The sequence below is a fragment of the Vombatus ursinus genome, unplaced genomic scaffold (assembly GCF_900497805.2).
Source record: "Vombatus ursinus unplaced genomic scaffold, bare-nosed wombat genome assembly UNPS02003292.1, whole genome shotgun sequence".
Taxonomy (NCBI): domain Eukaryota; kingdom Metazoa; phylum Chordata; class Mammalia; order Diprotodontia; family Vombatidae; genus Vombatus; species Vombatus ursinus.
Window position 1 is genome coordinate 3,955,371 of NW_020943070.1, and position 66,575 is coordinate 4,021,945.

Sequence of the window (66,575 nt, forward strand, 5' to 3'; positions counted from 1 at the left end):
TGGGAACACACCGGGAGGGAGCCCCGACGGCGCAGGCGGAAGAAGAGAGAAGAGGTGATGAGAGACCCCCCGGCCCCCCACGCCCACGCGGACTCTTCTTCCTCCTTGAACTCGAAATTCCGGCACCGACAGGCTGCTGGCCGCTCCCCAAGTTCACCTGGCCCGCGGGCCCTCTGAGCATTCATGCAGGCTGCCCCTGCACCTGGGACTCAGGGAGCGCCCCGCCTCCCCTCCGCCTTGTTTAAGGACCTGGATTCAAATCCCGCCTCCCAGGTTTCCCAGCTGTGACCACAAGGCCACTTAACCTCTTCCTCATCAGGAAAATGAAGGGGTCGGCCCAGATCGAGGGTGTAGGGTGGTGACGTCTGATGCCCGCTGCGGCTCTGCAGAGACAACGCAATCATTGAGCGCCGCCTGTGTGCAGGGCTGCGGTCCCTAAGTCTCGTGAGATCAATGACCTTGCTGGGCCCAGCCGGCTTCTAGTGAGCTGTCCTTCGGCTTCCCAGCAGCCCCTGGGATCCCTCTTCGGTCCCGTAACACACTTCAGTACGTGTGTGTGTATACGTATAGCGTACACGCATGCACATAGGCATGTGCGCCTGCGTGAATGTTCATATGCACACATTGAATAAACGTATATATAAGCATGCATGTTTATGTATGTGTGCAGTGCATATATTCGTATGTAAGTACATGCGTGCATTGTATATGGGTAAATTTGTGTTCTTGCAGATATATTTGTCAATATCTGTGTGTTGTGCATGTGTAAGCATACATGTATCCATGTACATACGTGGATGAGCTGTGTTTGTGTGTGTTGTGTCCAACCAGACCATAACTTCCAGGTTCTGGACAGGATTAGGTCATTTTTGGCCATCATGGCCCCAGAGCCCCTGGGGGGTTGCAGGGGCAGCCAGCCCCCCCATTCAGGAAGTCCTGGGTCCAGTCTGCCCCAGACGCCTGCTGGCTTTGTGACTGGGGAGGTTCCTGAAACCCTCAGGATTACCAACTATGCACAGGCTTTGGTGCTGGGACAGAGCCGCACCTCCCCCACTCCTGACGGTGAACTCCAAAGAACGCCCTTTCCTCCCTGGGAGCTTGGGCATTTTCTCAGACAAAGCCGGCCACACAGCTCCAAACATGCCTAGACTCCTGCCGTGGGAGCCCAGCATTCCTTCCTGGCTCCTCAAGAGCTGATGGCAAGCCTCCATCCTGTTAGAGCAGGTTAATTTTGGAAGCAATGACAAGGATCCTGGGGTGTTGTGCCTGTCAGAAGAGGGGTGGGGGAGAGAGAAGCACGGTGCGTGGTGATCCCACTTTGGGTCAAACACAGCCTGAGACTGGCGAGTCTCCAGGGGGCTGGGCAGAGGGCTCTGAAGGCCTGTGGTCAGCGTGTGGCCTGCGAAAGCTGTGTCCTGAGTGCAGAGAGCAGGGAATGTTCACCCCTCCAAGGATTCGGGCCTGCAGCCCCTCTATCCCCTTCTTGAGTCTGGCTGAATGTCTCCACATCTCTTAAGTCCATTCTCTGCTCCCCACTCCTGCGGCTACCACCCAAGGCTGGCCCCATGGTCCACTGCAATAGCCTTGTGGGCAGCTGGGTGGTACAGTGGGTGGCGGGCTGGGCTTGGTGATAGGAAGACCCAAGTTCAAATCCAGGCCCACACTATCTGTGTGACCCTGAGCAAGTCCCTTAAGCTCCATTTGCCCACATCCTCATCTGTAAAGTGGGGATAATAGGACCTACCCCCAAGGGCTGTGAGATCATTACAAAAGGCTTAGCGCAAAGTGCTTCAATATCACTGAATCTGATATGATTCCACAATGTGGCTAACACGGGAATGTTCCATATGACTTCACATGTGTAATCCACAGCACATTTCTTGCCTCCTCTAGAGATAGGGAAGAAATAGGAGGGAGAATTTGGAACTCAAAATATGAAAAAAGAAATGTTAAAAATGGAACTGAGAAATATTTAATAAAATAAAAATATATTTAAAAATCTAATTCCACAAAGCAACAGTAACTGCAAAGCTGTTGCCAATTTTCCTTTTTCCAAGTTTACTGAGCCCAGGTGGAGAAGGCGCCATCCAGGCCAACTTCCGGCCACTCCCTATTTCCCCAAGCCCTTGATATTCCAGTAAAGCCGCCTTTCTTGCTGTTCTCAGTACCCTACCTCCCATCTACCACCTCCACGCCTTTGCCCGGGTGTGCTCTCACTCCTCACCTCCATTTCTGCTATCTCCAGCTCCCTTTTAAGCTCGGCTCAGGGGGCACCTCCTCCAAGAGGCCTCTCCTGATCTCCCTATCCCAATCTCAGTGCTACCTTCCCACCCCCAAATTCTGGTGGCTACATTGTCGTTTCCTCCCTGCACTAGGAGGTAAGCACCATGAGGGCACAAAGTCTCATTCTGGTCTCTGTATCCCACCAAGGTCTAGCAATGTGCTAGGCACATAGTAGGTGAGTAAAATTCTCCTTGAATTCAAAGTGATTTTTTTTTCACTCTGTGAAGGACCTGCTGCCTCCAAGTCTTCTCTTTCTCCTAGCCATGGGGGTGCCAAGGAGACCCTCAGCTGCCGCCGCTGCCGCCACCAAACACAGACCCAGGAGGAACCTTCAGGAGCCATCCCCACAATCCCACCTGCACCTGGAGGACCAGCCCCTAGGCCATGCTCGCAGTGGCCACCCGGCCTGTCCTCGAAGACCTCCAGCCACGGGGGGCGCACTACTGCCTGAAGCAGCCCCTTCCACTCTGGGACTCCCAACTGCTGGGGATTCCTCTTGCCATCCAACACCAGCTCCTTTCACATAAGGTTTAATTCTTCAAACTTCTATCTCCAGCGGTGAGGACTGTGCTGGGCACACAGTAGGTGACTCTCCACTGGTCCCAGACTGGCCAACAGGACTCATTTAACGCTGCTTCTCATCCTCCAGAAAGACCCTGCAAGGTCCTAAGGTTCATCGCGAGGGGCCTCAGATCAGGCCCCGGGAGGCAAGAACAACGGAGGTTCCCCATCCTGGTGGCCTTAGAGGTCAAGGTCCCTTCTGGAATGTGGTCAAACCTGCCCCCCATCTGCGGGGCACACAGAAGTGATGAATCAACGGTCACTGGCTAGACTTTAGACACCTCTGGTCATCCCCTCGAAAAACCACCGAGTGCTGGAGGGCAGGGACCGCAGCAGCTTTTCCTATGGCTGGACAGGCCATTCAGGCTGGACGGGCTCGAGGTGACCAATCACAGAGGAGGAAAGGAGGGGCCCCAGGTCACCCAGCAGCAAGTGGGTGGATCCCCATCTGTCAGCCCCAAGGCCGGGCCCTCCCCTGCTTGGAAGGGGCTGTCGGTCAACACTCTGTGGGGGCCACAGTTTCACTCAAAGGAGACACAGGAAGTGGGTGAGGGGCTTCTCAGAGGCTGGGGCACAGTCAGTGAGCTCCGCCCTGCCCTGCCCATAGGCTGCTTTCTTTTGGGTCACATTCCCCGGACTAACCAGAGAAGCTGTGGGAACAGGCAGGTTGAACAATACTGAGGTTGCAAGGGTCCAACTCAAGGCCCCCAAGGCCTGGCCCCGGGGTGGGAGCACTGGAACCCAGGCCTCCTTAGCCGTGAGGGCACAAGGTCTGGGTGGCAAAGGCAGGAGAGTGGGCTCTATGGCGGCTTCCAGAAGATTCCAGCCTTGAGGAGGGGGCAACAAGGAGAGGGCGTGGGGGAAAGGCCCCACAGCTACCCTGGGCCGCCATCTTTCCTGTTCCCGCCGGTCATCCTGCGACGGTGAGCCTTGCTGGTCCGCGTGGCGCTGGGTGGCTTCTTGGTGGAGTCGAGGCCACGGTGCGGACGTGGGCGTTTCCTCTTGGCCCGCCTCTGGCTCCGTGCGTGGAGGGAGGCTGTGAGGGAGGAGATCCTGCCCAGGAGAGACCAGAGGATGTGGTTGCGGGTCCACAAAGCTCCCCCTGGGGCCCCGATGACCAACCCCTCCCCCAGAACAATGACCACAAACACGGAGGCTGAAGGGGGGCCAAGGGCTGTTTACATGGCTCCCCCGCCTCACAGGAGGTGGGCCAGTGGTGTGGGATGAGGCACGCCGCAGCAGGCAGGGGTCAGAGGACCACAGAAGGACAGAGGGTGGGGGCTCAGAAAGGGGCCGTGACAAAGGGGCACAGGTGGTCCTCCGGCCATGGGGTCCGGCCGCCTCCTCCACAGTCAGACAGGCAGGCGAGGCTGGGTCTCCCAATCCCCACGCCACCCAGTGCACTTCATGGCCTCCCAACCAGGCACGCACCAGAACCCGGGCTGATGGGGGCTGCATGCCCGGCCTTCTGGGGACTGATGGAAATCCCAAAGGAGAGAAAGAATGAACAGCAATGGAGCCTTCCCAAGGCAAAGCAAGGTCGAAAGTGTCAGGGGGCCGCACCCTGAGGATGGGACAGGGCGTGGGCACACGGCAATGACATTTATGTGTGTGTGTTTACACATTTACAAGTCCGCCAAGCCTCGAGGGAGTCTCAGCATGACCAGAATCTGCCCTGTCCAGACTCCCCCAGAACCGAGCTGCTCTCTGCCCTCCCCATGTGGAGGGGGCCAGCGCCGGGGCACCAGAGGGACTCCCTCTTGCCTGATGGGAGGAAACAAAGGTGGCTCTTGGCTGGGGGTGGTGGGGGCACCCGGAATCCCGGGGTGTGCCCCCCAACCTTAGAGCCTGGCCGCCCTGCCGCAGCCAAAGATGAGCATGCCTCTGGTGCCCTCTGCTGGCACCGACAGGTCAGGGCACCTGCGCAGCTGCCCCCCAGCAGGGAAGGGTGGGGCTGGAACTGGGGCTCACCTCTGAGATAGGAAGGGGTTCCGAGATTTCTTGGGCAAAGCACCGATGGGTTCCTCTGCGGGGGTCTCTGCTTCTCCCTGAGGGGCAGGCAGGGCAGCTTCTTACCTCATACAGAACGGGAGCGCCCCGGAGGTGGAGGTCCCGGGCCAAGGAAATCTGGAAGGGCCCATGGTCCCACCAGCAGCAAGGATCCCCGCTTTGGAAGTCTCCCCGCTGTTCTCAGCAAAAGACCCAGCCCTTTATGCCACTCTGGGTTCCCCCCTTTTGCTTGACCCTCCCACTTCATCTGTAAAATGGGTGGGGTCAACAAAGCACTAGATGAGCCCCCCATCTCTGGTCTCTGACATTCCCACTTTAAGCTCTCTCCTGGCCCTACCACGCCTGCTGTGAGGGTCCTTTTTCCAACTCCAGCCAAGGAATCAAATTAAGGAGTCAAGGTACGAAAGTGGGCCCCCAGGGGCCCTCCACGGTCCTCCGCCAGGCCAGACAGAGCTAGTCCTGGCTCCTGCTACCCTCCCCCCCCCTCCGGCTTCTCTGTCCATCCTCTCCTCTCCAGGACGCCCCAAGGCACCCCAGATGTTCCGTGTCCCCCCACCCCTCCCTGCCAGCAGCACACATTCTGCCCCACCGTGCACCTACCCCCAGCGGGGGCAGCCCCAGGAGCCGGGCCCCGGAGAGGTCCAGGTCGCTAACGGTGGTCACGGTTACGGTGTGGTTGGGATGGTCATACTGCACGCACTCCGTCTTGGAGGTCACCAGCTGGTCCAGCTCGTCTGCCTCCTCTGCAATGGCCCGAGTCAGGCTGAGGCCTCTCCGCCCCAGGGCCCCGTGGGGTCAGGACAAGGCCCATTTCCCTGTATCCGTGTGCGTGAGGGTGGGGTCTCTGCTCCCCCCACTCTAGGACTTACCCAGAGCCTCCTCCCGATCTTTCAGCATCTTCAGATACTCCTTGTGGCGCTGGAAGGGGAGGGGGCAGACCTGAGAGGGGACCCTCGAGGGCGGCTCTAGGGGATGGGGGCGGGGCTCTGGGACTCAGGGCCTCCCCCCCGCCCTAGGGGATGTGCAGCAGGCGTCCTGGCCTCCGTGAGCCCCCCCCAGCCTCCCCACCAGGCTCTCAGGGCTGACCTCGGGGCTCGGGCAGCTCAACAGGCCAACCCCCCGCGGTCCCTCCCCGGGGCACCTCGTCCCGCAGCTTCCGCTGCTCCTCCTTCAGCTTCCTGCGGATCTCCTCCAGGGCCACCTTCCTCCGCTCCACCTTCCGCTTGTGGAAGCCCGTCAGGTAGTCTCTGCAGGGAGAAGGAGGGGGCCGGGATGGGGGGGCAGCAGAGGAGGGCGGGCCTGCCTGGCTCTCGGGGACTCTGCCATTCCTCTAAGGCGGATGGCCCCGTCCATGTGCAAGGCACTTTTATAGAACAAACTCCAACGTGACCGAGGCTGCCTGGGCAACGGGGAGAAAATGCAGCTGCCCCCTTCTTCTAGAACACACCACGTGTGTAAACATGTGCTAGTGTTCAAATATAATCACATATGTAAATCCAAAGCACTTTACAAAGTCTTCACTTCATCTTCACGACGACCCAGGGGGCAGGTGCTCGCATCCACTCATTTTAGATGAGGAAACTGAGGCCAGTTAGAGTGCCTTGCTCAGAGACACTCACTGAAGCAGATTTGAACTCGGGTCTTCCTGATTCTAGCTCAGGCCCAAGCTGCACCAATGGGCAGGGGGCTCTCTGTGGGATGGCTTTTCCCTGCAGGATCTCCGGGACCTGACAACAGCCCTGGGGGGAGGGAGAAGTCTGGCCATCGCGTGCAGCCCACCCTGGGTCCCCCACCCCAGCAAGGTGAGGTAGCTACTAGGGCAGTGGATGGACTACTTGGGGTGGGCTCAGGAAGACCGGCGGTCAAGGTGTGCCGCAGTTTCATCACCTATAAAATGGAGGGAGGTTGCACCCAACGGTCTCTAAAGCTCCTCGTGGGTTATCCAGCCTTTTAGAGATACGGAACTCACTACCTTTCCTGGCAGCTTATCCCACTCGGGGGCAAGAGCGCCGGAACTGCTGCCAGGGAACCTAGGTTCAAATCCAGGCTCTGATGACCTTGGTTACCCCGGCTCCAGGGTCCCTTCTTCCCCCGGATCTAGGAGCCTGGGGCAGCCTCGGTTTTCTCCTCTGTACAATGGGGAGAATGACGTGATTCCGACGTCGAGGAGCGCCGGGTGACCCTTGTTTTTTAGGGGGGAGGACGGAAGCAGGGCGTCTACACCGCCATGTACACTGTCTACAGTCGGGGCCCACCCGAAGCGGGAGCAGGGGGCACCTGACCGTCCCTGGGGGCTTCAGGCAAGGGGTGTAAGAGTCATCTTCAAGACCCCCCCCACCCCAAACGCCCAGAGATTGTTTTGTTTTTAAATTTATTTTTAATTCTTGAGAGTCCTCTCCCCACTAATGAAGCAAAACAAAAACAAAGCCCTAGGAACGCGCTGAGCCAGAACTGAAAACTGGCAGAAGCGGAACCCGGCTCCCGGGCAGCCCCGCCCCCCAACCACGGGGAGAGTCCACGTGATTCCTAAGCCAGATCAGGTTCTGGGGGCGGGGGAGGAACCACGTGGTTCCCAGGACGGACCATGATCTGGGGAGGCAAGGGGGGGACACCTGGTCGAAGGAAGGAGGCTCACCGCCGCTTCTCCTCGTCGAAGGTGAGCACGAGGCGGCCTTGGCTCCCGTCGCTCCCCTTCTTCTTTTTGCGGGCCATGGCGGACGCCCCAGGCCGGAAGCCAGAGTGCAGCACGGCTTCCGGGCAGAAAGGCTGGCGGCGGCAATGGGCGTGAACCCGCCCAGGAGCTTCCGCTTCCGCCTCTCGCCCCGCCCCCAGCCCCGCCCTTCCCCAAGCACTCTCCACCCACCCCACCCTCCTCCCGGAAGGTCGATCGTTTCCTCCCTTTGACAAATGGGGAGACGGAGGCCCGGGTCTGGGTTCTTTCCACCGCACGCGGCCCTTCATACAGGATGAACCTTTATTAAGTGCGCGCCCTGCCTTCCAGGAGAAGCGCAAAGGAGGGACAAACGCTAGCAACAAGTCAGCCCCGGCCCCGGCCCCGCGGCCAAAGGAAGCGCCATTAAAGCGTTAACGCCCCAGCAGTTTACAGTCCCCGCAGTTTACAAAGCACACGCCTGTACAGCGTTTCGGCCGGTGCCCCCTCCCTTGAAAGCAGCCCCCGGGGACTGATCCCCAGAACGCCGTCTGCAATCTCAGGTCCGTCCAGGGCAGCCTCCCTCTGCGCTCCAGCGGCGCTTCCCGGAGGCCGGTCCGGGCCTCGCAAGGCTGGGTAGTAAGGCGCCTCCAAGTCCGACCCGCGCGGGGGTTTCTCGGCTCCAGTCACGGTCCATTCCATTCCAACAGCGCTCCTTGAAACTACCGGGCTTCCACGGGAGCCCCGGGGGGAGGCCACCACCGGGTCAGGCAGCCTCCCGCTTGCTCACGAGCAAAGTGGATTTGGGCCATATAGAGCAGGCCGTCTCCCAGTAGAGTCCCAGCGGAGGCCGAGGCTCCAGTCTGCTCCCGATTAAGGCTCAATGTCCTCGCAGCTTGGCTCATGCCTCCGAGAAGCCCTTAGGGAAGGGCTGCGGTATGAGTCCTACTCACCGCCAAGTCCGACGTGGAAGGACCACATGCAGCTCGCGGGTGAGACTGAAGCTGCTAGAGCAGCTCGTCCTGGCCGTCGAGCAGCGCGGCTTTGGAGGCCTCGCTTCCTCACCCAGCAGAGGGCTAACGTACCAATCCGGGTCACAGCGCAGTCAAACGGCAGAACTCCCGTCCCACATGGTTCTCGCTGCGGTCCAGCGGCCCGCCTCCTTAATCTTGATATGGGAGCGCGGTCGAATCTACGACGGGCACACGCCGTCGGCGGCCCACTGACGAGCCAAACGACGGAGAGACTGAATGCTTTGAGCACACTGGAAGTGCTACGGCCCAGTCCGGCCCGCTTCGGATTCGTTCGCAGCTCCAAGGCGATTCATAGCAGGCGCTCTGGACGATTTGCCTCTTCGTTGCGACACCCCCTCTCTTTGCAGCCGGAGCTCTTCTCCAGGAGGTAGTCCTTGAGCAATGTGTCGAACCACAGTACGGTTGGGTTGAGGGAGAAGACCAGCAATTTCGCGAGGAAACCAACTTATAAGTTTGATAATCGCCGCAGCCGTTTTCAAGGGCTGGTCTCGAGTTCCGCTAATCCTTCAAAACATGCTTCTGCTAGTCTTAATCTTTTCTTTGTATAAAGTGCTTTCTATTATTTTGAGCAAAAGCTATGGTTGATAACAGGACAGGCGGGCACCCAGGGCCTGGTCACAGACTCCCGCTGCGGTCATGGTGACCGACGGCTGGCCCTGCTCTCTGTCCCAGCCTCCAGGGCTTCGCATTCCCTTCAGGACCTACACTTCCTGCGAGGCTTGGGGTTCAGAAGGCCCCACTCTTTCACTGGTTATCCTTCTGTGCCAACATCTGCCCCGGGGCAAACGGTCCCGTTATGCAAATGAAGCACAAGAGCACTTCCGGAAAATACTCGCAGAGGGCGGGGGAGGAGAGGCCAGGGCCAGAGGATCTCAGGCCGGGGTCCAGACAAGGGAAATATACTGTCTGCGCTGGAACGATAACTTGAGGAGCCCACTGTGCCCACAGCACCAACAGCGTCTTGGACCTGAGGCCAGGAAGGCTGTGGTTCCTGGGGCACACACCGCAAGGGAACTTCGAGGGATCCCAGAAGGGATTGACTAACTCCCTCACTGGACAGAGGAGGAAACTGAGGCACAGGGAAGAGTCATAGACCTAGAGATGGAAGGGACCCAGAGAACAGGTAGTCCATTCCTTTGTTTCACAGAGAAGGAAATAGACCCAGGGAGGAGAAGCGAAGTCACAGGGCCACAGATTTAGAGCTGGCCAATGACCTCAGAGACAGTCGTTTCCTAAGTCCAGGGGCCCCCTTGACCAGGCACTGCTACCAATGAGTAGTCAGTGATGCTGAGATAGGAGGGAAGAGCCATTTATTCATTCAAGAGCGTGACAGCTCCACCAGTCAATGACGAAAGGGGTGTCTCACAATCTTCAAGTGAGATACAAATATGTGTCCATACACATATGTACATGCATGTATATGAGTGCATGTTTTATATATCAGTGTGCATATAATATATAATAATACATCAGTGGAAATGTGTGTCTGTTACAAATGACAGGCAATATATTTTGTTGTTCAGTTGTATTGAACTCCGTAACTTTGTGGACCATAGCACACCAATACTATCCGTGGTTTCTTTCTTTTTTTTTTTTTTTTTTTTTTTTGCTTTTTGATGAAGCAATTGGGGTTAAGTGACTTGCCCAGGGTCACACAGCTAGTAAGTGTCAAGTATCTGAGGCCAGATTTGAGCTCTGGTCTTCCTGACTGTATCCACTGCACCACCTAGCTGCCTCCCAGGGGGTTGAGTGGTTTGCCATTTCCTTCTCCAGTGGACTAGGGCAAATAAGGTTAATTGACTTGCCCAGGGTCACACAGCTGGTAAGTCTCTGAGGCTAGATTTGGATTCAGGTCTTCCTGACTCCAGGCCCAGCTCTATGTACTGAACTACCTAGCTGCCCAACTGATATATACACATATGTATACATATATAAACACACCTATAAATATACATGTTTTATATACAATAATATATTAATAGATAGGTAGTTTATGTATTTACCTTGGGAGATTTCTGGGTAGGAGAAATCACCTAGGTGTTAAAGTACAGTGCTATTTAGAAAATCATAGAGTTGGGTTAATGTTGCTAATATTGTCTGTATTGTCTGTCTGCCTGGCACTTGAATAATCTATTAGATATAAATTGTTAAACCCTGATGTGATCAACTAGGCAGCAACCCCCCCCCCCTCTCCATTCCATGGTAAGCATTGGCACTATGAGTCAGGATTCCAGCTAAGGGCTTGAGTGAAGAACCTGTGTTTTAATGGGAGGGCCTTTTTTATTTTGGGCTGAATATCTGGAATAATGTGCCTTTTCATCTTATTTCCCCCACGCAAGTAAGCAAGAAACTTATATATGTCTGACTGTCATTTATAATTACTGTATTGTCTTCCCAGGGTGGGGAACCTTCAGCCTCGAGGCCACATGTGGCCCGCTAGGTCTTCAAGTGCAGCCCTTTGACTGAATCCAAACTTCACAGAACAAATTGGAGGCCATACGTGGCCTGGAGGCTGCAGGTTCCCGACCCCTAGCACTTAGCCATTCCTCCTGTCTAAATCCCTCGTTAAATTTGGTCTGATCTGATATAAATCTCTAGTGGTCAGTAGTATCCCTATCATTAATGATATGTGGTTGCTTCTCTTCACTCCTGGTGGTTGTGTTCTATAAAGTTTATAAATGCACAGCAGCAAATACTGAACAATTTCTCCTAGGAGAAATACAAGATTGGCTTCCTGTGAACCTCTAGTTGCAACATTTACTTTAGCACTTTCCAGAACAATCTCACGTACACATCATAGAATTTCCTCTTCCTTTTTCTGGATGTACTGTTTTGTTGATTGATTACCATTGAACTCACGACCAACAGCACAATGATTCATGCCTGAAGAAGCTTATCTAACAGGTATTTTCTCTGTAAGTCACCTCACAACCTTCTTGGATTTACAAACGCTAGACAGCAGTGTCCTTGGAGGCCATGGTTAAGAGCCTCACTAGAGAGTTGATCTGAGGGTTACAAATACATTTTAGTGAGGAGGTGAATTCGAAAACGTGGAATCCAAGAAGAATGAGGATCAGCAGTAAATCTCACCTAAGTCCGAATTCTACCTTAAATAATTGGTCATCATTATGGGATCTTTCAGGTTCCTTTTGTATTCCCAGAGCGTAGCACAGGGCCTGGCATGTAGTAGGTGGTTTTTTGTTTTTGTTTTTGTTTGCTTTTTGGTTAGACAATGGGGGTTAAGTGACTTGGCCAGGATCACACAGCTAGTAAGTGTCAAGTGTCTGGTCTGAGGCCGGTAGGTGTTTAATAAATGTTTATTTATTGATTCTGTATTTGTGGCAATTGCCTGTGGGTTTGGAAACTAAATTATTTCTTGTCTAATTTACTCCCAATGTGGAATCTGGTCATTTTTCCCCTTTGGGTTGTCTCCTGGCTAACTGGAAGAAAATTCACTTCAGAGAACCCGATGTCTGAAAGACCCAGTTTAGGCATCTCTGTAAAAATGATTAACTTTTTGATTAACTTTTTAAAATGTATTTTATTTATTTCATTAAATATTTCCCAATTACATATAAAACTTTTTTTTTAACAATAATTGTTTTTAAAATTCTGAGTTCCAAATTCTCTTCCTCTTCCTACTTGAAAAGGTAAGAAATTTGATATCAGTTATACATGTGAAGTCATACAAAACATGTTTTGATATTAGCCATGTTGCAAAAGAAAGCACAGACAAAAAATAAAACAAGAAAAATAAAGTTTAAAAAGTATGCTTCAGTTTGCATTCAAAATTCATCAGTTCTCTCTCTGGAGGTGGAGAGCATTTTTCATCGTGGGTCCTTTGGAATTGTCATGGATCATTGTATTGATTACAGTAGCCAAATCTTTTACAGTTGATCATTGTTACAATGTTGCTGTTACTGTGTACAATGTTCTCTTGGTTCTGCTTACTTCACTTTGTATCAGTTCATATAAGTCTTCCCAGGTATTTCTGAAACCATCCTGCTCATCATGTCTTATAGCAACATAGTCCTCCACAATCATATGCCACAACTTTTCCAGCCATTCTCTAATTGACAGGCATTCCCTTGAGTGCTGCCACGGAAAGAACTGCTATAAATATTTTTTATATTTAGGACAAATATAAAAGGACAAATATGTCCTTTTCCCTTTTCTTTGATCTCTTTGGGATACAGACTTAGCAGTGGTATTGCTGGATCAAAGAGTATGCACAGTTTTGTAGTCCTTTGGGCACAGTTCCAAATTGTTCTCCAGAATGGTTGGATGAGTTCACGACTCCACTAAAAGTGCATTAGTGTCTCAATTTTCCCACATCCCCTCTAACATTTGTCGTTTTCCTTCTTCTGTCATATTTTCTGTCAATCTGATAAGTGTGAGGTGATATCTCAGAGATGTTTTAATTTGCATTTCTCTAATCAGTAGTGATTTAGAACATTTTTACATGTGACTATTGATAGCTTTAATTTCTTCTTCTGAAAACTTCCTGTTCATGTCCTTTGACCACTGATTAACTGGCGAATGGCTCTTCTTTTCATAAAATTGGCTCAGTTCCTTGTATATTTGAGAAATGAGGCCTTTATCAGAGAAACTTGCTGTAAAATTTTTTGCCCTAATGGATCAACTTCTGAAACTAGACATACTTAGCCCTGGGGAGGACCTTTTTATTTTGAAATATTGAAATAATGTGTATGCTTAGGTTAGTTACTGAAGCTTCATACTGAAATCAGAGGAGCTGTTGGTGTGTCTGGGCAGATTCTAACAACCATAAACTATGTCTAAATTGGAAAGGAAAGTCTGCCTAATAATTAGGTATGGTTACAAATTATACAGAGGCATCCACAAGGGGCAAAAAGATTTCCCCTCCTCATGAGGTTACTCCTACTGAGAAACTGCAATGGTACAGGTTCCTATTTATTTGGCCCCCTTCTCTTATCATTTCCTCTTCTTAACCCCAACCCCACTACCAGGCCTCAAGCCCCTTTTTTAGATTTGCCTGTAATTGAACAGCCTGATCACTCTGTTTGGGAAGAGAGTCCTCTAAGGTCTGTCCCTTTTGGTTTATTGGGAGGAAATCCCACAAAGGGCTGATCTGTCTAAACCTGTACTTATGAGACTCCTATAATGTGTTACTCAGTGCCCTGGGCTATTATATGGCACCTTTAATTATGAATCTTTACAAATTCTAAAACGTAAAATAAAGATTTACTTCCTGAAACAAATGAGTTATTGATCTATTTCAGCAAACATATTTTGCATCAAAGTACAAAAGAAATGAATGAAAAACCTGTCTCTGAAGTCCTTTCACTGAACTTTTTCAAAAGGGCTATAAAACCGTGCATACCCTTTGACCTAGCAATACCACTACTAGGGTTGTATCCCAGAGAGATCACAAAAATGGGAAAAGGACCCACATGTACAAAAATTTTTATAGCAACTTCTTGTGGTGGCCAAGAATTGGAAATTGAGGGGATGCCCATCAATTGGGGAATGGCTGAACAAGCTGTGGTATACAAATGAAATGAAATACTAAGAAATGATGAGCAGGTGGACTTTGGAAAAACCTGGAAAGACTTACACGAACTGATGCTGAGTGAAGTGAGCAGAACCAGGAGAACATTGTACACAGTAACAGCCATGTTGAATGATGGCCAACTTTGATAGACTTAGCTCTTCTGAGCAATGCAGGGATCTAAAACAACTCCTAAAGACTCAAGATGAAAAATTCTATCCACATCCAGAGAAAGAGCTATGGAGCCGGAATGCAGATCGAAACGCTCTATTTTGCTCTTTTTTTCTTTCTTTCTCGTGGTTTTTCCCTTTTGTTCTGATTCTTCTTTCACAACATGACAAATGTGGAAATGTGTTTAATGTGATTATACATGTATAGTCTATATCAGAGGGCTTGCCATCTTGGGGAGAGGGAAGGGGAGGGAGGAAGAAACAAATTTGGAACTCAAAATCTTCTAAAAGTGAATGCTGAAAACTAAAACTAAAATAAAATTTAAAAAAAGAAAATGAAACAAAGAAACAAAGATAAGGGAGAGAATAAAGGAGGCGATAAGCATTTATTAAGTGGCTTCTATGTGCCATGCACTGTGCCAAGGGCTTTACAAATATTATATCATTCCATACTCACAACAACCCCAAGAGATATGTGATGTTATTATCCTCATTTTAGAGATGAAGAAACTGAGGCAAACAGAGGTTAAGTGACTTGCCCAGGGTCACACAGCTAGAAAGTGTCTGAGGTGGATTTGAATTCCCGTCTTCCTGACTCTACTTCCAGTGCTCTGTCCATGGTGCTGCCTGGCTGCCTAGGATAGCAGTACAGTGTCAACAGTCAGTAAACATTTATTAAACACTTACAACATGCTAAGCACTAAGTTAGGCACTGGGGATTAAAAATAAGAAAAAACATATTCCCTATCCTTAGGGAGCTTACAATCTAATGAGGGAAGACAACACACAAAAAGAAGCTGAAAAGGGTAGGGTAGAGGTACCCCATATGAAGCATGGCAGAGACATCAGCGAGAGAAATCCCAAAGTAGGATAGGTGAGAAATGAGATATCTGAGCTGTACTCTCTCCTTCAGCGGAGGTTTGGAGTTCATGGCCCCATCCTCCAGAGGGACTGAATGAGATACAGTCCCGAGGTTGATGAGATTTTGAAGAATGACGTTCAATCATTTTCAGTACTGTCTGACTCTTCATGCCCCCCATTTGGGTTTTTCTTGGCAAAGATTCTGCCATTTCCTTCTCCAGCTCATTTTACAGAAGAGGAAACTGAGGCAAACAGAGTTAAGTGACTTGCCCAAGGTCACAGCTAGAAAGTGCTGAATGATGAGGTTCCCCCAATAATGAGCTTCCTGGGGCCTGGCAGAGTCTAGTCTAGTCATTGAAGTCTGAAAGTAGAGGACCCAGGTGAGAGATGAGAAAATAAGAAAAGACATCCCAAGAAGTGGATGAAAACTCAGAGGCCAAGAACCCACTTAGTGCTTGGCACAATGCTGGCACGTAATAGGCACTCAATACATGCTTATTGGCTGCTCGCCGTCACCGTGGTCCCTGCGCTGCATCAATATACTGCCAGAACCAGCTATTCTGTTGAACATAAAAGAAACATTGGATTCAATGGCCTGTCCTCTGGCTTCTGTGGTTACTGCCCCAAACCAGGGCACCAGTAGAAAGACTACTCATTTCTCCTCAAACACTCTGCCCAGATAACCAGCCAATTCTGATGCAAATCACCTTCCCAATAAGCAGGGATTGACACTGCCCATTTGACCAAGACCAGATAAGGAAGACTATTTCTCCCCAAACACTAAAATGCCCAGATGACCAGCCAATTCTGATGTAAATCACCTTCCCAACAAACAAGAACTTTTACAGCCCTTTCCATTATTTGGGCAGAACCGGCTATTCTGTTGAACATAAAAGGAACATTGGATTTAATGGCCCCTCCTCTGGCGTCTGCAGTTACTGCCCCAGACCTGGGCACTGGTAGAACGACTACCCATTTCTTTTCAGACACTAAAATGCCCCATGATTAGCCAATTCCGATGCTGACTCACCTTCCTAATAAACAGGGATTTATACTGCTCTTTTGATAAATTTTAAGACCAAACAAGGAAAGACTGAGACTTTTCTTTTTGTTCTGCTGAGGGTTCAGATCTTCAAATGATATACTTTTATCTTTGCTGTCCAACCCATATGTGAGCAGGAATATTCCCACATCAAGGTAGCTCTGGATCTTTGCTAGAGAACCTCCAATGGGGAGGAGGGGTGCCTACATGCTTCCTAGCCAGCCCATTCTACCAGTGGACAGCTTTAATTGTAAGGAATATTAGGAAGTTCTTTTTTTTTTTAACTTACATGTTTATTTTTTAAATAATATTTTATTTTCCCCCAGTTACATGTAAAGAAAATTTTTAATATTTATTTAAAAATTTTTTTGAGCTCCAAATTCTCTCTCTCTCTCTCCCTCCCTTCCTTCCTCTCTGAGACAGTAAACAATTTGATATAGCCTAGTAATATGTTTTGCAGAACAAATCCTTTTATTAAGGGGATTTGTTCTGTGAAGTTTGGATTCAGTCAGTGGGCGGCACTTGAGGACCTAGAGGGCCACATGTGGCCTCGAGGCTAAAGGTTCCCCACCCTTAGCTTATTACATATTCAATCATGCAAAACATATTACCATATTAGTCATATTGTGAAAGAAGACACAGACCCAAAGGGGGAAAAAAACACGAAAAAAATATAGAAAGTGAAAAATAGTATGCTTCATTCTGCATTCAGACTTCATCAATTCTTTCTCTGGAGATAGCATTTTTCATCATAAGTCATTTGGAATTGTCTTGGATCATTGCATTGCTGAGGAGCTAAGTCATTCACAATTCTCCATCGAACAATGTTGCTGTTACTTTTACAATGTTCTCCTGGTTCTGTTCACTTCACTTTGCATCAGTTAATGTAGGTCTTTCCAGGTTTTTCTGAAATCTACCTGCTCATTATTTCTTAGAGTACAGTAATATTCCATTATAATTTCATTATAACCAATTTGTTTCACCATTCCCCTGTTGATAGATATCTCCTCAATTTCCAATTCTCTGTTACCACAAAAAGAGTTGCTATTAATATTTTTATGCAAATAGGTCTCGCTCCTTTTTTTTCTCTTCCAAATCTCTTTGGGATACAGACCTAGTAGTGGTATTGTTGAGTCACAGGGTATGCACAGTTTTATAGCCCTTTGGGCACAGTTCCAAATTGCTCTCCAGAATGGTTGGATCAGTTCACAATTCCACCAATGTGCATGAGTGTCCCAATTTTCCCACATCCTCTCCAGTATCTATTATTTTTCTTTTCTGTCATATTAGCCAATCTGTTAAGTGGGAAGTGGTATCTCAGAATTGTTTTAATTTGCATTTCTCTAATCAGTAGTGATTTAGAGCATTTTCACTATAGTTAGCTTTCATTTCTTTATCTGAAAACTGCTTGTTCATATTGACTATTTATCAATTGGGGAATGACTTGTATTTTTATAAATTTGAATCAGTTCTCTATATTCTTGAGAAATGACTTAGTTCTCTGTACATTCTAGAAATGAGGCCTTTATCAGAGACACTGGCTGTAAAATTTATTTCCCAGCTTTCTGTTCTCCTTCTACTCTTGCTGCATTGGTTTTGTTTGTGCAAAATCTTTTTAGTTTAATGTAGCCAAAACTGTCCATTTTACATCGAGTAGTGCTGTCTTTGTCTTGTTTGTTGATAAATTCTTCCTTTCTCCATAGATCTGACAGGTAAATTATTCCTTGCTTTCCTAATTTGCTTATGGTATCACTCTTTGTGTGTAAATCATGTACCCATTTTGATCTTATCTTGGTATGCAGTATAAGATATTGGTCTATGCTTAATTTCTGTCATACTGTTTTCCAGTTTTCTCATCAGTTTTTTGTTAAATAATGAGTTCTTGTCCCCAAAGCTGGGGTCTTTGGGTTTATCAAACACTAGATTACTGTGGTCATTTACTACTGAATCTTGTGTACCTAAACTATTCTACTGATCCTCCACTTTATTTCTTAGCCAGTACTAGATAATTTTTGATGATTACCGCTTTATAATATGGTTTGAGATCTGGTACGGCTCGGCCACCTTCCTTTACATTTGTTTCATTAAATCCCTTAATATTCTTGACCTTTTGTCCTTTCAGATGAATTTTTTTATGATTTTTTTCTAGCTCCATAAAATAATGATAATTTTAAATAGATAACTACTTATCATTTTAAGGAAATCTCCATTTATTCCTATACTCTCTAGTGTTTTTAATAGGAACGGCTGTAGTATTTTGTCAAAAGTTTTTTCTGCATTTATTGAGATAATCATATGATTTCTGTTGGTTTTCTTATTAATATGGTCAATTATCCTGGTAGTTTCCCTAATATTGAACCAGCCCTGTATCCTTCATATAAATCCTACTCATAGTATATGTTCTTTGCTGTAATCTCTATGCTAGTATTTTATTTAAATTTTTTGCATCAATATTCATAAGGGAAATTGGTCTGCAGTTTTCTTTCTCTGTTTTGGCTCTTCCTGGTTTAGGCATCAGCAGCATATTTGTATCATAAAAGGAATTTGGCAGAATTCTTTCTTCACCTTTTCCCCCAAATAATTTATATAGTTTTGGAATTGTTCTTTAAATGTTTGGTAGAATTCATTTGTGAATCTATCTGCCCTTGGGAATTTTTTCTTAGGGAGTTGATTGATAGCTTGTTCACTTTCTTTTTCTACGATGGGGTTGTTATCTACTTCCTCTTCTGTTAATCTGGGTAATTTATATTTTTGTAAATATTCATCTATTTTGCTTAGATTGTCAGATTTATTGGCATGCAATTGGGCAAAGTAACTCCTAATAATTGCTTTATTTCCTTTTAATTGGTGGTGAATTCACCCTTTTCATTTTTGATACTGGTAATTTGTTTTTCTTTCTTTTTTTAATCAAATTAACCAATGGTTTATCTATTTTATTGTTTTTTTTTTCACAAAACCAGCTCTTAGTTTTACTTCTTTCAATCTCTCCTTCCTCCTACCACCTCCCCCTTTCCTTGTCCCTCTCCCTTCTTTCTTCCTGCAGTACAATTCTCTTTCTCTTTAATTTTTTAAAATATCATCCCATCGAAGTCAAGTTATACCCACACCTTCTGTCTATGTATACTCCTCAATAGAGATATAGTTTTTAAGAGTTACAGATATCATCTTCCCATGTATGGATAGAAACAGTTTAACCTTATTGAATAACTTCTCCCAAATTGACATTAAAGCATTAGTGATTACTCTTTCAGTCTGAACCCACCTAATTGTGTGATTGTCTAGTCTATATCTTTCTCATCTTGTGAGTGAGGGCAGCACGAGAGTCTGTGTCCAGGGCTTTGCTCAAATGTAGGTAAAATATATTTCCATAGGATTATAGAATTCTAGGAACACCCATCTAGAGCTGGGAAGAAATCTTCTAGTGCAACCCCTTCATTTTACAGATGAGGAAACTGAGGCCTGTACTGGGGGAGGGGCTTGCCTAAGGTCTGGTCAAGTTGTATATATTTGCCCTGATTTATCCACCTAGTTATACTTCATAGTTTCTGGTTCAACACACACCTCCCAGAGTGACTATAAAGCAGAAATAAATGGGATAAAATATAGAAACAAGCATTTGAACTACAATAGATTTGTCAGTTGTGATTGGTATTGTTATAATTATAAGATGAACTGGGATCCAGTCAACAGTATGGTGGAAGTCTGGGGGACCTAGAAAAAAGAGAAGCCCACATTCCAGGGAAGTGTAAGCTTTTGACTGACCCATTTGAAGAGTCCCTCCACCCATGTACCTCAGTACTTTTATTTTACGTGATAAATTCATAAATTGCCTTTTAATCCATCAATCTCAGCAGCTTGAATGGGCTGAGATTGGGGACTATGGATGAGACCTGTCCTGGGGTAGGACTGTACAAAGCCAGCCCGAGCAGCTGTCTGACCTCACTTTGAACCAAGACTGGTCCAAAGACTGGAGCCATGAGACTTGGTTCACGTCAACCTACTAGGAGCTCTTTAGTGGAATGCCCCAGAGATTTGTGGCCCTGGCCCCTGTTTTTCGGCTTTTTAAAAAAAATCAATGACTCTGATGAAGGTGTGTCATATTTGATAAGAAGATAGGCTTGTCATATTTGCAGGTTATATGGAGCTAGGAGGAATATTTGGGTGTTTGAATAGCAGTCAAGATCCCAAAAGAGCTCCACAGGCTGGTACATTGGATTGATTTAATAAGATGAACTTTAATAGGTATAAATGTAAAATCCTATACTCTGCCCCCCCCCCCCAAATCAACCATACAAATAACAGCTCACATTTAGAAGCAGCTGGGGGTGCTACAGTATGCACAGAACTTTGCCTGGAGTCAGGAAAACTTGAATTCAAAGCCTGCCTCAGATATTTACTAGCTATGTGAACCTGGACTAGTCACTTAACTTTTGCCTGCCTCAGTTCCCTCCATCTGTAAAATGGAGGTAATAATAGTCCCCACCTACCAGAGTTGAGGTTCACTTGAGATAACATTTGTAAAGTATTTGCAAACCTTAAAGAGTTACATATCAGTGTTATTATTGGTCCTCGCAAAAACATATAAGGGAAGTTTGATTAGGATGTCCATTTTAAAAATGGGCAAAAGGAGGCTCAGATAGGTTGAATGAACTGACTGCAGTTACATCACTGTAAGTGTCTAAGGCAGGATCTAAAGCTGAATTTCTTCAATCCAACAAGTTCAGGGCTCTCTCCACTAGGGAGCACCACCTTTCACCAAGAGTGGACAGAGTGCTGGTCCTGGAGTCTGGAAGAGTCTTTGGTTTGGATCCTGTACCTGACACTATTGTTCATGAAACAGCAAATCAATGAGTATCTCTGGGTCTCAGTTTTCTCTTCAGGAAAAGAACTTAACCAATCTCCCAGGGTCAGTGTGAGTATCCAATGGGACAGTTATGGGTAGAGTGCTTAGCAAACCCTAAAACTCTGGAAATAGATCAGTTGCTGCTATTACAAGTTAAGGGAAGTATGACTGGGCAGTAATACATGTGAAAAAAAAAAAAACCTGAGGATCTAAGTGGACCTTGAGCCCAGTATGAATCAACAGCATGACATGGAAGAAAAAAATAAAAGGTTTTTGCAATTTTAGGCTGTCTGGGGAGAAGGCTAGCATTCAGGGAGCAGAGGGGCAGTGGTTCCACTGTTCTGTGCCCTGGTCAGGCCACATCTGGAGTGCTGTGTTCATTTCTGAGTCCCACAGTCTAGAAGGGAAAAGTGGGGTGTGTTTAGGCATCCCAACAAAGGTGACTGGGATGAAGAGAGGACTAGAAACAAGTCCTTGCAAAGATGAAATATCCTCTTCTCTGCCTCCTCAGTCCCCTGGCTTCTTTCAAGTTTCACATAAACCTCATGTTCTTTTTTTTTTTAATTTAATTTAATGTTTAAAAATTTTTATTAATTTATTTTGATTTATCAACAATCATTTCCATAAGCTTTTGAGTTTTAAATTTTTTCTCCCCTCTCTCCACCCTGCCCCAAGATGGCAAGCAATCTGATATAGGCTTTACATCTAGATTCCTATTAAACATATTTTCACATTAGTGATGTTGTAAGGAAGACTTAGAAGGAATAGGAGGAACCACCAGAAAGAGGAAACAAAACAAAACAGCAGAAAAAAATGGCAAATAGTCGGCTTCCATCTGTGTTCAGACTCCGTGGTTCTTTCTCTGGATGTGGACAGCATTTTCTATCATGAGACTTTTGGAGATGTCTTAGATCCTTGCATTGCTGAGAAGTCTATCAAAGTCAGTCATTGCACACTGTGGCTGTTATTGTACACAAGTTCTCCTGGTTCTGCTCACTTCACTCAGCATCAGTCCACACAAGTCTTTCCAGGTTTTTCTGAAGTCTGTCTGCTCATCATTTCTTAAGAAATAATAGCATTCCATTCCATTCATATACAACAACTTGTTCAGGTATTCCCTAATTGATGGGCATCCCCTCAATTTCCAATTCTTGGCCACCACAAAAAGAGCTGCTATGAATATTTTTGTACATGTAGGTCCTTTCCCCATTTTTATGCTCTCTTTGGGATACAGCCCTAGAAGTGGTATTGCTGGGTCAAAGGGTATGCACATTTTTATATCCCTTTGGGCATAGTTCCAAATTGGTTGGATCATTTCACAACTCCACCAACAATGCATTAGTGTTCCAATTTTCCCACATCTTCTCCAACATTTATCATTTACGTGTTTTGTCATGTTGGCCAATCTGATAGGTGTGATGTGGTACCTCAGAGTTGTTTTGATTTGCATTTCACTAATCACTAGTGAGTTAGAGCATTTTTTCATATGACTATAGATGGCTTTAATTTCTTTATCTGAGAACTGACTGTTTATATCCTTTGACCATATATCAATTGGGGAATGACTTGTATTCCTATAAGTTTGACTTAGTTCTCTATATATTTTAGAAATGAGGCCCTTATTAGAGACACTGGTTGTAAAAATTCTTTCCCAGTTTTCTGCTTCCCTCCTAATCTTGGTTGCATTGGCTTTGTTTGTGCAAAAACTTTTCAATTTAATGTAATCAAAATTATCCATTTTGCATTTCATAATGTCCTCTATCTCCTGTTTGGTCATAAATTCTTCTATTCTTCATAAATCTGACAAGTAAACTATTCCTTGCTCTCCCAGTTTGCTTACAGTATCAGCCTTTATATCTAAATCATGAACCCATTTTGACTTTATTTTGGTATATGGTATGAGATTTTGATCTATGCCTAGTTTCTGCCATACTCTTTTCCAGTTTTCCCAGCAGTTTTTGCCAAAGAGTGAGTTCTTATCCCAGAAGCTGAGGTCTTTGGGTTTATCAAACAGTAGATTACTATAGTCGTTGACTACTGTGTCTTGTGTACCTAACCTATTCTACTGATTGACTACTCTATTTCTTAGCCATTACCAAGTAGTTTTAATGATTGCTGCTTTATAATACAATTTAAGATCTGGAATGGCTAGGCCACCTTCCCCTGCATTTCTTTTCTTTAGTTCCCTTAATATTCTAGACCTTTTGTTATTCCAAATGAATCTTGTTATTATTTTTTCTAGCTCTATAAAATAATTTTTGGTAGTTTGACTGGTATGGCACTGAATAAGTAAATTAGCTTAGGTAGAATTGTCATTTTTATTATATTAGCTCAGCCTATCCATGAGCAATGATGTTTTTCCAATTATTTAGATAAACCTCATGTTCTACAAGAAGCCTTTCTTGATCCCTCCTCATTCTAGTGCCTTTCCTTGGTTGATCATTTCCTATTTATCCTTAGATAGCTTATTTGTATGTTACCTCTATCTATTAGATTGTGACCTTTCTGAAGACCAGACCTTTCTTTGTACCCCTAGCCCACAGCACAGTGCCTGGCAAATAGGAAGCGCTTAATAAATGCTCGTTGTCTGACTGTTGATGGATTTGTTGAAGGGACTGGGGGTGTTTAATCTGGAGTAGAGAAGACTTTGGGTAGAGAGTGGGACAACGTCTTCATACTTGCATTGGAAAGACTAGCCAATAGGTCACTCTCTTTGTGGCATTGCCTGGCACCAATCTGCATGGAGGGTTGGTAAGCCTTTCTCTAAGCACACGCAGTGGAGGGGCCCAGAACTCTATTTCAGAGGACATACAGGTGTCCTTTGACTAATGCCTGTGGGCTTACTCTCTGGGGATAAAAAGCCTTTTAATGGGGTACTGAGCCAGGATCAGTTATGCATACAACTGTTTGAGAGCTGATCTCTGTTTTCTTCCCTGCCTGGTGGGAAGAAATACTGTGGGCATCCTGAGTCAAAGGAGAGGTATCAATAGCCACAGCCAGCTATAGCTGCCTCATCTCCCTGCTTAAACACAAAAGCCTGGTTCTTTTGTCTCTTTGTGTATATTCTTTCCATATCTTAAGCAAATGAGTATGGCAGACAGAATGGACCCTGTTATCATCATGAACTTGGGAGGGAGACAAGAGCCACCTGAGGTCCCCTCATTGACCAGGGCTGCTAGCAACAGTAGCTGAGTCTGGTGAGGACCCAGAAGCAATCTGTTTGACTCAATCCAGCTGAACAAGGGGCAACCAGTCAAGTGATATTGGGGGCAACACGTCTGATGGGGGCTCAAACATTCAACCTCTCAAGGTTACCCTTAGGATCCCGAGGGGAGAAAGAGTAACCAATCCATGTAGACCTCACCTGCTGGTCTGAGTGTGAGTGGAGACAGGGAGCCCAGAACCTGGCTATACCTGTATTCTAGGAGTTATCATGTGGAAAGGGGATTAGCCTTATTGCTCCTGGCCTCAGAGGGAGATCGATGGGTACAAGTTACAGGGAGCCTAGATTTGCCTCAAAGTAAGGAAGAACTTCCTCAAAATCAAAGCTGCCTCACAGTGGAACCGACTGAGACCTCCATCTTTCATGATGTCGAAGCAACGGCTTGTCATAAGGGTTACAGAGAACGTCTCTGCACTGGCGGGGGTGGGGATCTCTGCAAGCAGTAAAGGGCAGAGCTAGGATTTGAATCCAGCTCTTCTGACTCCCAATAGGAAGGGCTCCCCTGTCTCTAGTGTTTCTATATCACGTTCCTCATAACAACCTTAATCTGGTAGGTGGCTAGGAAAAGCCATTTTCCCCATTGGTGCATGAGGAAATGGAAACTCAGAAAGGCTGAGTGAATGGTCTATGGTCAGACAGCTACAATGTGTGGGGGCTAGGATTCAGAACCAGTTTTATGATTCATGGTGGCTAAGGTGCTGGGCTTGGAGTCAGGAAGGTCTGGGTTCAAATCCCATTTATTAGCTGGGTGAATCACTTCCTTCCCTCAGTTTCCTCAGTGGTAAAATGAGGGATATAGACTCTGACCTGGAAGGCCCCTTCCAGCCCTAAATCTAGGGTCTAGTGCTTTTAAAGGGTCCAATTATGTAAAGGGCATTGTGCTGAGAGTTGGGGGAAAAAGACACATGAATGTATGGGACACTCAAAGAATTTACTACATTTCAGAAGAGGAGAGGAGAGACCAAAGGCTCACAGAGGGGACCCCAGAGGCCATCTGGTCCAACTTCCTCATGTTACAGAGGAGGAAACTGAGGCAGGGGGAATGACTTGGGCCTATAGGAGCACAGGTGTGGAGAGCTGGAAGGACCTTGAAGGCCAAACTTTTCATTTTATCCCTGAGGAAACAGGCCCAAGGTCATCTAGGTCATCTAGGTCATCCAGGTAGTGACGATCAGAGGTCAAATTCAAAGCCAATACCTCTGACTCCAGAGCTAGTGAATGTCTTTCCATTCTCCTCCCATCTCGCCTCCAGATCTCTCTGAGCTTCCTTAGGCTGGTCTTCAAAGGGACTCAGTGCTTCCCTGGTTTGTATGCAACATCTTTCTAGCAACGGGGTTTGCTCACAGTCTGTGCTCTGGCCCCCTCTCATCACTAATATACAGATGTTCCCCTGCAGTTACTACTGTCGGAAATCCCTTCACCATTGCTAATCAGGAATTGTCATGCCTTCTAAGTGCTTGTCCCCTTTTTTTGTGTTATGACAGTCTGGGGAAGCCCATGGAGCCCTTCTCAGAATAATATGGTCTTGCTGTTTTTCATTTTGTGAACATTTTATTTTTTTTAACATGTCTTTAACATTCATTTTTTAAAACTCTGAGTTTCAAATTCTCTCCCACCCTCGCACCCCTCACCTCCCAATTGAGAAGATGAACAATGTAATATCAATTAGAATGACATTTTGAAATATATATTAAAAAACATAGAGGAATGCTAGGAAAACCAGAAGTTAGTGACAATAAAGATGGTTTTTTCCCCATTTGAAAGCTATCCCAGGTGGAGAACCCCTGTCCTAGAAAGTCACCATAGGAACATCAAGCTGAAGGGACTTATCCAGAGTCACTCAGCCATTTTCCCCAACTCCAAACCCAACCCTTTATATCCCCAGACCAGAATAACACGGAAAATGTCAGTTATTATCATCAGCACTTTTATTAGTCATAAGAGAGACCCAAGAGACAAGAATAGAGTCTGAAGGCATCTTGATTGGAAGGCTCATTCAAAGTCCAGAATTTTGAGCTTGATGTCACCAGTAGTTTCCAAGTAGTTGAGTGTTTGGAAGTCCAAGTGATTGGGGTAATTGATTTGATAGCCATCAGACAGCCTCGCAACAAAATTATTCCCTTCAAAGGTTATGGAAATCTGAATGAGGAGAGGGCAGAAGGAGAAGAACACAGAATTTTTGGACTTGGAAACAGGAAGACCTGGGTTCAAATTCTACCTCAAGACATTTACTACAAGACACTGTGTGACCTTGGGCAAATCATTTCTCCATTCTGAGCCTCAGTTTCCTCCTCTGTAAAATGAGGGGGTCAGACAACATGGCCCCTGAGGTTCTTTCCAGTTCTATTATATGTCCTGGGGCACCCCAGAGGACTCTCTAATCCTCCTTGGACCACAGCCCATCACAACTGTTTCCTTTGTTCCCAACCTCTCCCCAGCTCAAGGGGTGCTGGGCTTCTTGCCATTGACCTTTGGAAATCCACTGACCCCTTTCTCCTCTAGTTTTTCATTGTTTCCCCTTCAAAGTTTATTTCTAGGACTCTCCTGTCAAATGTAAGCAGTGGAGGAGATCATCTCCTGGGTCCTTCCCAGGTGGAACATTCCATGCTCGGATGTGGGGGGTCTTACCTCCCCTCTGCTCCCTGGCACAAAGGGCAAGTGAGGATCTCTGTTTTCTTGGCACCAATAGCCATCAGTACAGTAGTTGTAGACGATGACGTTGGTATCACTATAGGCACTGAATCGTAGGTTGAAGTTTAAGCCAAAGTTAAGATCATTCTTGCCCAGCCTCACACTAAAGCTGGGAATTGAGAACACATCTCCATATTGGCATGGAGCCAAAAGCCTTAACACCTACCCCCCAACCCTCCCCTCAGAGAATCCCTGAACTAGAAGACCCCCCAAGGGACTCTCACCCAACCCTAACCTGAAGCACTGTGGATTCTCTTTCGCAGCACTCTCCTACCCACTCCCCACCCCGGTCACACAAGTGACATTTCTACATATTTTACTACCTCCAAGGACAGAGAGCTCACTACCTATCCAAACTGTCCATTCCAGCTACTGGGAAGCTTCTGTTAGGAAGTTTTTCCTGGTGCTGAGTCCTGGCCCTGCCCTCTGGGGCTGAGGCAAAACTAGCCGGATGCTTCTAATCAAAGGTTAAGTGCAAGAAGGTGTGTAAAGGATTCTGCTCTCACCCAAGGTTAAATTGTGTCTCATCCATCCCATGTCCCAATTACTGCTTGGCATCGGGTAGAATATATCCCACTACTCTTATGCACACACCAGGTTGGAGGTTCAAGTCTTTGAAAAATAGTTTCTAAAGAGACCAAGCACAGCAAGTTTAGGGCTGGGCAGGAGCTGAGGGGACCCAGAGCTTCCATTTGGGGAAGGGCCACCCTTGAGGAAGGTTTTAGGAAAGCAGACTCCCCCCAGGCTAGTGAGTGCTGAAGTGGGAGTCAGTCCCAGCTCTGTGACCTTGGGGAAGCCCCTTCATGTCTCTGGGCCTCAGTTTCCCCATCTGTTAAATGAAGAACTAGCTTACATGATGGATCCAGTCCACTCCTCATTTTATAGACCAGGAGACTGAGGCTCCAAGAAAAAGCAAGAAGTGACCTTTCCCAGGTCACACAAATGGGCAACAGAATCCTGTTTTTCCTGAGTCCATGTTCTCTGTCCCACTGGCCATCCCAGTACCATCTTGGGCTGGCATCACATGTATGCTGGCACTTGGACAAGGATGAAGGGGAAAGGAAGGATCATGGTGCTATCCCAAGGGTAGGAGATAGACTACAGCTCAATGGGGAAACTCCCTGGTAGCTAGGTAAGCCTTACCTTGCCTTCCCCATACTTCCCAGTCATTGACCTGCCCTCCTTCTCATTCTCTCAGAGCTGCCCTCATCTAACTTAGCAGGGAAGGAATTTTTCCCCAGGAAAGTTTTCCGGGAAAGTTTGCCCCATTCCCCAGAGCCAAGTGTTGCTCCCAATCTAGGGCATGAGCCAGCTGTGCCCAGGAGAAGGCTAGTTGGCAAGGGAGGAGAAGGTTCAGAAAGAATTCAGAATCAAGGGTGACCTTGGCGGAAACATTAAGGTCAAAGAACTTAGCTTCTCCTCTCCCCCACCCCCACCCTTTCCGTAGAAGAATAAAGGAACCAGGACAGCACAGATGTGGGGGCCCTTCCTCTTCTAAATCAATGGACAAGCAATGGGGATTGGGTAGGAGAGGGAGGGTAATCTTATAAGCTGGTTTCCCAGAGACAAGGCAAGAAGTGTATTTGTGAGGTTAATTCGATCTTATTTTTAAAGGGGACAGGACTAGGATTTGGAAGGACCTGAGGAATCACTTGCCTCTACCCCACCCTGTTGGCCATCTCCAGCCTCCTCCTTATCCAGTGGAGCCTCCTCGGCCTGAACCCTTTCCACACAATCAGACTGGGCTGGAGTTAACTCCATGAGACAGTCATTCATTCCAGAAAGTCTGGTCCTCTGGCAGAAGATTCCTCTCTGCCCACCTCTTCCCTTTCTCTTCCCTCTCAACTCAAGGAGTTGGATTGAATTCCCCACATCCATCTCCCTCCACACCCATGCAGATGCAGCCCCTTACAGCCAAGGGACACCCTAACTCTAACCCATGCCAAGTCCCACTTCCCCTAGCTCCCCTCTCCCCAGGGTCTGTCTGGACTTAGCAGCTTGTCAAAAACAAGTTGCAAGGGGGTAGGGATGGAAAGGGCAGCCCTTCCAAGGGCTGGGGAGATCAGGATGGGGGGCGGTTAGAGGAGAAGAGAAAGGAGCCCCAGCCCAGACAGAGAGCGAGGGTAGAACATTCCCACCCGCTAGAACACACATCCTTCTGGAGTCTCCGGGATCCTTTCCACAGGTTCCCCCACCCTTGGACTCTCAGCCTACACCCCGGACAAGGACCCCTGCAGTCTATACCCTGGCACACTCACGTGGAACAAAATGGAGGGTGAGGAATGCTACTGCGGTTCTCCTGGCTGCGCTGGGTCCCTGAAGGTTAATGTCCAACTCCAACGCAGTGACGGTGACTCAGGGAGGGGTCAGACCCTTCAAATAGACTCAGTCTCGGGGTTTCCTCCGAGTCCCCACAGCCAACCGCACTACTGCCGCCTTTCTGGCGCGTTTCCCCAATCCAGAGTCACTAGAGGGGAGGGAGCGCATCTCAGGGGCTAGGCCGGTGGAATTTTTGAAGTCTTTCTTGGAGGGACAGCCAATGAAGGAGGAGCCAACCCTTTGGTCACACCCCTCCACGTCAAGCTCCGTCCTGATCTGGCCTTCCCCCCCGCATCCAAACCCCCAAAACTCTACTTTGGGGGATGGGGTTGGGGAGAGTGGTAGATTGTTTAGGGGATCCAATACTTTTGGAATGAACCAGAATCTGATATTCTCAGGAAGGGACGAGGGCGAGGTGAAGGGAACGCTGTGTACTCTTGTCTGGGTGAGAGTCATCCCTCTGCCCTCCAAAAAGTCCATCTGAAGGGAGAAATTCTACTCAGAAGATGTCATAGCGTGGAGGGACCTAAAAAACCATCTGGTTTCTCAACCAATAGGGAAACTGAGACTTTGGGGTCACTTGGTAAATGAAGAGCTAAACCAGGCCTTGTACCCAGGTCCTCTGACTCCCAGGCCAGCTCTCTTTCCACCGTATGACGCCGTTAAACAACCATGTTTTACAAATAGGGAAACTGAGGTGAAGAGATGAGAGTAAAATACCCAAGGTCACCTGTTACTAATTTTGAGGTGGTTCTTTGGAGAACGAGGTGGATGAGAGGAGGGAATTGAATCAACTTGGTCTCCATTTGGGATGAGGTATCAATGAGTCTCTCCACTGTCTTTGGACATCTCCACTGGGGTTTGGGGATGTCTCCAGCCTTACTGAGCCCTGTGGAGGTCCCCCAAGCTTCTAATTATAAAGAGAGAAAGTGTGGTAAGGTGCCCAAGGCTTAGCCTGTGGTTTTCTGACCTACTGTCAGAAAGCACTCTGCCCTGCCTGTATCATGAGGCTGGAGGGAGGCAGGCTGAGGTTTCTCGGAAAGCCCTACCATGTCAGCTCAAGGAAGGGAGTGGCAGGAACCCCAGTGGGGCCCCTGGATGCTGCTAGAGAATGGGACTCAGGCTAGGGGCCCCAGGTAGCCTGTGACACAGCCTCCCTTTAGACACCCAGAGACCCTTCCCCTGACACTGAGACTCAACGAAACAGAGGTACAACGTCAGAGTTTAGAGAGCCCTGTGATTCAGTTGAGCCAAAGTGGGATGGTTGAGGGAGGGGATGAGGGGGCATGAGCTCCCTGAAGGAAAAGAAGGAATCTTACCCCCCTCATCTTCTCTACTCTTTCACCATTGTCTCCTGTTCCTCTCAGGCCAGTTCCTAGAGCTGCAAGTCACTTCAATTCTTTGATCCTCAGTTTCCTCATCTGTAAATTGGGATCCTAATAGAGTTAAAAGTAGGACATCATAGTCCATAGAGATTCACTTTCTTAAAGTAAAGAAGGCCTGGGTTCACAGCCCACCTTCCAAGTCACCTAACTTCTCCAGGCTTGAGGTCACTCTCTAAGATAGAGGTTCTTAATCTGGGGTTTGAAGATCTCCCCAGGATCCAAGGATAAATTACAAGGAGTTTGGAGAGGAAAAAATAAATTATACCTGTATTTTCACTGAACTCTTAACTGGAAGGTACTATTTCCTTCTATTATTAAAAAATTTTTTTTTTCTCAGAATGGCTCCACCAGACTGCCCAGGGGGTCAATGACACAAACCAGTCAAAGGACATCTGCTCTAAAACTCTAAGTTTCAGATAAGGTGCTGACTGGCATTTAGGGAGGAGTTTGCTCACCTGGGAGTTCCCTATATATAGTGTCATCAGAGATCCAGTCCCTGTCCTAATCCCTTAACATAATCATCACATCTCTACTTGGAAGGGACCTCAAACATTTATTGAAATAAAATCTTCCTCTGAAATATTTCCCCTAAATGATCGAACTCACTTCCTATGGCATCAACTGGTTCCACTTCTGGACAGCTCATTGTTGAATTGAATGGGCAGGTCCCTCTGTACCTTTCCCCAGTTCCTACTGGTTCTACCTCTGGAGCTGAGTAGGACCAGGTTCAATCCTCTCCTGTAGGACAGCCCCTCTGTACTTGCAGGCAAGGCTCAGGTGCCCAAGTTTAACACCTCTAACTATTCCTTCTCCCACCATCTGTCTCAAGAATAAGAAAAGCACTCCATAAACCTTGGAGAAGTTGGAGTAAAAGAAACCATGATGCCCAGGCAGAGGGAGCCCCCAGCAGTGAGCAGGGCAGAACCAACACAGCTTCCCTCTTCCCAAGCTCCCCACCAACCCCAAGTGCCTCACATCCTGAACCTGATTCCAACTCCTTCCTCTCCCACAGTCCTGGCAACACCCCACTCCCCCACCCCCTGCACTGTCTGCTGTATGACCCATGGGCAAGTCATTTTCCCACTCTAAATCCCCATTTCTTCCTCTATTAAAAGGAGATAACAATCCTTGCACCAACTCCCTCCCTAGGTGTCATGGATGAAGGATGAAATGACTGAGGAGACAAAGGCTCTGTCTTCAAAGCTTGTAGATGTATTAAGCAATGCCTGGCAATTGCCAACAAAACCAGGACCTGGCCCCTTCCTCACCTTAGAGCTGCACCCCAAATACACGGAGAGATAGATTTTTATACATGGAAAATTATTAATCAAATGAAGTCAATTAAAAGGAAACAATACAACATTAGGTAATCTGATTTCTAATTGGAGGAAAGATTAGTAACTTTCTTGTTGGGAGGGGAAGAGTCAATAGGAGCAATTCTCTGAATTCAGAAAAAAAAGTGTCCTGTTCCTCCCAATTTTCTTTATGCAATCAAAGGAATGTGAAAACAATAACCTATTGATCTGTACAGGGCCACTTTTCCGAAAAGACATATAGGTTTCTTGAGATGTGGAATTGTGGGAAAGCTCCTTGCATCAATCTTTGGATCTGGGCAGCATAACTTTGGTCCTTGGTTAAGGGTCTCTAAGCAGCAGGGAGAGGTGGTCCCACTTCCCAGTCATGCAGTGCCAGGTGCAAATAACACAATAAGGCTCTCTCTCAGTTCCCACAGTAGAAACAAAGTTTTCTCCCAAGAAAGAATTTGGACTAGACCCATGATTGAACATAAAGGGAACTGGGCTAGCTCCAGAATTGAATCTCAAGATGGAGTCAGCGTCATTCACTCAATTCCAGAATAAATTACTTCCTGTCCTAATTCTCTCAATCCTTTCATTCTCCCTTTTCATTCATGGTGGAGTGGAAAACTTACTCTTCCCCTGGACGCCATATCTATAAGTTAAATGCACAAGTGTTTTCATAAATGCATAATCAGAATTACCTAAATTAGGGTAAAAATCAAACTACTTAGAGGTCACACTAATTTTGAGAGGGCAGGTTTACCTGTCACCAAGATAACCAAGAAAACTTCAGCATAAATATAAAGTCCATGAAATAAAAGACCAATCAAAACAATAATGGTCATCAATATTAACTAAGGTCAAGTCTCTTTGTACCCTAGTCATCTACTCCCAATGTCCATTCAATCAGCAAATCTTGAATCCCAGATGCCTCCTGTAGCCCTCTGGTGCCAGAGAATATCTTCTCTTGGACACTCTGGAAGAGGTCTCATTCTCAGGGCAGCTCTGAAGGGGGCTCTTTCTCTGGTTTCAGATCACTTGTAGATGCTTCCTAGATAATTCTGCTAAAATCTGCCAGTAATAAAACTTTGTACAATTTAGTACAGCATCTTAAATTTGCTTCTCCAATCCTGAAACTTCAAGAATTTCAGCTTTAGATATTACTTGTTGTTTCTTTCTTTACCTAAATCCGGTACCTGATATTAGAATCTTCAAAAAATTCGTGAGGGTCTGACTTGTAAAATGAACTCTTCTGCCTTTTCAAATTATGAAACAGGTGCTCTAAAAATGGGAAAATAGAGTGTTGTTTGGAGGGAAGTACTCTCTCTAGAAATAGGAATTGGTCATATAGGCTATTTGTGCCTTACCTGTGGTGGAGCCTTCCAAGCTTCTGTGAATCTGTTCAGCCACAGGTGGACACACTGTACCTTGACCTCAACATAGTGATGTCATTTTGGTCCTCTTCAGGAAGGAAAGACCACAGCCAGCTAGAGGAGGAGGTACCTTTAGGAGTCCAGAGCCTAGAATCTGAGACTTCTGTTCCCTTTCCTGGGTCATGATCCCCATTCTACAGAAAAGGAAGCTGATGTTCAGTATGGGCAGGTGACACCCCTGGTCACACAGCTGATAGGGCAGTGCCAGGATCCTAACCCAAGTCTCTGCTCCCTTCTCCTTCCTCAGAGGGTATGACAGGGCAGCCAGAGTGGGTCTCAGAGGTCACCCATCTTCCTCTGGTTGATGCCCCTCCCCAGTTGGGTCTCTCTAACTGGTCCTAATTACCCTTTCCCTCCATCAAATGGCCATATGCTCTTTCTGAAGGAGGTATTGGGTGACCTGTCCTGGGTCTGCCCAACCTACCTAGGGAAGCCACTGGAGCCCCTCCAAGGTCTAATCTTCTGTCAGTACTCAGGTAAATTCAGACTTGAACTCCTGTGTGCCTGCCCACAGCCCCATTTTCACTTTGGGTTCTAGGTAGTTCCATCTGCCTCTCTTAAATTTTCCCTCTTCAGTGTTTTCCAGTATTTGGGGGCAATGGGGTAACTGCTGTAGGTCAGACACTGTCCAGCAGAGTATTGGCAGGACAGCTCTGAGGAAAGCCTCCATCTTCAAGGGTATTCCACCCCATGGACAGAATTAAAATTCCTGTGTAAAATTAAAAAAAGGTCCAAGTTCCTGGTGGGGGGCAACGGGAAGAAGGGAGTTGGGTACATTTAGAAGAGTCATGGTGACCCCTTCTGGATCATCCTAACGTCTTAATAATCTAGTAACAAATCAGTCCTGGGGCAGGGGGACAAGCACATTAATAATCCCAGAGAAAGAGATCGAGGGTCCCACCATGTCCATCACAGCCCTTGGGGAGCAGGGTTCTCATTCCACTTAAAATCTGGGCAGGAGCCACATGGACCCTCCAATTGGCACTCAGGGCACCCCTCCCATTAGTCCACTAATACCTGGAACTTGAATGGATTCCAGCCTTCTGATTGGTCCTTTAGGAGACAGGACTCAATGATCCATACTGCTTGATGCTCCAGAACTTTGAATCAGGCTGATTGGCTCAGTTGGGGCTGACCCAAGGGGAAATGGCACCTAGTAGAGGGAAGCAGGAAGTTATGGGGAAAGAGGACACCTAGCTCACCTAAAGTGAGAAACTAGGTCCATTGGGGAGCTGGGAGGCAGGTCCTGACCGACTCATCTCAGAAGATGGAGAATCAATGTGTATGTGGGTATCTGTGTGTGTGTGTGTGTCTCTGTGACAGTGCTGTAGTGTGGTTTTTAGGAGGGAAACATATAAACTGGACAAGGATATGGGGTTTTGGGAAGGGGTCCTTTCATGACCACAGTGTAGAAGAGACAGGGGAGAAGAGATCAGAATAAGAGGACTGTCCATCCTCTTGGCTGCCCTGCCTCTGGTCAGGTTGCCTCAGTCTCCAGCTCTGCTATCAAGTCTGCTGTGCTGTTCACTTAGTAGTGGGGCACCTCCACTCCCTTTGTCTCTCTCCCACTGCTGGGCTCTGCTCAGAGAGAGTGAGTCAATGTGCACTCAGTGAACCTCATCACCTAAGGCCATCATCTGACCCCAGAAAGCAGGCTCAGAGAGGTACTAAGACCTGCCCTCAGCCACACAGCCAATTCCCAGAACAGACTGTCAGGCGAATCAAGGGTGACCTTGGCAGATACGCTAAAGTAAAGGAACTCAGCTTCTACTGCCCTTCCCTTTGGAGAAGGTTAAGGAAACCAGTGCAGCACAGATGTGAGGTCCCTTCCTCTTCTAAATTAATGGAGAATTTGGAGGCAGGGTGAGGTTTGCTGGGTCCTGACAGTCTGGGGAAGCCCTTGGACCTATTCTCAGAATCATATGGTGTTGTTGTCATTGCTTTTTTCCATCTTGTGAAGATTTTAGTTTTTTAAATTTCTTTTTAATATTCATTTTTAAAAATGTTGAGTTCCAAATTCTCCTTCCTTCACACCCTTCTCTTACACACCGAGAAAGCAAATAATACAGCTTCAATTGGAATGATGTTTTGAAATATATAAGAAAGCACAGAGAAATAATACCAAAACCAGAGGTTAGTGACAATAAAGATGTCTTTTTTTCCTATCCAAAATCTGTCCCATTGGAGAACTCCTGTCCCAGAAAGTCACCAAAAGAGTATAAAGGTGAAGGGACTTGTCCAGGTTCACTCAGCCATCCTTCTGAACTCCAAACCCAGCCCTCTATCCCCCAGACAAGAATAACACAGAAAATGTCAGCGGTTATCATCACCAACATATTTATTAGTAACAAGAGAAACCCAAGAGTCGAGAATGGAATCTGAAGGCAGCTTGATTGGAGGGCTCATTCAAAGGACAGCATTCTGAGCTTGAAGTCCTTAGTAATTTCCAAGAAGTTGATAAATTGTAAGTTAAGACGATTAGGGAAAGTGAATTCAGAGCCACCAGGCAGCTGCACTTTAAACTGCTTCTCTTCAAAGATTATGTTAATCTGAATGAGGAGAGGGAAGAATGAGTTGGACATAGAACCCTGGCCTTGGAGACAGGAAGACCTGGGTTCATATTGCACATCAAGACATTCACTACAAGACACTGTGTGACCTTGGGCAAATCATTTCTTCATGCTGAGCCTCAGTTTCCTATTCTGTAAAATGAGGGGGTCAGAGTAGTTGGCCCCAAGGTTCTCTCCAGCTCTACATCTAGGGTCCTATTATAAGTCCTGGGACACTGCAGATTCTAATCTTCTCTTATTGAGACCCCAGCCCTTTATGACTCCCTCCCTTCCCCCACCCCACTCCAGCTCAAGGGATGCTGGGTTTTTTTGCCATTGACCTTTGGAAACCTCCTCTAGCTTTTCATCTTTTCCCCATCAGAGTTTGCTTCCAGGACTCTTCTGTCAAGTGGAAGGACTGTATGAGATCATTTTTTGGGTCTTTCCCAGGTGGAACATTCCATGCTCTGATTCTGTGGTCTTACCTCTGCTCTGCTCCCTGGCACAAAGGGGAATTTTTTCACTTTTTTTTCTTTGCCCCATATGTAATCATTCCGGGAGTTGTAGGCGATGATTTTGGTATCATTAGCATGTATGAAGCGTGCGCTGAAGTGCAGGCCAATATTACCATAGTCCTTGCCCAGCTCAATTCTAAAGCTGGGGATAGAGAACACATCTCCATCATAAGCATGGGTCCCAGAGCCTTGGAAATCTACCACTCAGAAAATCCTGATCAAGAAGACCTCCAAAGAACTATCACCCAATCCTGACCTGAAGCACCACGGCTTCTCCTCTGCAGCACCCCTCCAACTCCCACCCTGCTTAACAAGGGACCATGGTACATATTGTACTACCCCAAGAGACAGGGAACTCACTACCTAGCCAGACTGTCCATTCTAGCTACTGGGAAGCTTCTGTTGGGAAGATTTTCCTGATGCTGAGTCCTAGTTTGGTGCTTCAAGCAGGGTGTAAAGGATGCAGCTCTCAACCATTACTAAATTTTTCCTCATCCTTCCCATCTCCCACTTACTGTTTGGCATCAAGTGGAATATCTCCCACTATTTTTATTCGGACTCCAGGTTGGAGGTTCAAGTTAGTGGCAAGCATTTCCTGCAAAGACCAAGCACAGGAAAGTTAGGGCTGCCTGGGGGCTGAGGGGACCCAGAGCTTTCAGCTGGTTCAGGGCCACCCTTGAGGAAGGTTCTAGGAAAGCAGATTCTCCCCAGACTAGTTAGTGCTGAAGTGGGAGTTAGTCGCAGCTCTGTGACCTTGGGAAAGCCCTTTCATATCTCTGGGCCTCAGTTTCCCCATCTGTTAAATCAGGAAGTAGCCTAGATGATTGATGCAGTCCACTCCTCATTTTACAGATCAAGAAACTGAGGCTCAAAGAAGCAAGAGGTGACCTGTCCCAGGTCCCACAAGTGAGCAACAGAATCAGAAGTGGAACCCAAGTTTTTCCTGGGTCCCAGGCCCATGCTCTCTCCAACCCAATGGCTGCCCCAGTGCCATCTTAGGTTTGAATTCCAAGCGTCCTGGCACTTGGGCAAGGATGAAGGTGGAAAGGAGAACAATTGTGCTAACCCAAGGGTAGGAGGCAGACTACAGCTCAGCGGGGAAACTCCCTGGTGGCTAGGTAAGTCTTACCTTGCCTCCCCCACACTCCCCAGCTGTTGTTCTGTCCTCCGGCAAATGCTCCCAGGGCTGCCCTCAGCTCATTAAGCAGGGAAGGAATTCCTCCCCAGGAAAGTTTTCAGGAAGAGCTTCTCCCTTCTCCAGAGCTAAGTCTTGGTCCCAGTCTAGGGCAGGAGCCAGCCACGCCCGGGAGAAGGGGAGCTGGCAAGGGAGAGGGAGGTTCAGAAAGGATGGGGAATCAAGGGTGACCTTGGCAGAAATAAGGCAAAGGAACTTAGCTTCTTCTGTGCCCCACCCCTTTGGGAGATGGGTAAGGGAGCCAGGGCAGCACAGATGTGTGCTCCCTTCCCATTCTAAATCAATGGAAAATTAATTAGGGGGAAGGGGGAGTGGAATCTTATGAACTAATTTTCTAGAGAAGAGGGAAATAGTGTATGTGTGAGATCATTTGGGCATTATTTTAAAGGGGTGGGACTAGAATTAGGAAAGACCTGAGGAATCACATGCCCCTATGGCCCACCTGGTCTGCCATCTCCTTCCTTCTCCCTTTCCAATGGAGCCTTCTCAACCTGGACTCTTTCCTTACCATCAGGCTGGGTTGGAGTTTAAACTCTCTAAGACAGTCATTCATTCCAGAAAGCCTGATCCTCTGGTGGAAGATTCAGCTGTACTCACCCCACTCCCACATCGCCTCTTCTTTACTTTCCTCTCAAGGAAGGGCATTCTTCCACATCCTGCCCTCACCCCCACAGAGACGTTGCCCCTCAGAGCCAGGGGACCCCCGACCTTAATCCATGCCTCTTGCTCACCTCTCCCCAGGATCTCTCTGGACTTAGCTTGTCAAAGACAAGTCAAAAGGAGAGGGGCATGGAAGGGGCAGCCTGTCCAAGGGCTGAGGCGGTCAGGTTGGGGAGGGTTGTGGTAGAGCATCCCCATCCTCTCTTGAACACACTCTTCTTGAGTCTCCCTGATTTTTTTCCAAGCCTCAATTCGAGAGGGTCCCCCACTTCTGGACCCTCAGCCTCCATCCTGGACAAGATTCCCCTCAGCCCATACCTCGGCCATGATGGAGGATGAGAAATTCTTCTGTGATTCTCTTGGCTGCACTGGGTCCCTAAAGGACAATGTGCCACTCCAAGCTGGAGATGGTAACTCGGGGAGGCGTCCAGCCCTTCAAATAGAGGATTGGTCTCCTGTCTTCTGCTGAATCCCCACCCCAACCCCTCCCCAGCCCTCCTCTCTTGCACTTTTCACCCATACAGAGCAGAAAAGGAGAGGGGGGCATGTCTCAGGGGCTGGACCAGCTGAATTTTTGAAGACTTTCCTGGAGAGGCAGCCAATCCAGGAAGAGATAACCCTTAGGTCACACCCTCTGCATGTCAAGCTCTATCCTTATCTAGCCTTTTACCCCATATCCAAACCCTAAAAACTCTCCTTTGGGGAGTGGTGTTGGGGCAAGTGATAGATTAATTGGGGGGATCCAATGAATACTACTTTTAGAATGAACATGAATATGATATTCTCAAGAGGTCAGGTGGAGGGAAGGTCATGCTTTGGTATGGATGAGAGCCAGCTCCCTGGTCTCCAAACGGTCCATCTGAAGGGGGAAATCCTAATCAGAGGATGTTGTAATGTGGACGGACCTAAGAAACCATCTGGTTTCTTAACCAGTAGGGAAACTGAACCCCTTGGGTAAGTCGGGCAGTGAGGAGCCGAGCCAGGCATTGTATTCAGGTCGTCTGACTCTCTAGTCCAGTACTCTTTCCACCATATCACATCACTAAGCATCCATGTTTTATAAACAGGCAAAATGAAATGCAGGTTAACTTACCTAGGTTATGAGAGAGTAACTTCCCCAAGATGGTGGTTTACTGTGTTTGAGGTGGTTCATTGAAGAATGAGGTGGGCAGAAAGAAAGAATGGAATCAGCTTGGTATCCATTTGGGATGAGGAATCAATGAATCTCTCCAATGTCTTTGGACATCTCTCCAGGGGTGCTTGGGTGCCTCCAGTCTTATTGATCCCCTTTTGGAGGTCCCCCAAGCCTCAAATTATAAAGAGAGAAAGTCTGGGAAGGTGCCTAAAGCTGAGGTTGTGACTTTCTGACCTGCTGTCAGAAAGTACTCTCTGCTCTGTCTGTATCATGAGACTGGAGGAAGGCAGACTGAGGTTCCTCAGAAGGTCCTACCAAGCCAGCTCAAAGAAGGGAGTGGCAGGAACCCCAATGGGCCCCCTGGTGCTGCCAGAGAATGGGACCCAGGCCATTTCTGGCCACTGCCAGAAAAGCATTCTCAGAGAAACCTTTGACACAGCTTCCGCCGCAGACCCATCCCCTGACTATGAGACACACTGAAACAGAGGTAGTCAGGGTTTAGAGGGCCCTGTGATTCTATTGAACCAAAGCGGGATGGTTGAGGGAGGGGATGAGGGATCAAGAGCCCCTTGAGGGAAAAGAAGAAATCTTATTATCTTATTATATTCCCTATTCTTACACTCATGTCTTTTGTTCCTCTGATGAGGGGGACCTGAAGACCAGGTCCTACAGAGAATTGTCACTTCAATTCTCTGATCCTCAATTTCCTCATCTGTAAACTGGGATCCCAATAGAATTAAAAGTAGGGTATCACAGTAGATAGAGATCCACCCCCTTAAAGTCAAGAAGACCTAGGTTGAAATCCCACCTCCCAAGTCAGCTAACATCTCAGGGCTTGAGGTCACTCCCTAAGATAGGGGTTCTTAATCTGGGGTTCACAGATCTCCCTGGTGTCCATGGATAGATTACGAGGGATTTGTGAATTTGGAAAGGAAAAAAGAAATTGCATCCTTATTTTCACTGAACTTTAAATAAAATGTACTATTTCCTTCTACTATTAAAAAAAATCACATTTTTTTCTCAGAAGGGCTCTATCAAAGTGCCCAGAGGTCAATGACACAAACTAGTCAAAGGACTTAGGCTTTAAGACTGTAAGTTTTAGAGCAGGTGCTGACTTGTATGTGGAGGGAGGAGGTCAGTCACCTGGGAATTCCCTATAGATTCAGTGCCATCAGAAATTGGGTCCCTGTCCTAACCTCTAACAGAGTAATCAGATCTTCACTTGGAAGGACCCTCAAACATCTATTGAAATAAAATTTTCTTCTCAAATATTCTCTCAAAGCTGTCATTTAGGTTCCCTTTGAAGACCTTCAACAATGGGAAACTCACTCCCTATGGCATCAGCTGGTTCCATGTGTGGACAGCTCCCATGGTTGGATTGAATGGACAGCTCCCTCTGCACCATCCCCAATTCCTCCTGGTTCTACCTCTGGGGCCGAGCAGGACCTCCTGTCGGACAGTCCCTCTATCCTTGCAGGCAAGGTTCAGGTGCCCAAGCCCAACACTACTAACTATTCTTTCTCCCACCATCTATCTCAAGGGTAAGAGAAGCACTCCATAAACCTTAGAGAGGTTGGAGTAACAAAAATCATGATCCCCAGACGGAGGGAGCTCCCAGCAGTGAGCAGGGCAGAACAGACACAGCTCCCCTCCTCCAAGCCCCCACCAACCCCAAGTGCCTCACATCCTGAGCCCGACTCCAGCTCCTTCATCTCCCACAGTCCTGGCACTACCAGCTGTGTGACCCATGACCAAGTCATATCTCCACTCTAAATCTCAGTTTCCTTCTCTATAAAAAGGAGATAATAATCCGTGCACCAACCCCCTCCCTAAATGTTATGGATGAAAGATGAAATGACTGAGGAGACAAAGGTTCGATCTTCCAAGCTTATCAATGTCTTAAGCAATGCCTGGCAATTGCCAACAAACCAGGACCAGGCCCCTTCCTCACCTTAGGACTGCACCCCAAATAGAGGGGGAGATAGATTTTTATATATGAAAAACAATGAATGAAATGAGGCCAGTTAACTAAAATGAAATGATACAACATTAGATAATCTGATTTCGAATTGGAGGAAAGATTAGAAACTTTCCAAGTTGGGAGAGAAGCAGTCAGCAAGTGCAATTTCCTAAATTCCGAAAACAGAGGAGTCCCACTCCCCCCAAATGTGTTCATACAATCAATGGAAGGTGGAAACACTAACTGACTGATCAGCATAGCGCCACTTTTCAGATAAGACACACGGTTGCTCAAGATGTAGAATTGTAGGAGAACTCCTTGCATCAGTCTTTGGGACTGACCAGGTTGCTATTCAGTAGAACTGAGGTCCTTAGATAAAGGTCCATAAGGAGCAGGGAGAGGTGGTCACATTTCCTAGCCACACAGGGTTGGGTTCAAATAATACAATAAGGCTTTCTCCCAATTCCCACAATTGAAAAAAAGTTTTCTCCCAAGAAAGAATTTGAACTAGACCCATAATTGAATAGAAAGGGAACTGGGCTAGCTCCAGAATTGAATCCCAAGATGGAGTCAATGTAGTTCACTCAATTCCCAGAATTAATCACTTGCTGTCCTAATCCCCTCAATTCCCTCAATTTCTCCTTTTGATTGATGGTGCAGTGGAAAACTTACTCCTCCTCTGGATCAATTATTTCTAAATTAAATCCATAAGGATTGTGGTAAACTAATAATCAGAATTTCCCAAATCAGATTCCCGATAGAACTGCTTAGAGGGCATACAGTGGACTAATTTTGAGGAGGGAGATTTATAGATCAGCAGGGTAAGCAAGAAAACCTCAACACAGATATAAACTCCATGAAACAAAATGCCAAAGCAAAACAATAGTGATCGTTAATATTAACTAAGGTCAAGTCTCCTTGTACCCTAGTAATTCACTCCCAATGTCCATTCAATCAGCAAATTTTGAATCCCAGATGCCTCCTGTAGCCCTCTGGTGCCAGCAAATATGTTCTCCTGGACATTCTGGAAGAGGTCTCATTCTCAGGGCAGCTCTGACGGAGCTCTGTTTCTCTGGTTCCAAATCATTTATAGAAGGTTCCTAGATAATTCTGCTAAAATCTGCTAGTAACAAAACTTCATACAGTTTAGTAGTGTCTTAAATTTGGTTCTGCAATCCTACAACTTCAGAGAATTTCAGTTTTTATATACTACTTGCTGTTTCTTTCTTTACTTAAATCTTGTGCCTGATATAAGATTCTTTAAAAATTTCATGACGGTCTGACTTGTAAAATGAACTCTTCTATCTTTTTAAATTATCAAACAGGTGCTTTAAAAATGGGGAAATAGTATTGTTTGGAGGGAAGTACTTTACAAACTTTAACTCTCTCTAGAAATAGGAGTTGGTCATTTGTGCCTGACCTGTGTTAGAGCCTTCCCAGCTTGCATTGGTCGGTTCAGCCAGAGGTGGACACACTGTACCTTGACCTCAACATAGTGATGTCATTTTGGTCCTCTTCAGAAAGAAGGACCACAACCAACCAGGGGGCTGGGGGAGGTGCCTTTGGGACTCTAGAGCCTTGAATCTGAGACTTCTGTTCCCCTTCCTGTGTCATGATCCCCATTCTACAGAAAAGGAAGCTGAGGTTTGGTGTGGGCAGGTGACACCCTTGGGTCACACAGCTGGCAGGGCAGTGCCAGGATCCTAACCCAGGTCTCTCCTACTTCCTCCTTCCTCATAGAGTGAGTCAGGGCAGCCACAGGGAGTCTGGGAGGTCACCCACCCACTGGTTGATGCCCCTCCCCAGTTGGGGCACTGACTGGCCCTAGTCATCCTTTCCTTTTAACAAATGACCGTATGCTCTCTCTGAAAAAGGTAGTAAGTGACCTGTCCTGCATCTGCTCAGTCTACCTAGGATGGCCACTGGAGACCCTCTAAGGCCTAATCTACCTTGAGGACTCATTTTATTGAAATCTGAGCTCCAGTGTCCCTGCCCATAGCCCAACCTTCACTTTGGGTTCTAGGTAGCTCCCTCTGCCTCTCTCAAATTTCTCTCTCTCCAGAATTTTCCAGCATTTAGGGGGAATGGAGTAACCACAGACCCTGGCCAGCTCAGATACTGGGCAGGACAGCTCTGAGGAAAGCATCTATGCCCAAGGGTACTTCACCCCATGAACATCTACAAAGGAATTAAAATTTACTCAGGTCCACGTTCCTGTGGGGGGTAGAAGGGATGATTTGGCATATTTAGAGGGGTCACTGTGACAATCCTAACACTTTAATAAACAAAGTAGTAAATAAACCCAATAGTCCCAGGGAAAGAGATTGAGGGTCCCACCATGTGCATCACAACCTTTGGGGAGCAGGGTCCTCTTTTCACTTAAAATCTGGGCAGGAGCCACATGGCCCCTCCAGCTGGCACTCAGGGCACTCCTCCCATTGGTCCACTAGAACCTGGAACTTCAATGAATTCCAGCCTTTTGACTGATCTCACAGGAGACAGGACTCAATGATCCACAATAGTTGTTATTCTAGAACTTTGAACCAAGCTGATTGGCTCAGTGGATGCATTGCTCCAAGGTCAACCCCTTGGAGAGTGTGTGCCTGTGTGTATGGGAGAGGGGAAGCCTCTGAACCAGGCAGAACAAGGGGGTTGGGGAATCAATGGCACAGAGTGTTGCAATAAAGGGCCCCTTAGGATCATAGATTCAGAGCTGCAAGGGGGCTCAGAGGTCATTTAGTCTAACACCCTCATTTTGACAGAGAAGGAAACTGAGGCACCACTTGCCCCCCAGAGTCATGACTCCTGGGTCTAGAAGAGAGAAAGTGGAAAGAAAGAAGTTAAGGCAGCATCAACCAAGTCAGAACTGAGAGAAGGGGGAATTGGGGGCTGATTTGAGGGGTAAGGGGGAAGAGATGCTGCCAGTAGGGACATGGCACCCAGTAGAGGGAAGCAGAAGGTAATGGGGGGAGAAGACACCCAGCCCAACCTAAAGGAAAGAGAGACAATTAGGTCCCTTGGGGAGCTGGGAGGCAGGTCCTGACTTACTGATTCCAGAAGATGGAGAATCAATCTCTCTCTCTCTCTCTCTCTCTCTCTCTCTCTCTCTCTCTCTCTCTCTCGCTCCCCTCTGGGCACCATGTAGAAGAGACAAGGGGAGAAGAGATCAGAATAAGAGGACTGCCCATCCTCTTGGCTGCCCTGCCTCTGGTCAGGTTACCTCAGTCTCCAGCCCTGCTATCAAGTCTGCTGTTGCTGGTCACTTAGTAGTGGGGCACCTCCACTCCCTCTGTCTCTCTCTCCCAGGGCTGGGCTCTGCTCAGGGAGAGTGAGTAGATGTGCATTCAGTGAACCTCATCACCTAAGGCCATCATCTGACCCCAGAAAGCAGGCTCAGAGAGGTACTAAGGCCTGCCCTCAGCCACACAGCCAGTTCCCAGACCAGGCTGCACTGGAACCTGGCTTTCATCTTTGCATCTCCAGGCACCCAGAGGCTCTTTCCATCCAGGACTGGGGGCTGCATCTCTTTCTCTCTGACATTGGGCCTGGTCTACAGTGAGTGATCCCCAAATGTTTGTGGACTGCTCACCCCCCTTCTGCTCTGGGGAGTGTAGACGTGGTGAGTGGGACTCTTCCAGCCAACCAGCCCTAGGGCCAGGCCCAGACCCAGGAGTGGTAAGCACAGCTCTGAGCATGCACTGTGGAGGCCCTGGCCTCTATTTCAGAGGACATACAGTATGGTCCATTGTTTGTGGGCTCATTCCATGGTGATACAAAGGCTTTGAACTGGGTTCTGAGCCAGAACCAGTTATGATTACCAAATGCTTGAGAGCTGATCTCTTGCTTTCTTCCCTGTCTGACTGGAAGAAATATTGGAATTGATTAAACTTCAGAGGAGGAGGGGAGAGATCAAAGACTCACAGAGGGGACCCCAGAGGCCATCTGGTCCAACTTCCTCATGTTACAGAGGAGGAAACTGAGGCAGGGGGAATGACTTGGGCCTATAGGAGCATAGGTGTAGAGAGCTGGAAGGACCTTGGAATCCAAGCTCTTCATTTTACCCCTGAGGAAACTGAGACCCAGGGACTTCTCCAAGGTCACTTAGGCAGTGAGGATCAGAGGTCAAATTCAAACCCAATACCTCTGACTCCAGAGCCAGTGAATGGATTTCATTCTCCTCCTATCTCGCCTCCAGATCTCTCTGAGCTTCCTTAGGCTGGTCCTCAAACAGACATAGTGCTTCCCTGGTTTGTATTCAGTATCTTTCCAGCAGCTGGGCTTTCTCACAGTCTGTGCTCTGGCCCCCTCCCTTCACTAATATACAGATGTTCCCCTGCAGTTACTACTGTGGGGAATTCCTTCCCCATTGCTAATCAGGGATTGTCATGCCTTCTAAGTGCTTTTCACCTTATTTGTGTTATGTCCTGGTTTCCTGACAGTCTGGGCAAGCAGAATAATGTAGTGGTGATATATTTTTACATTTTGTGAAAATATTATTTTTTAATTAATTTTAACATTATTTTTTAAAATTCTGAGTTCCATATTCTCCCTCCCTCTGACCCTTCCTCTAGCCAATTAAAAGGTAAGCAGTACAGTATCAAATAGAATAATGGTTTTAAATATATAAAAAATGCAGAGTAAGACTAGGAAAACCAGGAGTTAGCGACAATAAAGATGGAATTTTTTTCCAATCTGAAAACTACCCATGGACCGCAGGTGGTGAACCCCTGTCTTAGAAAGTCACCAAAGGACCACTGAGGTGCAGGGATTTGTCCAGGATCTCTCAGCCACCCTTCCCAACTCCAAACCCAGCCCTCTTTCCCTCAGACCAGAATAACACTGACAAGGTCAGCTGTTCTCATTATCAACATTTTTTATTAGTCATAAGAGAGACCCAAGGGTCAAGAATGGTCTGCAGCTGGCTTGATTGCAGGGCTCATTTGAAATCCATGGTTTTGAGCTTGAAAGTCACCACAAGTTTGTGAGTAGTTGATTTCAGGTAAGTTAAGGCGATTTCACATACTGAATCGAAAACCGTCAATCAGCCTCACAATAAAGTGCTTCCCTTCAAAGGTTATGCCAATCTGAATGGGGAGAGGACAGAAGGAGCTAAACCCAGAACCCTGGGCTTGAAGACAGGAAGACCTGGGTTCAAATTGCACCTCAAGACACTCACTACAAGACAGTATGTGACCTTGGACAAATCATTTCTTCATTCTGAGCCTCAGTTTCCTCCTCTGCAAAATGAGGGGGTCAGACAAGAGTACCCCTGAGGTTCTCTCCAGCTTTAAATCGTGGGTCCTATTATGTGTCCTGGGACATCCCAGAGTCTAGTCTAATCCTATTGGGACCATGGCCCTTCACAATTCTCTCCCTTTCTCCACCCCCCTCCCCCCAGCTCAAGGGACGCTGGACTTCTTGCTATTAACCTTTCCAAACCCACTGAGCTCATTTCCCCTCTAGCTTTTCATCTTTTCCCCATCAGAGTTTGCTTCCAGGACTCTTCTGTCAAAAGCAAGGGTGGGGGGGGGGAGTGAGATCATCTCTTGGGCCCTTCCCAGGACATTCCATGCCCTGATTCTGGGGTCTTACCTCCACTCTACTCCCTGGCTCAAAGGGGAATCTGGTCTCCCTATGTTCTCCGGTCCAAAAGCTTTCCGGCATGGTTCTGTGGAGCATGACTTTGGTATCGTTTTTATACTGGAAGCATGGGTTGAATTTGCAGGCTAATGTTATGGTGGTCCTTGCCCACATTCACTTTAAATCTGGGAATCAAGAACACATCTCCATCATTGCATGGGGCCAAGAACTTTGGAAAACCCCATTTAGAGAATTCCTGAGCTAGAAGACCCCCAAAGGGACTCTCACCCAATCCTGACCTGAAGCACCATGGCACTTCTTCTGCATTACTCTTCCTACCCCCACCCTGTTTAACAAGTGACTGTAGTACATATTTTACTACTTTCAGAGACAGAGAGCTCACTACCTATCTAAACTGTCCATTCAAGTTATTGGATATCTTTTATTGGGAAGTTTTGCCTGATATTGAGTCCTAGCTCTGCTATCTGGGGTCAAGAAAAACCAAGTCTGGTGCTTCTAATCAAGGGACCAGGATGGGCAGGTGTGTAAAGGGTTCAGCTTTCACCTGTGATTAAATTTTGTCTTCCGTTTCCCACTGCCTGGCATTTAGCGGTGTGTCTCCTACTGGTTTTATGCTCACTCCGGGTTGGACGTTCAAGTTACAGGCAATCATTTCCTGAAGAGACCAAGTAGAGTAAAGTTAGGGCTGGCTAGGAGCACAAGCTGTCGAGGCGCCACCTTTCAGAAAGGTTCTAGGAGAGCAGACTGTTCTCCAAGCTAGATTGAATGGGGAACAATGGAGAATCAAGACCGACCTTGGCAGAAACGCTAAGGTCATGGATTTAGCTTCTCTTTCGGAGTAGCTTAAGGGAATCAGGGCTGCACAGATGGGGGGTCTCTTCCTGTTCTAAAGGGGTGGAGAAGTAATTAGGGGGCAGGGTGAGGGGAATCTTGTGAGCTGGTTTCCTGGAGAATAGGCAAGGAATGTATTTGTGACATTAATGAAGCTTTATTTCGAAAGGGGGAGGGGGTGTGGCCTTTTGAATGAGTCCAAGTCTTACAGAACAAATCCTTTTATTAAGAGGATTTGTTTCTGTGACGTTTGGATTCAAGGAGCTGCACCTGAGGACCTAGAGGACCACGTGTGGCCTCGAGCCTGGAGGGTCCCCACACCTGATCTAAGGAATCATTTGCTCCCTGCTCCACTCCATCTGCCATCTTCAGCTTCTCTCCAATGAAGCCTCCTCAACTTGAACTCTTTCTGTGTCAGCAGGCTAGGTTGGAGTTAACTCTATCAGTCTTTCATTCCAGAAAGCCTGATCCTCTGGCAGAAGATTCATCTCTGCCCATCTGTCCCTTTCCTTATCCTCTTCACTCTCAGAACAGATTATCCCACACCCTACCCCTACCCTCTAACCCTATGCAAAAGAAACCCCTCGGGGCCAGGTGACCCCCCATCCTCAATTCATGCCAAGTCCCACTTCCCCCTTGCTCCCCTCTCCCCAGGATCTCTCTGGACTTACCAGCTAGTTAAACACTTTGGGATCAGTAGCCAGGGATATCGGACAGTTGCTAGGGCTGGGGGAGTGCAGGGAGGGCTGGGAGGGGCAGCCTTTGCAAGATCATGGTGGGGGATAGAGAAGGACAGAGAAAGGAACCCCAACCCATACAGAACGGAAGGGTAGAGCATCCCAATCCTCTCCCAAAAGTGCCCTTCTTAAGTCCCCCCGATTCTCTTCAAGCCCCAGTCCCAAAGGACCCCCCGCCTCTGGACCCTCAGCCTATACCCTGGCGCACTCATGCTGGCCATGACGGAGGATGAGAAATGGTCTAGCAGTTCTCCTGGCAGCGCTGGGTGCCAAAGGACAAAGTCCAACTCCACCCCAGAGATGGTAATTACAGGCTTCAGCTGAGTCCTCCCCTTACCCTCCCAAATGCCCCATTCCCCGCCCCACCACCCCGCCCTCTGGCACTTTTTGCCAATACTGAGCATAACAGGCCTCATCTCAGGGGCGGGGCCTTCAGAATTTTTGAAGGCTTTCTTAGAAGTTCAGCCAATCAATGTGGAGGCAAACCTTTGGTCTCAGCCCCTCCACATCAAGCTCCATCCTTTTTTTTCAGTCTCCCCTCACATCCAAACCCCCAAAACTGTCCTCTGGGAGATGGGATTGGGGAGCGTGGTAGAGAGATTGTAAGAGCCAATGGAAAACTTCGTTTAAAACGAACTGGAATCTGATATTGTCTGGAAGGGAGCTGTAGGGGAGGCTGTACTCTTGTCTGGCCTCCCAAGTGTCCATCCGAAGGGGGAAAATCCTAATCAGACCATATCATAGTTTGAAGGGAACAAAGAAACCATCTGGTTTCTTAACCAATGGGGAAACTAAGACCTGAGGTCACTTGGGCAGTGAGGAGCTGAGCCAGTACTTGGACAGAGGTCCTCTAACCCCAAGCCCAGAGCTCTTTCCATTGAATCACACAATCAAGCAACCATTACCCAAGGTCACCTGAGTTTGAGATGGTTTGCTGAAGAATGAGGTGGGTGGAAGGAGGAGATGGAATCAGCTTGGGCTCCATTTGGGTTGAGGTGTCAATGAGTTTCTCCAATGTCTTTGGTCATCTCCCCTGGGGTCAGTGGGTGTCTCCACCCTTACTGAACCCCCATGGAGGTCTTCCATGTGTTTATTTTTAAGGAGAGAAAGTCTGGCAAGGTGCCTGAAGCTGAGCTTGTGACTTTCTGACCTGCTGTCAGAAAGCACTCTCTGCCCTGTCTGGATCATGAGGCTGGAGGGAGGCAGGCTGAGGTGCCTCAGAAAGCCCTATCATGTCAGCTCAAGGAAGGGAGTGCTAAGGACCCCAGTAGAGTGGGATCCATGTGAAGGGTCCCAGAGAAACCTGTGACACAGCTTCCCCTTAGACACCCATAGATCCTTCCCCTGACAATGGGACCCAATGAAACAGAGGTACAAGGTCAGTTTAGAGAGCCCTGTGATTCAATGGAGCCAAAGTGGAACAGTTGAGGGAGGGGATGAGGGGGCATGAGCTCCCATCTTGCCTACTCTTTCACCCCTGCCTCTTGTTCCTCTCCTGAGGAAAACCTGAAGACCAGGACCTAGAGCTGCAAGTCACTTCAATTCTCTGATCCTCAGTTTGCTCATCTATAAATTGGGATAGAATTAAATAGAATTAAACAATAGAATTAAAAGCAGGGCATCATAGTGGATAGAGATGCACTCCCTCAAAGTCACAGAGACCTGGGTTCAAATCCCACCTCCCAAGTCACCTAACTTTTCAGTGCTTGAAGTCACTCTCTAAGTTAGGGGGTCTTAACCTGGGGTCCATGGATAGATTACAAGGGCTTTGTGAACTTGGAGAGGAAAAAAGAAATTACATTTTTATTTTCCCTGAACTTTAAATAAAATGTACTATTCCTTTCTACTATTTAAAAAAAATTTTCTCTCAGAAGGGCTCCACAAGACTGCCCAGAGGGTCAATGACTGTAACAGTAAGGTGTTATGGGCTGCATCACTTATAATCTGTTTCACAGGATCTGTACCCACAAAGACACATTCACACTCTTCCAAGCTTGTAAATGATTTAATAATGATAATAATCATAAACATACATGCACGTAAATGTGATTACATATGATTATACAATCTTAGAAGCAAAGACTATTAACAGAAAGATAGAGAGATAAAGAAGAAATACACCACCAATCCGAGGAAGCACCAACTCCTGAATATCTGGCTGGGGGAGTCCTGTTCTTATACATTAACCCTTCAATGACTCAAACCAGTCAAAGGACATCTGCTCTAAGACTCTTAAGTTTCCAAGAAGGTGCTGACTTGTATTTGGAGGGGACTTTGGTCACCTGGGAGTTCCCTATAAAGAAAGTGTCATCAGAGATCAGGTCCTGTCCCTATCCTCTAACTGAATCATCAGATCTCCACTTGGAAGGGCTCTCAGACATCTATTGAAATAAGACCTTCCTCTGAAACATTCCTCCCAAATAGTCACTAGGTTCCCTTTGACATCAAGTGGTTCCACTTCTGGACAGCTCTCATTGTTGGACTGAGAGGACAGCTCCCTCTGTACCTTTCCCCAATACCTCCTGGTTCTGCCTCTGGGGCTGAGCGGGATCAGGCTCAGTCCTCTCCTTGTACTTGCAGGCAAAGTTCAGGTACCCAAGCCCTATACCCCTAGCTATTCCTTCTCCCACCATCTATCTCAAGGGAAAGAGAAGCTCTCCATAAACTTTGCACAGAGGTTACAAAAACCAGGCTCAGAGAGGTACTAAGGCCTGCCCTCAGCCACACAGCCAATTCCCAGCAGAGTCTGCGCTGGAACCTGGCTTTCATCTTTGCATCTCCAGGCACCCAGAGGCTCTTTCCACCCAGGACTGGGGGTTGTATCTCATTCCTCTCTCTTTCATTTGGCAGAGAGTGAGTGATCCCCAAATGTTTGTGGACTGACCCCCCCCTTCTGCTCTGGGGAGTGTGGACGTGGTGAGTGGGACTCTTCCAGCCAACCAGCCCTAGGGCCAGGCCCAGACCCAGGAGTGGTAAGCCTATTTCTGAGCATGCACTGTGGAGGCCCTGGCCTCTATTTCAGAGGACATACAGTATTGTCCATTGTCTGTGGGCTCATTCTATGGTGATACAAATCTGGGTACTGAGCCAGAACCAGTTAAACATACAAGATGTTTGAGAGCTGATCTCCTGCTTTCTCCCTTGTCTGGTGGGAGCAAACACTGGAATTTACTATACTTCAGAGGAAGAGAGGAGAGATCAAAGGCTCACAGAAGGGACCCCAGAGGCCGTGTGGTCTGACTTCTTCACTTTACAGAGGAGGAAACTGAGGCAGGGGGAATGACTTGGGCCTGTAGGAGCATAGGTTTAGAGAGGTGGAAGGACCTTGGAGGCCAAGCTCTTCATTTTACCCCTGAGGAAACTGAGACCCAGGGACTTCTCCAAGGTCACCTAGGCAGTGAAGATCAGAGGTCAAATTCAAACCCAATACCTCTGACTGTGTCAGGGAAGCTTTGACTGAGCTTCCTTAGGCTGCTCCTCAAAGGGACACAGTGCTTTCCTGGCTTATATTCAGCATCTTTCCAGCAGCTGGGCTTGCCCATTGTCTGTGCTCTGGTCCCCTGTCTTCACTAATATTCAGAGGTTCCCCTGCAGTTACTACTGTGGAAAATCCCTTCCCCATTGCTAATCAGGGATTGTTGTGGCTTCTAAGTGCTTGTCACCTTTTGTGTTATTCTCAGAATAATGTGGGGTTTTTGTTGTTGTTTTTTTCATTTTTGAATGTTTTATTTTTTAAATTTATTTTTAAGATTTTTTTGTCATCTTTAACTTCAAATTTTCTTCCTCCCTCAGACCCTTCTCCTATACAATTAAAAAGCAAGTAATATGGTATTGAGTAGAATAATGTTATAACTATATTAAAAATGCAAAATAATACTAGCATTGAGGTTCCATGGTGTGCTGTGGTGGCATTGCCTCAGAGAATTCAGAGTCAGACCTCCTCTAATCCAAGTACAGGCATTTATTGAGGATTGATGCTGCTTGGAATCCGGCTAGTAACTTAGTAAGACAACACAGGCAAATTTATAGTGTAATGATGCTGATTACACAACAGAAATTATGAATATTAAAAAGGCATCAGGAGGGATTTGTTAGGGGATCAGGTAATGGAGAGGGGTCCCTTCTATGGTTCTATGGTCAAACATCCTAGTCGTGCTGCTTTCTGATTGGCCAGCTATTGTGGTCCTGTCTGGTCAAGATGGCGAGTTAGGTGTTGTGGTCCCGTCTTGGGCTAAAATGGATGATGTGATTGTGGTTGAGTACAAGGGCACACGGGTTCAGATATGTGAATTGGAGCTGGGGACAGAAGCTAGCTAGGGACAGTGGCTGTATTGTGCCTGGGGGGCTGTGATGTGGTTAAAGCCAGATTGTGTGGTTAAATCAGGATATGCCTGTTGTTCAGGGGATTTCATAAGGAAATCGGAATATTGGGGCTGGTGGCAGCTTTATTAAGATTGCATCTCTAGGAAAACCAGAAATTAATGAGAATAAAGATGGCATTTTTTTCCCATCTGAAAATTATCTATGGACACTAGGTGGAGAACCCCTGTCCTAGAGAGTCACCAAAGGACCTTTGAGGTAAAGGGGCTTGTCCAGGGTCACTTAGCCATTTTTCCCAACTTCAAACCCAGTCCTCTATCTCCCAGACCATAATAACAAAAACTATGCCAGGGGCAGCTGGGTGGCACAGTGGATAGAGCACTGGCCCTGGATTCAGGAGGACCTGAGTTCAACTCCGGCCTCAGACACATTAACACTTACTAGCTGTGGGACCCTGGGCAAGTCACTTAACCCCATTGCCTAGTCAAAAACAAAACAAAACAAAAACAAAAACAATGTCAGCTGTTATCATCATCAGGACTTTTATTAGTAAAGACAGGGCCCCAAGAGGCAAGAATGGTCTAAAGTTGGCTTGACTGGAGCACTCATTCGAAGTCCACCCTTCTGACATAGAAGTCACCATGAACCGACAGGAAGTCTATTGTTTCTAATTCAAGGCGATTGGGGAAAGTGAACTCGAAGCCATCAGGCAGTGTCACTCTAAACTGCTTCTCTTCAAAGACAAAGTTTACCTGAAGGGGGAGAGGGCAGAAGGAGCTGAACCCAGAACCCTGGACTTGAAGACAGGAAGATCCGGGTTCAAATTCCTCCTCAAGACATTTACTGCAAAGACACTGTGTGACCCTGGGCAAAGCATTTCTTCATTCTGAGCCTCAGTTTCCTATTCTGTAAAATGAGGGGGTCAGAGTAGTTGTCCCCGAGGTTCTCTCCAGCTCTAAATCTTGGGTCCTACTATGTGTCCTGGGACAAGCAAGAGTCGTGTTATCCTATTGTGACCACAGCCGTCCACAGCTCCTTCCCTTTCCCCATCCGCCACTCCAGCTCTGGGGATGCTGGGATTCTTGCCATTGACTTTTGGACTCCCACTGACCCCTTTCTCCTCTAGCATCTCTTCTGCATTACCCCTCCTACCCCCACCTTGTTTAACAAGGGACCACGGTACATACTTTCCTACCTCCAGAGACAGGGAGCTCACTACCTATCCAAACTGTCCATTCCAGCTACTGGGAGACTCCTGTTAGGAAGTTTTTCCTTATGCCCAGTCCTGGCCCTGCCATCTGGGGCTGAGGCAAAACCAGCTGGGTGCTTCTAATCAAGGGTCAAATGCAAGTAGGTGTGTATAGGACTCAGCTCTCACCCATTGTCTCATCCTTCCCATCTCTCACTTACAGCTTAGCAGCAGCCTGTATGAATCCCTTTACTTTTACTCTTTCATTTTATCCCCATCAGAGTTTGCTCCCAGGGCTCTTCTGTCAAATTCAAGGGGGGGATGAGTTCATCTCTTGGGTCCTTCCCAGCTCTAATATTTTATGCTCTGATTCTCTGCTCTTACCTCCACCGTTCGCATATCCTCAAAGGGAAACTTGTATTCCCTTTGCTCTGGACCCCAGTTGCCGTTCTTCAATGAGTTGCAGACAATGACATTGTGATCACCGAAAAAGTCAAAGCGTGGGTTGAAGTGCAGGCCAATGTTAAGGTTGTCCTTGCCCAGGTTAATTCTAAATCTGGGAATCGAGAACACATCTCCATCATTGGCAAGGGTCTCAGAGGGAAAGCCCCTCTGTAAGAGTGCCAGATGAGAAGACACCCCAAAGGGACTCTCATCATATCCTGACCTGAAGAACCATGATTTCTCTTCTGCATTACCCCTCCTACCCCCACCTTGTTTAACAAGTGACCATGGTACATACTTTACTACCTCCAGAGACAGGGAGCTCACTACCTATCCAAACTGTCCATTCCAGCTACTGGGAGGCTCCTGTTAGGAAGTTTTTCCTTATGCCCACTCCTGTCCCTGCCATCTGGGGCTGAGGCAAAACCAACTGGGTGCTTCTAATCAAGGGTCAAGTGCAAGTAGGTGTGTACAGGACTCAGCTCTCACCCATGGTCAAATTTTGTCTCATCCTTCCCATCTCTCACTTACAGCTTAGCAGCAGCCCGTATGAATCCTTTTACTTTCACTCGAACTCCAGGTTGGAGGCTCAACCCCTCAAAGTGAATGTCCTGAAGAGACCAAGTAGAATAAAGTTAGGGCTGGCTAGGAGTTGAGGGGACCCAGAGCTTCCAGTTAGAGTGGGGCCAACCTCCAGGAAGGTTCTAGGATATCAGACACTCTTCCAGGCTAGTTAGAGCTGAAGTGAGGGTGCGTACCAGCTCTGTGACCTTGGGGAAGATCTTTCCTGTCCGTGGGCCTCAGTTTCCCTATCTGTTAAATGAAGAACTAGCCTAGATGATCCAGTCTACTCCTCATTTTATAGATCAGGAAACTGAGGCTCAAAGAAGCAAGAAGGGACCTGTCCCAGGTCCCACAAGTGAGCAACATGATCAGAACTGGAATCCCAGTTTTTCTTGGGTCCCAGTTCCATGCTCTCTCTGTCACACTGACTATCTCACCACTATCTTTGGTTAGCATCACACGTATCTTGGCACTTGGGCATAGATGAAGGAGGAAGGAGGGAGTCTGGCTCTACCCCAAGGGTAGGAGATAGAATATAGTTCAATCGGAAAATTTCCTGGTACCTAGGTAAGCCTTACCTTGCCTCCTCCACACTCCCCAGCCATTGTCCTGCCCTCCTCCTCACGCTCCCAGAGCTGCCCTCAGTTGACTTAGCAGGGAAGGAAATCCTCCCCAGGAAAGTTTTCGGGAAAAACTTCCCCCATTCTCCAGAGTCAGGTCCTGGTACCAATCCAGGGCAGGAGGCAGCCATGCCCAGGAGAAGGCGAGTTGGCGAGGGAGGGGGAAGTTCAGAAAAATGGGGAATCAAGGGTGACCTTGGCAGAAACATTAAGGTTAAGGAACTGAGCTCGTCCTGTCCCTTATTCTCTCGGGAGAAGGTTAAGGGAATCTGGGCAGCACAGATGTAGAGTCCCTTCCTGTTCTAAATCAACGGAGAAGTCATGGAGGGGTGGGCTTGGGAGGAGAAGGGTAATCTTATGAACTGGCTTCCTAGAGAAGAGGCAAGGAGAGTATTTGTGAGGCTAATTTGGTCCAGTTTTTAAAGGGTGCGGGGCTAGAATTTGGAAGGACCTGAGGAATCGCTTGTCTCCTGTCCCACCCTGTCGGCCATCTCCAGCCTCCTCCTTTTCCAGTGGAGCCTCCTCAGCCTGAACTCTTTCCATACAATCAGGCTGGATTGCAGTTACCTCCGTAAGACAGCCTTTCATTCCAGAAAGTCTGATCCTGACACAAGATTCATTTCTGCCCATCTCCTCCTTTTTCCTTCCTTCTCAATTCCAGGAAGGGGATTCCTCCATGTCTAACCCCCCCCCCCCACACCACACCCATGTAGATGGAGCCCCTCACAATCCTGGGACATTGTAACTCTAAGCCGTGCTAAGTCCTACTTCCCCCCTTACTCTCCCTCTCCCCTCTTCCCGAGATCTGTCTGTACTTACCATCTTGTCAAAGACGTCAGATCAGCAACCAGTTAGAACCGACAGCTTCAAGGTAAGGGTGGGATGGGAGGGGCAGCCCTTGCAAGGGCTGCGAAGATCAGGGTGAAGGGAAAGAGGAGAAGAGAAAGGCGCCCCAGCCCATCTGGAGAGGAAAGGGAGAGCGTCTCCACCCGCTCGGAAACACCCTTCTCGAGTCTCCGGGATAATCTGCAAGCACCAATCCCAGAGGATCCCCCACCCTCGGACCCTCAGCCTATAACCTGGACGAGGATCTCCGCAGCCTATACCCTGGCACACTCACTTGGGACATAACGGAGGGTGAGAAACGCTCCCGCGATTCTCCTGGCTGCGCTGGGTCCCCGAAGGATGACTTCCAGAGATGATGGGTCAGGGACGCGTCGGACCCTTCAAATAGAGGGTCAGGCTCTGGGCTTCTGTGGAGTCCAACCTAGCCCCGCCCCCTCGAACTTTTCACCGAGTTGGAGTACAAAAGGGGAGGAGCCAGCGGAATTTTTGAAGCCTTTCTTGGAAGGTCAGCCAATCAAGGTGGTGACACTCCTTTGGCCACACCTCCTCCACATCAAGCTCCATCCTTTTCTACCCTTCCCCCCCACATCCAAACCCCCAAAACTGTCCTTTATGGGATGAGGTTGGGGAGAGCGGTAGAGAGATTGGGAGAGCCAATGGAAAACTAGTTTCAGAATGAACAGGAATCTGATATTGGCTGGAAGGGCCTGGGGGTATACTCTGGAGGGAAGGCCACGCTCTGGTCCGGGTCAGAGTAAGCCCCTTGGCCTCCAAAGAGTTCATCTGAAGGGGAAAATCCTAATCCGAGTATGGTAAACCATGGAGTGACCTAAGAAACCATCTGCTTTCTTAACAAATGTGGAAACTGAATCCCTGGGGTCACTTGGGGGAAGAGGAACTGAGCCAGGAACCTCTGACCAAGGCCCTCTGACCCCAAGTATGGTGCTTTTTCCACTAGCTCCCAGGATAGGTGCCCCAGGAAGTCTGTGACACACCCTCCCCTTGGACACCCTCAGCCCCTTCCCCTGACAATGGGGCCCAATGAAAAAAAGGTACAAGGTCAGATGTTACAGACCCCTGTGATTCCGTTAAGCCAAAGAGGAATGGTTGAGGAAGAGGATGAGGGAGCATGAGCTCCCTGAAGAAAAAGAAGAAATCTTACTTTGCCCACCTTCCCTGCTCTTTCACCCCTGCCTCTTGTTTCTCTCATGAGGGGGACCTGAAGGCCAGGACCAAAAGCTGCAAATAACTTCAATTCTCTGATCCACAGTTTGCTCATTTGTAAATTGAGATCCTAGTAGAATTAAAAGTAGGGCATTGTAGTGGACAGAGATCCACTCCCTCCAAGTCAAGGAGAGCTGGGTTCAAATCCACCTCCCAAGTCACCCAACTTCTCGGTGCTTGAGGTCACTCTCTAAGATAGGGGTTCTTAACCTGGGGTTCACAGATCTCCCTGGGGACCACGGATAGATTACAAGGGATTTGTGAACTTGGAAAGGAAAAAAGAAATTGAATCTTTCTTTTCCCTGCACTCTAACTGAAATGTACTATTTCTTTCTACTAATTGAAACAAAATATTTTTCCCAGAAGGGCTTTGCCAAACTGCTCAAGGGGTCAATGACACAAACCAGTCGGAGGAGCTCTGCTCTAAGACACTAATTTCAGAGAAGATGCTGACTTGTATTTTTGGGGGGGACTTTGGTCATCTGGGTGTTCTTTATCCATACAGTGTCACTGGAGATCGGTCCCTGTCTCTATCCTCTGGCAGAATCATCAAATCTCCACTTGGAAGGGACCTCATAAATCTAAATAAAATCTTCTGAAACACTCCCCCAAATGGTCACCAGCCTCCCTTTGAAGACCTCCAACAATGAGAAACTCACTCCCTATGGAACCAAGTGGTTCCACTTCTGGACAGCTCCCATGGTTAGATTGAATGGACAGCTCCCTCTGTACCTTTCCCCGATTCCTCCTTGTTCTGCCTCTGGGGCTGAACAGGACCAGGCTCAGTCCTCTCCTGTACTTTCAGGCAAGGCTCATATATCCAAACTCCACACCTCTAACCATTCCTTCTTCCATCATTCATTTCAAGGGCAAGAAAAGCACTCTATAAACCTTGGAGAGGTTGAAGTAACAAAAACCATGATCCCCAGGCAGAGGGAGCTCCCAGCAGTGAGCAGGGCAGAACAGACACAGTTCCCCTCCTCTCAAACCCCCCACCAACCCCAAGTGCCTGATAGTTTGTTCCAACTCTAGCATAAAATCACCCAGAATTCCAGCTCCTTCATCTCCACAGTCCTGTCACCACCCCACTCCCCTACCACCAGCAATGCCCGTTGTGTGACCCATGGGCGAGTCATATCTCCACTGTGAATCTCAGTTTCCTCCTCTATTAAAAAGAAGATAACAATCCTTGCACAAAATCCCTCCCTAGTTGTTATGGATGAAAGATGAAATGATTGAGAAGACAAAGGCTCAGTCTTCTAAACTTATCAATGTCTTAAGCAATGCCTGGCAATTGTCAACTAGGATCAGGCTTCTTCACCTTCAAGCTCCACCCCAAATACAGGGGGAAACAGATGTTTATACATGGAAAATAATCAAATTAAGTTAATTAATTAAAAAGAATCAATACAACATTAGAAAATCTGATTTCTTTTTTTTTTCCTTTTTTTTTTTGGCTAGGCAATGGGGTAAAGTGACTTGCCCAGGGTCACACAACTAGTAAGTGTCAAGTGTCTGAGGCTGGATTTGAACTCAGGTCCTCCCGGCTCCAGGGCTGGTGCTCTATCCACTGTGCTACCTAGTTGCCCCAAGACATCCGATTTCTAATTGGAGGAAAGATTAGGAACTTTTGGAGTTGGGAGGGAAAGAGTCAACAGGTGCAATTTCCTGAATTCAGAAAAAGAGGTGTCCCATTCCCCTCAAATGTCTTTATACAATCAATGGAATGTGGAAACAGGAAGTGATTGATAAATATAGGGGCAGTTTTCAGAATATAGGTTGCTTGAAATGTAGAATTGTGGGGAAACTCTTCGCATTAATCTTTGGACATGACCAGGTTTCATGTCAGAATAACTTAGGTCCTTAGTTAAGGATCTCTAAGCAGCAGGGAGAGGTCATCCCACTTCCCAGCTATGCAGGGCTGAGTTCAAATAATACAATAAGGCTTTCTCCCAATTCCCACAGTTGAAAAAAGTTTTCTCTTGAGAAAGCATTTGGACTAGACCCATAATTGAATAGAAAGGGAACTGAGCTAGCTCCAGAATTGAATCCCAAGATGGAGTCAGTGTAGTTCACTCAATTCCCAGAACTAATCACTTGCTGTCCTAATCCCCTCAATCCCTTCAATTCTCTCTTTTGATAGATGGTGGAGTGGAAAAGCCACTCCTTGCCTTGGTCACTTATCTATAAGTTAAATCCATAAGGATTTTCATAAATTAATAATCAGAATTACCTGAGTCAGGTTCCAGATTGAACTACTATGAGGGCATAAAATGTACTTATTTTGAGAAGGAAGATTTACCTGTCACCAAAGTAACCAGGAAAATGTCAACATAAACACTAACTCCATGTAACAGAAGGCTGAAGCAAAAAAAAAAAATATGATCATCAATATTAAGTCTCCTTGTATCCTAGTAACTCACTCTCAATGTCCATTTAATCAGCATATTTTTAAAAAAATTTCCACAGTAGTCATGTTGTGAAAGAAGAATCAGAAGAAAAGGGGAAAACCATGAGAAAGAAAAAAAAAAGAGAAAATAGTGTGCTTTCATCTGCATTCAGACTCCATAGTTCTTTCTCTGGATGTGGATAGAATTTTCTATCATGAGACTTTTGGAGATGTCTTAGATCCTTGCATTGCTGAGAAGATCTAAGTCTATCAACATTAGTCATCGCACAATGTGGCCGTTACTGTGTACAATGTTCTCCTGGTTCTGCTCACTTCACTTAGCATCAGTTCATACAAGTCTTTCCAGGTTTTTCTGAAGCATATGGATTATTTTTGCCTGACTTGTAGTAAACCTTCTGAGGTCAGATTGGTCTAATCAGCCCCTGTTGGATACTGTACTTTGATCCCAACATAGTGATGTCATTTTAGTCCCTTTGGAGAAAAAAGGACAACCGCCAGCTAATTCACGACCTTATCTTGCTTCTGTCTAGGGGAGGATAATTTCTGCCCTGGCAAATGAAGGCCAGCTTACCAAAGTTGGAGCTGGATATACGTTTTTCTGGAGTGGCTTCAGTGAAAGGGAGCAATATGAAGCCGGTGTACATTTTGCAATCTAAGCTAATGTAGCCAGCAAGCTTGTATGCCTCCCAAAAGAAGTGAACTACAGGCACATGACAATTTGATGGCCATTTGCAGGAAAGGGCCATACCACCATCATCAGTGCCTATGTTCCCACTATGATGAACCTTAATGAGGTCAGAGACAATTTTATGAGGGACTGGAGACCCTCATCATCAATGTGCCAAAAGAGGACAAGCTTATAATTCTGGGTGATTTTATGCTAGAGTTGGAACAAACTATCAGATATGGCAGGGAGTTCTTGGGAGGAATGGAGTTGAAAACGGCAACAGCACAGTAATGGTCACTTACTGCTAAAGACTTGTGAGTCTCAAGACCTTCTCATCACCAGCACTGTCTTCCATTTACCTAAATGCAATAAAACTTCACAGCAAACATTGGCATTTAATAGACTATGTCATAGTAAGGAGAAGAAACAGACAGGATGTGAGAGTGATGAAGGTGATGTGTGGTGAAGAGTTCTGGACCAATCACAGACTTATCCTTTCAAACTAAATATTCATCCAACAAAAGTAGGGGTCCCGGGGGCAACTAGATGGTGCAGTGGATGGAGTACCAGCCCTGGATTCAGGAGGACCTGAGTTCAAATCTGGCTCAGACACATAACACTTACTAGCTGTGTGACCTAGGACAAGTCACTTAACCCCATTGTCTAATCAAAAAACAAAAGTAGGGGTCCCAAGGCAAGATGAGTACCAGAAGACTTAATGTCAACTGATTGGAACACTCCTCTGAGCATGAAAAAGTTGCTGACTTGTATTTGGGGGGGACTTTGTTCACCTGGGAGTTACCAATATATACAATGCCATCTGAGATTGGGACCCTGTCCCCATCCTCTGACAGAGTCATCAAATCTCCAGTTGGAAGGGGCCTCAGACATCTATCAAAATAAAATCTTCCTCTGAAACATTCCCCTCAGTGGTCATCTAGGCTCTCTTTGAAGATCTCCAACAGTGGGAAACTCACTATTGATGAGATCAACTAGTTCCACTTCTGGACAGTTCTCATTGGTGGGTAGAATGGACAGGTCCCTCTGTACCTTTCCCAAATTCCTCCTGGTTCTGCCTCTGGGGCTAAACAGGACCAGGCAAAATCCTCTCCTGTAGGACAGCCCCTCTGTACTTGCAGGCAAGGCTCAGGTACCAGAGCCCAACACCCCTATCAATTCCTTCTTCCACCATCTATCTCAAGGGCAACAGAAGCACTTCAGAAACCTTGGAGAGAGTGGAGAAACAAAAACCATGATCCCCAGGCAGAGGGAGCCCCCAGCAGTGAGCAGGGCAGAACAGACATAACTCCCCTCTTCCCAAGCCGCCCACCAACCCCAATTTCCTTACACCCTGAGCCTGATTCCAGCCCCTTCATCTCCCACAGTCCTGGAACCAACCGACTCCTTAACCCCCTGTACTGCCACCTGTGTGATCCATGAGTAAGTCAAATCTCCACTTGAATCTCAGTTTCCTTCTCTATTAAAAGAAAATAACAATCCTTGCACCAACTCCCTCCCTAGTTGTTACGGGTCAAAGATCAAATGACTGAAAAGACAAAGGCTCCATCTTCCAAGCTTATTGATGTCTTGAGCAATACCTGGCAATTGCTAACAGACCAGGACCTGGCCCCTTCCTCACCTTAGAGCTGCACCCCAAATACACAGAGAGACAGATTTTTATACATGAAAAACAATCAAATGAGGCCAATTAATCAAAAGGAAACAATCCAATATTAAGTAATCTGATTTCTAATTGGAGGAAAGATTAGGAACTTTCCAAGTTGGGAGAAAAAGAGTCAACAGGTGCAATTTCCTGAATTCAGAAAGAGACGTGTCCCACTCCCCTCAATGTCTTCATACAATTAATGGTATGTGGAAACACTAAATGATTGATCAGTACAGGGCCACTTTTTAGATAAGACATTTAGGTTGCTTGAGATGTAGAATTGTGGGGAAATGCCATGCCTCAATCTTTGGACTTGACTAGGTTTCTGGGCAGTATAACTGAGGTCCTTAGTTAAGAGGCTCTAAGCAGCAGAGAAAGGTGGCCCCATTTCCCAGACCTACACGGTAAGATTCAAGCAATACAATAAGACTTTCTCCCAATTTCCACGGTTGAAAAAAGTTTTCTTCCAAGAAAGAATTTGGACTAGACTCATAATTGAATAGAAAGGGAAATGAATTGAATTGAATTGAATTGAATCCTAGGATGGAGTCAGTGTAGTTCACTCAATTCCCAGAGTTAATCTCTTGCTGTCCTAATTCCCTTGATTCCCTCAATTCCTCCTTTTGATTGATAGTGGAATGGAAAACTGATTCTTTTTTTAAAAAATTAATTTATTTTGATTTATCAACAATCACTTTCATAAGCTTTTGAGTTTTAAATTTTGCTCCCACTCTCTCCCCACCTCCTCCCCAAGACCATGCACAATCTGATATAGTCTATACATATACATACCTATTAAACATATTTTCACATTAGTGATGTTGTAAGAACTAGAACCAGTAGGAGGAACCACCAGAAAGAGGAAACAAAACTCAACAGAAGAGAAAAAAATAGCAATTCAACTTCCATAGTTCTTTCTTTGGATGTGGATAGCATTTTCCATCATGATGCCTTTGGAAATGTCTTAGATCCTTGTATTGCTGAGAAAGGTTAAGTCTATCAATATTAGTCATCATACAACATGGTTGTTATTGTGTACAACATTCTCTTGGTTCTGCTCACTTCACTCAGCATCAGACCATACAAGTGTTTCCAGGTTTTTCTGAAGTCTGCCTGTTCATCATTTCTTATAGCACAATGGTACTCCATTACATTCATATACCACAATTTGTTCAGCCATTCCCCAATTGATGGGCGTTTCCTCAATTTCCAATTCTTTGCCGCCTCAAAAAGAGCTGCTATAAATATTTTTGCACATGTGGGTCCTTTTCCTATTTGTATGATCTCTTTGAGATACGGCCTGGAAAACCAATTCTTCCCCTGAATCACTTATCTATAAGTTAAATCCATAAAGATTTTCATAAATTAACAATCAGAATTAACTGAGGCAGGTTACAGAATGAACTATTTAGAGGACATACAATGGACTAATTTTGACAAGGTTGATTTACACGTCATCATGGTAACCAAAAAAACTTCAACTTCCATGAAACAAAAAGTCAAAGCAAAACAATAATGATAATCAATATTAACTAAGGTCAAGTCTCCTTGTACCCTAGTAACCCACTCCCAATGTCCATTTAAGCAGTAAATTTTGAATCCCAGATGCTTCCTGTAGCCCTCTGGTGCAAGCAAATATCTGCTCTTGGACATTCTGGAAGAGGTTTCATTCTCAAGACAGTTCTGAAGGAGCTCTGTTTCTCTGGTTCCAAATCACTTGTAGAAGGTTCCTAGATAATTCTTCTAAAATCTGCCAGTAACAAAACTTCATACAATTTAGTACAGTGCCTTAAATTTGGTTCTACAATTCTGAAACTTCAGAGAATTTCAGTTTTTATATGCCACTTGCTGTTTCTTTTTTTACCTACATCCTGTCCCTGATATAAGAATGTTAAAAAAAAATTCATGAGTGTCTGATTGGTAAAATGAATCCTGTATTTTAAAACTGTCAAACAGATACTTTTAAAATGGGAAAATAGAGTGTTGTTTGGAGGGACATCCTTTGAAAACTTTAATGCTGTCTGGAAATAGGAGTTGTTCATATGGACTATTTGTGCCTGATGTGTGTTAGAGCCTTCCCAGCTTGTATTGGTCTGTTCAGCCAGAGGTGGACACACTGTACCTTGACCTCAATAAAGTGATGTCATTTTGGTCCTCTTCAAGAAAGAAGGACCACAGCCAATTAGGAGACGAAGTACCTTTGGGAGTCCAGAGTCTTGAATATGAGACTTCTGTTCCCCTTCCTGTGTCATGATCCCCATTCTACAGAAAAGGAAGCTCCTCAGAAGCTTATGGAAGTGATTGTTGATAATTCAAAATAAATGAATTAAATCAAAAAAGGAAACTGAGGTTCAGTATGGGCAGGTGACACCCCTGGTCACACAGCTGATAGGGCAGTGCCAGGATTCTAACACAGGTCTCTCCTACCTTCTTCCTCAGACCATGAGTCAGGCCAGCCACAGGGAATCTGGCAGGTCACCCACCCTCTGTTTGATGCCCCTCCCCAGTCAGGGCTCTCTGACTGGTCCTATTCACTCTTCCCTCCAACAAATGACCATATGCTTTTTATGAAGGAGGTATTGGGTGACCTGTCCTGGGTCTGCCCAGCCTACCTAGGAAGGCCATTGGAGGCCCTCTAAGACCTAATATACCTTCAGGAGTCAGGTTATTGAAATCTGAGCTCCAATGTCCCAGCCCACAGCCCAACCTTCACTTCACATTCGAGGAAGCTTCCTCTGCCCCTCTCAAATTTCTCCCTCTCCAGGTTTTTCCAGCATTTGAGGGGAATGGAGTGACTGACCACAGACACTGGCCAGCTCAGTATGGACAGGACAGCTCTAAGGAAAGCCTCCATCCTCAAGTGTATTTCACCCCATGGACAGATACACAGGAATTAAAATTTATTCAGGTACAAGTTCTAGGGGTTGGGAAGGGAGCAGCTGGGTACATTTAGAGAGGTTATGGTGATCCCTCCTGGATCATCCTAAGACCTTAATAAATAAATTAGTAAATAAACCAGTCCTTGGGCAGGGGGACAAGCATATCATCAGTCCCAGGGAAAGAGATTGAGGGTCCCACCATGTCCATCACAGCCCTTGGGGAGCAGGGTTCTCATTCCACTTAAAATCTGGGCAGGAGCCACATGGCCCCTGCAATTGGCACTCAGGGCGCCCCCTCCCATTGGCCCATTAACACCTGGAAGTTTAATGGATTACAGTCTTCTGATTGGTGCCTTAGGAGACATAACTCAATGACCCACAAGGGTTGATGGTCGGGAACCTTGACTGAGTGGCTCAATTGGATGCAGGGCCCCAAGCTCAACCCACTGGAGGGTGTGTGTATGGGAGAGGGGAAGCCCCTGAACCAGGCAGAACAAGAGGGTTGGGAATTAATGACACAGAGTGTTCCAAAAGAGAGCCACTAAGGATCATAGATTTAGAGGTGGTAGGGGATTCAGGAGTCATTTTGCCTAACACTCTCATTTTTACAGAGAAGGAAACTGAGGCACCACTTGCCCCCCCCCCCCCAGAGTCATTGCTTTTGGGTCTAGAAAAGAGAGAATGGGGAGAAAGAAGAGAAGTTAAGGCAGTATCGACTCAGACCTGAGAGCAGTGGGAAGTGGGGGCTGATCTGAAGGGGAAGGAAGAAGGGATGCTGCCATTAGGGACATAGCACCCAGTAGAGGGAAGCAGGAGGTAATGGGGGGAGAGGACACCTAGGCCAACCTCAAGGGAGAAGAGACAACTAGGTCCCTTGGGGAGCTGGGAGGCAGGTCCTGACCTACTGATCCCGGAAGATGGAGAATCTCTCTCTTTCTCTCCCTCCCTCCCTCCCTCTCTCTCTCCGTCGCTCTCTCTCAGACTCTGTGCTGTGTTATGGGCATTGGGGAATAGAAGGGGTCCTCTCCTGAGCACCATGTAGAAGAGACAAGGGGAAAAGAGATCAGAATAAGAGGACAGTCCATTCTTTTGGCTGCCCTGCCTCTGGTCAGGTTGCCTCAGTCTCCAGCCCTGCTATCAAGTCTGCTGTGCTGGTCACTTAGTAGTGGGGCACCTCCACTCCCTCTCTGTCTCTCTCCCAGGGCTGGGCTCTGCTCAGGGAGAGTGAGT

General features: G+C 46.9%; 4 protein-coding genes across 5 annotated transcripts; all 4 read right to left on the reverse strand.

The window, feature by feature from the left end:
- Positions 1 to 1,949: 1,949 nt before the first annotated feature.
- Positions 1,950 to 7,632, reverse strand: NOL12 (nucleolar protein 12). Of its 2 annotated transcripts, none has more exons than XM_027873688.1 (6): positions 7,490 to 7,632; positions 5,996 to 6,101; positions 5,724 to 5,772; positions 5,455 to 5,597; positions 4,816 to 4,892; positions 1,950 to 3,897 (listed from the first exon to the last, which is right to left on the reverse strand). In XM_027873688.1, exons 1-6 carry the CDS (start codon positions 7,564 to 7,566, stop codon positions 3,720 to 3,722), a joined length of 630 nt encoding a protein of 209 aa, XP_027729489.1. In that variant the 5' UTR covers positions 7,567 to 7,632; the 3' UTR covers positions 1,950 to 3,719. The 2 variants fall into 2 exon arrangements, with proteins under 2 accessions (XP_027729489.1, XP_027729499.1); XM_027873698.1 differs by lacking the exon at positions 1,950 to 3,897 and adding an exon at positions 3,917 to 4,608.
- An 18,567-nt stretch (positions 7,633 to 26,199) lies between these two features.
- LOC114050234 (galectin-1-like) lies at positions 26,200 to 28,068 on the reverse strand. Its single transcript, XM_027871883.1, has 4 exons — positions 28,042 to 28,068; positions 27,447 to 27,526; positions 26,836 to 27,007; positions 26,200 to 26,346 (listed from the first exon to the last, which is right to left on the reverse strand). The coding sequence occupies exons 1-4, from the start codon at positions 28,066 to 28,068 to the stop codon at positions 26,200 to 26,202; spliced, it is 426 nt and encodes a 141-aa protein (XP_027727684.1).
- Positions 28,069 to 35,735: 7,667 nt separating this feature from the next.
- Positions 35,736 to 38,202, reverse strand: LOC114050243 (galectin-1-like). The gene is made up of 3 exons (XM_027871892.1): positions 38,190 to 38,202; positions 36,368 to 36,594; positions 35,736 to 35,882 (listed from the first exon to the last, which is right to left on the reverse strand). The coding sequence occupies exons 1-3, from the start codon at positions 38,200 to 38,202 to the stop codon at positions 35,736 to 35,738; spliced, it is 387 nt and encodes a 128-aa protein (XP_027727693.1).
- A 15,162-nt stretch (positions 38,203 to 53,364) lies between these two features.
- On the reverse strand, positions 53,365 to 56,845 carry LOC114051920 (galectin-1-like). The gene is made up of 4 exons (XM_027874325.1): positions 56,774 to 56,845; positions 55,001 to 55,080; positions 54,410 to 54,581; positions 53,365 to 53,588 (listed from the first exon to the last, which is right to left on the reverse strand). Exons 1-4 carry the CDS (start codon positions 56,780 to 56,782, stop codon positions 53,442 to 53,444), a joined length of 408 nt encoding a protein of 135 aa, XP_027730126.1. The 5' UTR covers positions 56,783 to 56,845; the 3' UTR covers positions 53,365 to 53,441.
- Between the last annotated feature and the right edge of the window lie 9,730 nt (positions 56,846 to 66,575).

What these genes read in the sequence shown, in the direction of transcription:
- LOC114051920 (XM_027874325.1), bottom strand. An exon ending in ATACGGGCTGCTGCTAAGCT is followed by an intron (nt 54,582 to 55,000) that starts GTAAGTGAGAGA and finishes CTCGATTCCCAG; the next exon opens with ATTTAGAATTAACCTGGGCA. An exon ending in AGGATATGCGAACGGTGGAG is followed by an intron (nt 53,589 to 54,409) that starts GTAAGAGCAGAG and finishes CTCCCCCTTCAG; the next exon opens with GTAAACTTTGTCTTTGAAGA.
- LOC114050243 (XM_027871892.1), bottom strand. An exon ending in TGCCAGGGAGCAGAGCAGAG is followed by an intron (nt 35,883 to 36,367) that starts GTAAGACCACAG and finishes CTCCTCATTCAG; the next exon opens with ATTAACATAATCTTTGAAGA.
- NOL12 (XM_027873688.1), bottom strand. Translation starts at nt 7,566, where the DNA reads ATGGCCCGCAAAAAGAAGAAGGGGAGCGACGGGAGCCAAGGCCGCCTC. An exon ending in AGCGGAAGCTGCGGGACGAG is followed by an intron (nt 5,773 to 5,995) that starts GTGCCCCGGGGA and finishes CTCCCCTTCCAG; the next exon opens with CGCCACAAGGAGTATCTGAA. An exon ending in TGGGGCTGCCCCCGCTGGGG is followed by an intron (nt 4,893 to 5,454) that starts GTAGGTGCACGG and finishes CCTGCCCCTCAG; the next exon opens with GGAGAAGCAGAGACCCCCGC.
- LOC114050234 (XM_027871883.1), bottom strand. Translation starts at nt 28,068, where the DNA reads ATGACTGGGAAGTATGGGGAAGGCAAG. An exon ending in ATTCTACCCGATGCCAAGCA is followed by an intron (nt 27,008 to 27,446) that starts GTAATTGGGACA and finishes CTCAATTCCCAG; the next exon opens with CTTTAGTGTGAGGCTGGGCA. An exon ending in TGCCAGGGAGCAGAGGGGAG is followed by an intron (nt 26,347 to 26,835) that starts GTAAGACCCCCC and finishes CTCCTCATTCAG; the next exon opens with ATTTCCATAACCTTTGAAGG.